This window comes from Pistacia vera, unplaced genomic scaffold (genome assembly GCF_008641045.1).
Source record: "Pistacia vera cultivar Batoury unplaced genomic scaffold, PisVer_v2 Contig559, whole genome shotgun sequence".
NCBI classification, from domain to species: domain Eukaryota; kingdom Viridiplantae; phylum Streptophyta; class Magnoliopsida; order Sapindales; family Anacardiaceae; genus Pistacia; species Pistacia vera.
Genome location: NW_022196400.1, coordinates 154,808 through 226,896, shown reverse-complemented (window position 1 = coordinate 226,896; position 72,089 = coordinate 154,808).

Sequence of the window (72,089 nt, the reverse complement as noted above, 5' to 3'; positions counted from 1 at the left end):
GCTTCTCAGGTCAGGAGCCTTCCCAGGCATCTTGCACTCAGCCATCCCAGAAGGCCCGGTCGATCGACGCATGAGCTTGGGGTAGCCCGGGTTAAACTCTTCAGGAAGCCATCAAGCCTCGTCCATTCGTCCGTCCGAGGCGAACGAGTGGTCAACATGTTCGGTCACCCCACCTACCTGTTCGTCCCAACAGCCCGACCGAATGGAGCTCTTCGGTGAACTTCCTGAACTTCGCCCGATCCGGCAGGACGAATAATTGCCCCTTGCGCGGTTTCCTTGATAATCGCGCTGACGTACCGAGTGACCTTACCTAGCTTTCTGCTCTTCGGCTCGTCGAACCGATCAGGCACACCGCGTGGTGGCGTGCTCTTGTTCAAGAATGGATACCGACCAAGATCCAATCAAATCACTTGCGGCGATCAACTCTCTCCAATGATCACTCGTCCATGAGGAAAGAACGAGCTCGCCTTGAGTGCAACCTACTCTCTGACTTGAGATACTCTCAACTCAGAGAGTGGGGGACAAACTGTTAGGGCCAAAAATCGTCCTTGGCCCAAATAGGGAAATAAGACAATTAGCGAAGACGGACCAGGCCCAGTCCTGCAAAGGCCCAAGCCAGGTTAGTTCTATTTTGACATGAGGTATAAACCGGCCCAAATCACGCGGGCACGAGCCTCTCAAACCTAGTCCATTTCCTAGGTCCACGGACGAATCCAGAGCCCACAGCCCTTTCATAGTACTTTCCTACTCCTAATCAACCTCCTATTCAAGGACGCCTTCCTATTCCTGATCACTTTCCCACTTAGCGAATTCTCCTAAACAGGGTTACCTTCCTATTTGGACACTGGTAAGACAACTCACCACGACCCTAATTCTTCTAGGGTTTACATCGGAGTCACATTAGGACTCCTGCTCCCACCAGGATTGGGAGACCAGACGACCACTATATAAGCAGAGGCCAGCCCTCTCACAAAGGACATCGACATTACACCTTCACACCCAAGGCTCTTTACTTGAGAGTCTCGTTTATTCACCGTAGTCACAGTCCCCGACTAGACTTCCGGTAATCTCTCATTCCCTAGCCCTCACTATATTAGCCTCTAGGCCTTGCTGACTTGAGCGTCGGAGTGCCTACGGCAAACACCACCCTGGTGTTTCCCGTTCGCTTCACGCGTGTGTTTCTCTACGTGTGCAGGTGCAGCAGATCGCTAGTGGCCTCAACCTCGCGGGATCAGACCCCCCTTTCCGTACAGGTAGATTTTTACGTCTACAGAAATTTACTTTGAATTATGAACCGAATGCTTCAACTCGTCTTGTAATTAAAGTTCGCAAAAATTTCCAGTCACCTTATAAAAGGCACAGTCCCAATACCATTGTGTCGAGAGCAAAATTAACAACCATGAATTAATTTGTATTCTCAGCATGGAAAAGACTCATAATACTAATTAAGTTAGATAGAACTACCCAAAAGTCCAGTAAAGAAGTGGGCAATGCACCTCTGGCCAGCCACTTCTGCCACGTCGTCCACCTCCTTCACACCTCCAAAACTTGCACAACTTTTGATGATGGGTTTACGTCTTTAACATGTTTTTGTAATGTTTGATTATGAGTATGATTACATGTATCTGATTAATTTAGGTATTTTGATTAATAAATTGTGTAATTAACTAGTATTTTAATAAATTATTATAAGTAACTTGAAGAGAACGGTAGTAATGATACATTAGATAAAAATCTTAGCATAAAAATCTAGCGGTCGGTAAAATGAAAGCATCAAATTAAGCAGATAAAAAGAATAAATTAGATTTTCATAATAAATATTTTATACTCTTATTTAATTACGATTTCAGTTGGAGTTCTTAAAATGTAGAAGAGATAAAACTTAAAAGGGAAAAATAGAATATTAACAATGAATTGGAGATAAAATGTTAATTAAGCAGATAAAAAAATACATTAGTATTACTCTTTAAAAAAATGTTAAGTAAATTTTTCATTATTCTATGTTTTTTTTTTTTTTTTTTTTCCCCTTCTACTGATGGATGTTAAATAGTATTGTATAAAGCTAAAACTTTTGAAGTTATATTAAGACGTTAATTATTTCCCCTTTTCTATCTATGCATGTGTGCCTTTTAGATTTCGAGATTTTCTGTCGGTATATAGACAATGATGAAAAGACTTATTTTTATTTGCATAATAATAGCAGGGCGGCTGAATCCACAGAGGGATTAACATACATAAACGAACCAGCCTACATGGATATACTAATATATATATGTACATGCATGATACGTCAAATATAAATTTTATGTGCCAACTTAACTCCCGCAATCAAAGACCTACATGAATAGTACATGCATGACCTTATTGCACATGTTTATGCTTTTGTTTATGGGATGTGTCCCGGTGCTGGTGGTGGTCGGACATCATTCTTAAATCCAGACTTAAGGCTATGATTAACTACGACCTTGGATTCAACATCTTCTTCCTCTTTTGCATGTTTATGGCCAACCCCAGGACTGTTACCTGGTGTTGTTGGTCGAAAATCATGTTTGTCTGATGCTGCTGATTCACCGAAACCAATGGGTGGAAATATTTCCTTTTTCCGTGTCACATGCAAAGTGTTTTCAGCACTACGAATGTCAACACTCGGTTTTGTTGACTGTAAATCTACTTTGAGCTCTGCATAATCCTGGTGCAAATTGATGTTGTTGCTGTCATGCTTTGCTGTTTCTTCTTTCTCCTTGTACTTTAACTGTCTTCCTTCAAACCAAAGAATTGCATGGCTGCAGGCAATTAAAGCTAGAAGAATAACACATTTGTCCATCTTTGGAGAAGGGACGAATTACTTAAGTGATAGAATTATGAGAGCTCGCTGAAGAAAGGAAGAACTATAAGGAGGTATGATGACAAGCTCTCGTCTCTTAAGGTATTTATAGGCGTAAAATGCATGCACTGTGAAGATCCTAAACGCAATTGGTCATCATTTCATTAATTAAAAAAATAAATTAAATAATTAAGTGGACCCGCCGCGTCAATATCAATTTCGACGGTTTATATGTAACTAACGTATAAAAGACCTTTCTGTATCTTTGCATATAATTAATTGGATGTTTTGAAGATCTACCATAATTTGCAATGTCCATTCGTCTTATACTTTACCTTCTATTTTAGCTGTATCATTCCTTAACAATCATTAATTATATACAGTAAAACCTTTTTATAGTAATACTCTATATAAGAATAAACTTTACATAATCATAAAAAATTATATTCTCAATTTGAGATAGTTATAAATAAGAATAAACTCTATATTGTAATAAGTTATAATTTTTTTAATTCATGTATTAAGGAAAGTTGCCTCCACATAGTAATAATTACTTGGATATTGCAAAAAAAAAAAAAAAAAAAATGCTATGTTACATTAAAGGTTTATGATGAAATAAAATATTTATCTAAAGTTGTTTGGGACAATGATTTATGCTTTAGAGTTGTTACCAAATCTTCTAACTTGCGGGTATGTAATAACTCGCTAGGATGGACACCTTCTTGTTAAAGCCAAAATATTTCTAACTTCTTAAGTATGTTTAGAGCTTCATGACATGAAACTTTTTGCATTTCCATATTATCATCCTCAGGATTATTTCCTTTCTCTTCTTGTCTAATTGCAGCAATGATTTCTTCTTTAGTTAAAGCATATACGACTTGTTACTTATTTGGATGATCGAGGAAGACATTAATATCCATTCGATTAGTGTAGTAAAGTTGTCAAATCCAATCACTCAATTCTACAATAACTTTTCTATTCTCCCCATTCACTTCATTTGTAACTTGCAATTCATTGATATCGGGGGCCCTAATTTTGCAGTGCTACAAACAATTGATAATTATTTGTAGCTTCACATCAATTGACCATGTAGCAACTACATTTATAATTCTATCAAGGATACTTATCTTTTTTGGTTCCAATACATGATCTTCTATCTGTTTCAAAAGTAAGCGATTAAAGCGCTGCCGATAATAACCTTTGAAATTTCTAATAATGCCTACATCACATGGCTGGATTTTGGAAGTGCTAGCTAGTGGTAGGAACAGAACAGTTGTGTGATGAAGTGGGGGGAGATTCTCCTTTTTACCATGCGCGGTACAGTTATCCAATATAAGCAAGACATTTCTATCCAAACAGCTATCAAACCCCTTAAGCCATTCCATAAAAAACAAAGATGTCATCCATGCATTTGAATTTGCTCGATACTTGCAATTGAGATTATCAAGGTTAACATTATTAAAGCATCTTGGATTAAGAAACTTACCGATGACCCAAAGCAGAAGTTTGTCAGAGCCATCGCCATCGCCATTGCAACAAATAGCAATTGTAATCCTCTCTTTGTTTTGCTTTCGACCCTCATACTACTTTGTTGCAAGAGAGTTATCGACTTGCATTTGATAAAATAAGCCAGTTTCATCCATATTATGAATGTCCTTCTAAGCCCATTTGTCTAATTCCTCTCTTATTGATGGCAAACTAGCTTCAATTTTCTCCATATTAACTGAACCACTTTCCCCAAAACGACGAAAGGAATGAATTGCATGTCGTTGCTTGAACTTTTCCAACCATCCATTTGAAAATTCAAACGAGGTAGCCTTGGGATAGAGTTCCTTAGAAAAATATTTTCCTTCTCTTTTAACAATTCACCATTCATATTGACATGCTCTTGATGGCATACAAACCATTCATAGAGGGTAGACTCCATTGTTGGATACTTTACCATCTTTGAACGTTTTGTGTTTGGGTTTAACAATCCTTCTTCTTGAAGGAGGTCAGCTGATTGTTTGAGTGTCTTAGATATTGCTGCTTGTGATACCTTAAGACCATGAGTATCTTCTAACCACTTCACAAGATCTTTCTGCTTCCAACTAGGGTTTGATTCTTTCATTTTGCACAACTCAATACAAATACTTTTGGTCAATTGAGTTCGTGTATTAACTTTGGGTGGCATGATTGATTTGCTAGAGAAAGAAGAAAGGTATCACTTGAATTGGTGTTAGATTTTATTGAAAACTTGATTGAATAAGTTGAAACATAACAACCCTATTTATAGCAGGCTAATCATAATTCTACTAGGATAAGTAAATAAGAAATCCTAATACTACTACTAAAATAATGAATTGAAATCCTACTAATACTAAAACATGAATAGAAATCCTAGTACTACCAAAACATGAATTTTAAAATAGGAAATCAAGTAATATTAAAAGTAAATAGGAAATCCTAATGCTACCAAAACAATGAATTGAAATCCTAATACTACCAAAATATGAATTGAAATCCTAATACTACCAAAACATAAATTATAAAATAAGAAACAAGTAATATTAAAATTAAATAAGAAATCCTAATACTACTAAAACAATTAATTAAAGTTCTAATACATACTACTAAAACATGAATTATAAAATAAGAAATCAAAATAGTTTTTTTGTAACTACACCTTTATTAAGTTATAACCTCCTTATAGTAATAAATTAGTTTGATCCCAACATTATGATTATAGAGAGGTTTTACTGTATATAGAATGTGATAATGAAACAGCAGTGACCAAATTAAATTTTTTCTTGAAGCTAAATGCTTGGCCTTTCAATGTACTGAACCTGAACTGTTGCTTTATGTTGTTTGAATGCTGTAAGGGTGGTATTCTATTTAATCAATTTCGTTGGATAGACGGTTGATAAGCTAAGAGAAGGATAGAAGGTAGCTATTCCTGCCTAGAAAAATGAAAATTAGTAAAGTTGGGAGGCTCCGCCACCACCAAAATGTACAAAAAAGTCAGGAATTCTCTTGTACTATCTGATGAGTGATGAAATGATATATATATTCCATAATTTTATGAGTAGATTGTAGGGAACTTGTGACTTTCATGGATTATTTTTATGTAAGTTTATTTGTATATTTCTATTTTCCAGAATCATGGGTATGTGTATGAATTTCAAGTTTTTAGGCGGAAAAAGTGATGAATTCATGCTCACACGGTGGTTGGAGGCTTTGTACATGTTAAAGAGAGAAGTCAGATTATCAAGCAAAAGAAAGAAAGTGAAATTGCTAGATGGTGCCGTGACATGCTTTTTCTGTGTCATGCATGGTTTTTTTGCATCACGGCGCGAGAAGCTGAATTTGGACAGAAAGTTCATGTCGTGGCATGAAGAAGTTGGCACTACGGCGCCAGAAAATCATGTCACGGCGTGGATCACGAGAAAAATAAAAATATTACCTTTTTCAACTCCAACTTGAACTTGGACTCTCCAAAAAACAGCCCTAGCAAAGGAAAAGTATAAATAGGACTTTATAATTTATTTTAGGGATTCCTTTTTTACCAAAATTAAGAGTTACTTTTTATCAAGAGAGAGAAGTTTTTTTGGAAAGGGTTTGGATTATTCATGCTTTTGGGGGAGTTTCAAGTTTGTTCTCTTTAATGTCAATGTGTAAATAAACTCTTATTTAGGGATCCAATGCAGCCTAATTGGAGACTCTATGTTTAAATAAATATTTATTGTTATCAATTCAATGGAAATTTGGATTCATTCATGTATTCATTCAGCCTTTAATTTTCATTATTGTGTGACGACACTTAGTGTGAATTAGTAGATTGTTTGTGTTGAGATTATTGAATGAATGATTAGTATTTTGTGCATACGCCCTGACAGAATATTAGTTGGTTAATGATTTCTTGAATAATTAGTGTATGTCCATACGCCCTGATAGATGTGTCTTTGTTCTTGATTTCAAGTATTCCTGTGTTTAATGGGTTTTTAATTCATAGGCTTGACTATAAGCCATAACTAGTCTTGTGTTAAAAATACTAGGTTAGTCATGAACGTCTTACGGTAATATCTTGATTTAGTGAATGTGAACCCTAGAGACTGAATTGATAAACAATAGAGGGATGTTTGACATAGAGCTGGATAATTATAGTGAAATTGGAGTCCTAGGTTTTGGTCAATTGGGTTTTAGATAATTTTAATAGTTGTTTAATTTTAGTTTTATTCAATTTTTGCTTTTAAAGTGATCTTCCTTAATTGTTCATTATTAAGTCTTGTTTTTAGTTTTAATTGAAACATGGTTATTATGATTACTAAATTGCTTACAAATCGATGTGCGATTGACCCTTGCTTTTGCACACTAGGCTATGACAACCATTCGTGCACTTGCAAGGTTATAAAATTGTTCATCACTGTCCACTTTCAAATGTATATTTTTTTATGTTGATGGCTTGTGTGCAAGTTAATCAATTCTTTTGGTCGACAAATTCAAGTGAAACACATCTGTCTTCAGTCTGTCCTTCAGAATTTTATTGTTTATGGCCTGTTGCACTTGCATACTATCATATAGAGATTTGAAAACAGAGATGTATTTTTACTCTGTTAAAATCTACTGGTTGCGATGTAGCTTCTTTTTTGAATATTCTTTTGAGCTATTCTTCATTCTTTCCCTGTTGCTGCTTCTAGTAACTGGGTTTTGTAAATCTAAACAATATTTTACGTAACAGTAAAAGCACTATGGACTTAGTGCAAAATACACTTCAAAGAAAAGAATTTGATTTTTAATTCGCCGCGCTATTGGATGCAGTTTTTGACAGTAATGTATGGTTTGTACAACAGCCGTAATTTGACCGAGTATCAATTGTCATGAGTCGTGACTCAAAGTAATGATATATATTATGAATCATGCATTTTTTAAGTTTGTGAATATGAAACGTTTTGACTCCTATATATATAATTTTTCTAAACTTAAAATCTTTATATTATTATATGGGTTTGACTTTTCAGATTCTCCCAAATCATAGAGATCCTTCCTCTATAATTTATATAAAAGCTATATCTTGTTATTCTTTAAATATCACCAAAGACTGAGCAACTCAAATATTTCTACGCGTGCATGACTTCAAATCATTACTAATAGTTGGTGTTCGAGACAGACTTTCTAGAAGCTAATTTTGTAACGTACATATAGAATATTTTTATTTTTATTTTATTATTAAGTTGACTGCATATGTATGGTAGAATTTATTAGTGATAGACATTTGATGACTGAATTCCTCTTTGAAAGATCCTTATTTGGTGAACAATATATAACAAACTATACTTCTGCATGAAAATGTACCATATTGAGATATAAATATATCTGCCTTCATCAGAAAATTCAGTTAGCGTGCATTGTAGTTTTTTTCTCGTAAACCCAGTAATTGTTTCTCCCGCGATTCGAATACAAGATCTTGGATATTGCTAACTCTAGTAAATAAAGAGCTTACCCTCTAGCCATAAGGGGAGAGATGCATTGTAGTTTATATAAGACTAAATATTAATATTCAACCTCTAAATTTATTAGCTTAAACTTTACAACTCAAAAGTAAAGTAAAACACATTCTCAATTACAAATTTCTAAAATAGAAATTTGCCTAAAACTTAAATTTATTTTTCTTCTTGCTTGCATTTTTTTCTTCAGTTACCAAAAAGTGTTCACGTTTCAACAAAACTTTTAGATCAAATGGTAACTTAATATATTATCAAAGTCAAAAGTATGATATAATTTAACACTTTAGAGAGGTCATTACATTAAATGTAGTTGTATTTAGAAGAAAACATAACTGGCCAAGTGGTAACTTAACAGGTTAGAGAGCTATGCATCAAATGCAGTTGGATATGAAAGGAAATTTAATAAACAATTTAGACTTTAGACTTTTAAGACAAGTAGTAATTTAAAATTTTAGATAGCTATACATAAAATGCACTTGTGTATTTAGAAGGATTGGGGATATTTCAAGGTTGGATCACCATCCTTCTCCTAATAACTTAAATCATTGATTATTTGTGAATTTTTTTGTTCTCTTCATTTAAGGATAACAACCCATTAATTTATTTATACAGGTAAGATTCTCACTATTGGTATTTATCAAATTAATAAAAAGAACTTTAGAGTTTTATACTAGATATGCCACACTTTTATTTAATTGTGATTTAATTTAGAGTTCTGAAAATATAGTAGGGATTATGAGATAAATTGAATAAAATCAATTAACCAAAATGGTCTTTATATGAAACAGCTAGTTTCAGTTTATTATTATTATCATCGTTTTCAATACATAATGCTCATGCTGACATTACACTAGTTCTACTAATTAATTCGTTGTGTTTCTTCGTATAATAAAAGTAATGCTAGGTCTATAACTCAATCTCACAATCTTCTCTCACATCCTTTAATGTAGCAGCTCATCATTGATTAATTGTAAATGGTTGGGCGGAACCCATACAGCTGACAAGACCCATTTTACAAGCTAACTAATGACAACCTGTCACATTAAGATTTGTGAGGGAAGTTGTGAGATTGGGTTATGAACCTAATATTACTCATAATAAATGTGTTTTAGTGAAGTCAAAAGAGTAGTCAAGTCAAAAGAACCACAACCACCAACTCCCTATGGGGTCGACTATACCACTCACATCACAAGCTATATGTTTTACTTATTTGTTTGTCGAACAAGTCAAACCAATATGAGCTAAATATTAAGTTCCTTGCTTCAACCATTGTTGGGAGTTTGTTAACTCACTTTGGTGAATGGTTACCTATTTTAAGTGTAGCGAGTATTTACCAAGTTGATTAATGAGTTTTCAAATTTAAACATTTCATCCACAAGTGCATAAAGTAAAGAACACATCCATATACATGGTTCGGCTAAAATCCACTTTTAACCTACATCCATGGGACCTTGTCTATTGAAGCAATCCACTAGTTAAAAAACACATTACAAGATATAATTCAAGCTGATCTAAGATACAGTAAAAAGAACTCCTGTTCAACTTTACCTTGGCACCACACTCTGAATCCTTAACGTTTAAAACTCTTGGACCTTTTTCACATCGGAAACACCCGAGACAAACTTGTGAACCACCAAGCCTAGAGTATCGAAACCAAGCACCAACATTGACAAAGGAACCATGTTCAAGAGCCATCAAATAATGAATGAAATTGTGAGGTTTTGGCACAAAATGAAATGAACCTAGAAACCTTTGAAGAGAAAGAATACACTAAGAAATTTCAGAGTAAAAAGAAATAAAAGATCTAAAGGTTAGATTCAAATACGCAAGAAGGATGATATATAGTGTAGGTTTATTGCTCAACACATTATGCATGTTAGCCAACAAAGGGCTGACCCATGTTTGTCCAAATAGAAAAGTATTTCTTCTTTTGGTTTGGACTGCAAACAATTTGGGAAAAGCAACTTTTCCTAGGACCACTTAATGATAATATGAACATGTAAAAGTTCCTAAAAAGGTAGAGACAGATAGACAAATATCTTTGCTACTTTATCAGATAGCAACTCATACTGGGTTCAAATATCTGAAGCGAGTGTGTAAGCACAATGTTGTGACACACATTCGATGAAATAGGCCAGAGACACAGTCTAGCAACTGTTATCACACAAAACTGTTGCACACAGAAGACATAAGAAACAAGCCAAGTCATAAGAAGGGCAGTAAATGTGCACGCAAAGTTGTGCACACACAATCATAAGTTTGACAAACATGAATATTCCACCCTCATCATCTCTCCCTCCAATCACAATGGAATTGAAAATGAATTAAGAATCTTGCAAAAGGTACTTGTGTGTGCATAGTTGGCTCCTTAAGGTTTGGAACCCTAGCGCCTCCCTCCACTAATCTAAACATTAAACTAATTAGTAATTTAATTAATTAGATATAAGTACAAAGAACATTTGATCCTCATTGTTGTGTGCTAGCTGTAGTGTATGAGGTTTATTTAGTTTTAATGGCTATAAACTACGGTAATGTGCTTATGTTGTTGTTTGATAGTGACTTTTGTTGGTCAACAAAAACTGCTTCATCTTTCCATCCCAACTATATGAAATATTAAAATTTTCTATTGTATTTCGTCTAGCTTTTGTTTCATCGTATGTAGTTCGAAAGGGCAGACTACACTCCTTTACTGCGAAATGCATTCTTGTAGGTCTTTTTTTTAGGGCTTAGGGTTATGTAGTTCGAAAGGGCACACATCCATCCTCATCTTAGAGCCATCTAAGCCAACTGACTAATTGCTTGTTTGTTTTGAGCCTGTGCCCCTGGTTGAGCGCTGTGCCTGTTTCTCTTTTCTATTTGGTTTGAGCCTATGAGCTTCGCTAAAGCACCTAAGCCCATCTCCCTCCTTTGTTTGGAGCCAGTGCTCCCTTTGAGAGTTGTTCCCATTCTTTTGTCCAAAAAGAGAGACACTCTATTTGTCTCTCTAGACCTCTTCTGGGGTATTGTGTATAAAAGAGCGGATCAGAGTGTTATTTTGTAAAAAGTGTAATGGCTTAGTTTAAGTTGTACAGTACGAGTGTTTCATTGAGTCAACATCTACAGTATATAACCTTTCTCTTGTGTATTTTTCAGTTAATGAAATCAATTGATTTTTCAGCTAAATTATGTTAACTCTAATCTTTCCTTTTTCTCTTGTTTTCTTGAATGTTCTTCGATGCTAACAAATCCTTCATGGTATCAAACCATAGACAAACATCTTTGGTGTGAAAACTCAAGTTTTGATTACAATAGTCTCTAGTTCTTCTCTCTAAAATTAGTAAACATGGTACTGGATCCAATAGCTCAACGACTTCAATAACTCCACCTACTCTGCCTTTGATTTCCGTCAAACTTCTTACATAAATTATCATTCTAGCGCTCACAGGTCTTCCCTCTAATTTCTCATGGTCTTATGTTTTTTTCACTAGTGAAAGAGAGTGTCCTTGAATGTTCATATTGGAGTCAGATGAAGAATCTAGAAAATTGACCAAGAAAAGAAACCCTATGACTACAATTGGAAAAAGATTGACCTTCTGGTAAGCTAGCTCTTATCTATTAGTGTATGCCCAGGAACCAATCGTGTCATCGATTCCAGGTATTATGTTTTGTGTATATATATATGTTATGTTATATTTTGCATATACGTTTGCATCTTATTAAAAAGAAAGTGTTCTTATTTCACATGGCTTATCGCTTATTTATATATATGTATGACATGTGAAATGTCCAGATGATACAACTCTTTAGAAGATCAAATCATCAAAGTATTCCTTACATAGGTAATATTAATTGGGCAATAATATTACATAGTAGGCATGCTAAATGCCTTCATTGAATATCATGTGATGATATAGTATGGGTGATTATAAAATTATATCACTAGGGCATTAGCATGGATAAGCAGTTAGTGAACTTTTTTATTGAATATAGCCATTTATGATGAATCACAAGGACATTTAAAATGTAGTCAATGATGCATCATAAAATCATACTAGTGTACTATTAATCCTTAGACCTGAGATATCACGATTGGATTCTGCACAGACGCTTGTGGTTCATATGGTGTATAAACTCAAGGCTAATCATGTCAAGTGTTAATAAGCCGATTTGGCCATGTGTTGTTTATGAGTCAAGACAAGTGATAGTCAAGATGGGATCCGCTGACTTGGTATAGATTGATATCAAGTATTCCTAGACAAATGTCAAGATACATTGGAGAGTGAAATCTCTGGCCGAGGTATATAAAATGTTACCTGAAAGGTTGTTTCATGATGACATGTTTTGTATGTATTGATTGCCAATTTGATATAAAATTAAGATAAGGATTTTGACATACCATGAATCTATTCTTAATTGGGAATAGACAACGGAAGGATTTGATTACACAGTGCGTATAATTATAAAAGGGTTCATTGGAGTATATCTTCATTGTGACTTAGGGGTTATGTAGCATTGCTAGATGCCTACCATAATCGGTGGGAGTTTCGCTCATAAAGAGTTATGACGAAACACATCGGAATAGACTATGACATTGAGCCCACGGTTAGGCCATAGTGAACCTAAGAGGTCACACATAAAAACTAAGGAGAATGGAGAAATAGCCAAAGAGAGTTGATTATCCAAAGTTGGCTAGTACCTACCAAGGGTAATGAAGTTATTTATATTATTATCATTGAATTAGATTCAATGGAGGGTTATATTAGTTATTACAAATAATTTAAGAGTTGAATTGCTAATTGGAATTAGATGGAATTCCAATTCATAATTAATCATTTTCTTTAATTATGGAATTGTTTAAGGACCTAATTCTTCTTTTACCTTAGTGTGGATACTCTTTTGTTTAATTTCTCTTGAAATTAAAAGTCTCCAAGGTTGCTAAGGACTTAAGGTAACAAGCCATACCTAACTTGTTTTCAATTTGATTGAAAATTTTTGTTAAAGACTAATATACATGCATCATTCTCCATGCATTCCACCTTTCATTATCTACACTCTCGGAGTCAATTTTCTGGCATTTAGCTAAATGTAGTAGTTCATATGAAATTTGGAGGACATTAGAGCTACATTTTCAATCAATTTCCAAAGCTCGAACCTTACATTTACGGAATTTATTACAAACTACCAAGAAAAATGCTTTTAGTGTTAGTGAATATGTTTTGACAATGAAGGAATTAGGTGATGAATTGATTGCTAATGGAGTCTTAATTAGTGATGAAGAAATACTGTTATACATTTTAGATGGACTAGGTCCAGAATATGATGTTATGGTAGCATCATTAACCACCAATAGTAGTAGCATGACCTTACAAGAGGCACAATTTTTCTTGCATAAACATGAAATGAGACTTGATAGGTAGCATAATTCTTTGAACATTTTTCCCGATCAACTAGCCTCTACTTTGGTAGCCTCTAAACAAAATTCTGAAGATGTGTTTGGCCATGATTCTAGAGCTAGTTTTGAAAATCTCAATTTTTTGAGATCATCTCAACAATAGAATTTGTCACAATCAAGTCTACTTCTTGTATGGTCTCAAGTCTCTAGATATTCTCAATATCAGTCTCCAAATACTATTCATGGTCAACCTAATTTTGTCTCTCAAAGAGTCTCCTAACCTGCTCAATTTTTGCCTCAGTATCCTCCCACACTTGATGTGCAAAATCAGTTTCTTCCATCTGGAATGATGATATTTAATCCTCACATGAGACCTAGAGGCAAAGGACGAGTATCTTTAAGACCAAGATTGATTTGCCAAGTTTGCGTGTAAAACCCCTCCCTAGCCGAGTATTTCCTAAGTATCCCTTGGCTATTGAGAACCTAGAAAACGCATGCCTAGGAAAGAAGTTTATTTTAAAATCCCATTTAAAGAATAAACTTGTAGTTTAAAAATATATATATTTTAATTTTAATTTAATTTCTAAACTATAATAAGTTCATTGTACAAGTCAAAAATATAGTTTCCTTTCTTGGAGTACATTATGAAATCCATAGTAGTACTTACGAGAACATACACACTTTTACAAAATTTACTAGCAATTTGATTTCCTCTATTAACACAAAAATATATAATCCATAATAACATGGACATATTTACTACATTATGAGATATAAACATAATTACTACACTAAATACTAACAAAACAATTCAATAGTCATAATTAAAACATCCCTTCATGCTCATAGCGTCCCTCGGAATCCTCTCCCAGCTTCATGCCTTAATCCTTACCTGCAAAACATTTTAAAATATTTCGTGGGGTGAGCGCTAATTGCTCAGTAAGGAATATGGCCATTTAAAAACTATTAAGGTTCGTTATACAAGTATATTACTTAGGACCTTACCTACCTACAAAACATAACCTTCATTCTTTGACATAACAAGTTCATAAAACATATCATACACTTTGGACTTTTCTCATAAACATAAGTCATAACATAACCATACATAATATAACATAGAACATATATGACTTATGAAATATTCATGTACATGGAATGCTTATTTCTTTTGTCTTTATACTTGATGGTTTCATTAATCTTTGTTATCCGATCGGATTCATTTGAACCATTACCTTGTTATTGGTCGTCACCTCAAAGGACTCATGGTTTCCATAAGAATTACATTCCTCTGATCTTGGTTTATACCTCAAGAGACTCATGGAATTCATTCTTTAACATTTCATAAATTTTTCATAAGACAACTAAATAAGCTATATGCATTACCATTATGAATGCAAACATATGGACTAACATCTCCCATGCTCAATCATACTATATTCTCCTACTAAACTTCTTAACTTAATTCATTCAATTTCTCATACAATACAAGGAATTTCAGTAGTAAGATTATTCAGGGGTTTATTAGAATTAGAAACAATTGGGAAATTCCATGAAGAAGGTGGATGCCATATAGTTTGTCACTTTTCAAGCAATTTTTCCCTTATCTTCCAATTCAAATTGATTTTTGGCTAAAACATAAAAGTTTTAGGTATATTTCTCCGATTTTGAAAAATTTAAGAATCAACTCAATCGAACTTCTATAACTTCAGTTATGACGGATTCAGTGAAGCATGTACAATATAAGTCCTAAAAAGCCAAATCCGAATTCTATTCATTTTAACCATGTCACCTTCATTTGCACATTCACATCATTTGCCATGTCATTCTAAGTATAAAAGGCCATAAAAACCTCCCTTTTTACAGAACCAAAAAGTGTCAAAACATCGTCCAACTACAAATCTCTTAATTGGCATAATCATCCTCCATATGCACACATACACCAATCAACACACCCATTTAAACAATCCATAACCAAAACATAGCATCACACTCATATTGATATAAATAAATGTATGTTCCATAAACCCTAGGTGTTATCAATTGTAGTCATAAGGGAGATTTTTTTCCTTACCTTAGTATTCAAAGCACAAAGACACTCCTCCTTAGCTCCAAAGGTTCACCCTTTCTACCTTATACACATAACGACTTATGAATTTCTCTTTTAGCTAAAAGATCAGAACAACTAGGGTTTTGAAACTCACCTTAAACTCTGAAATTGAAGTTCTTTAAGTGTGGATGGTGATCTCCTTTGAAAATCAACTTGAAATCCTATGAAAATTTGAGAATAAAATGCTTGGATTAGTGGCTTTTATGGTGGATTTGAGAGATGAAGAAGAAAATGATATATTTGGGGTGTACAAGGCCGACTACTCTCTCTCAAAACCTTGTAAAATTTATTCCATTGTTACTCTAATGTGATTGGTCAATAAAAGTTAGATATAAGGGTCATTTGGCATAATTTTTTCATATAAGGGCGTTTTGGTCATTTCCACCACAACATAGTAATTAGCACTCATTTAATGCCATTTAACTTCTTTAAAACACTTAACAATTAAGCAATCCCATTAGGTAAATGACTAATTTACCCTTGGTGCATTTTTATGGATGCTTAAATCATATGGATTTGTATGAAAAGACCATTATACCCTTGGTTACCATTTACGCCATTTAACCATATCAATCAACTTTATGACCATTCTACCCTCATTTCTCTTCAATGACATCACCCCTTACACTTTATTATGGCTACATCTCGAAATACATGTAAATTGACCATTTTACCCTTCCATTAAAAAAAAAGAAAATTACTTGAAAAGGTAAATGTCATACCTTAGGGCATCGGAATAATAATGCGAGGTTTACATTATGGTAAAGGTGGTCACTCAACATTGCAGTGTTACCATAGGTTTGACCACTCCTATTTGGGCTTTACTAATAATGGGTCTTCTAATGCGGTACGCTTACAAGCTCAATTCACAAACCAAACCATCTGGCAGCAAAAATGATGCAAGGGCAAATACTAAACAATGTGGTACATCAACCTGTTAATAATACTCACATTGGCAACTCATAACAATTTCTAATCTATCCTTAGCAATTCCACATTGGAGGTCCTCAACAGTTTCAAACTTATCCTTAGCAATTTCAACTTGGAGGCTCTCACAATTTTGGAACTTATCCTTCACAATTGAATTTTTCACAACAATCTACATTCAGAGGACAAACACACTCAAATAATGGAAATGTGACCTTACCTATGTCTACTCAGACTTTACATGTTGCCTCTCCTCAAACTATGACAGATCAGACTTGGTATGTTGATTTTGGGGCTACTAATCATATGATTATTGACACTAGTAATTTGATGCTCAAGAGTGACTACCAAGGTGATTCTCAAGAACAAGTTGGAAATGGGCAAGCTGTTCCCATCACTCATGTAGGTATGTCTCTTGTTTCCTCTCATTTCACTAAGAGAATATTACAATTGAAAAATATGCTTTGTGTTCCTCATATTGCTAAAGACTTGTTTAGTATCTCTCAAATAACTAAGGACAATGATGTTATTGTGGAAATCCACTCTAGTTGCTACTTAATGAAGGATAAGACTACCAAGGAGGTTTTACTTTAAGGAGGTTTGAAAGATGGACTTTATCAGCTCCAAATCTCCTCTGGTCTTCACCAATCTCTTGTCCTTGACAATAAAGTAGATTATGTTATCCGAAATGATATTGTGTCCAATATTAATCTTGTAGGTCCAGTAAAATCAGTTGATGTTGATTTAACTTCTAAAATTTGGTCATGTAATAAAGACAAATATGTCACTAGTGATGTTGATACTACTATGTTGTGGCATGCTAGGCTAGGTCACCCTAATGTGAGAACTTTACAAAGCATATTGAATAAACTTCATGTAAGAAGTGTTTCTAGGAATACTATGAGATTTTGTGAAGCATGTCAGTTTTGTCAAATGCAACAAGGTTCTTTTCCTAATTCTAATACATCTTCAACTGCTCCTCTTGAATTAATTCATGCTAACTTATAAGGGCCTACTCCTGTAGCATCCCTTGAAGGATATAAATACTTTATTGTTTTTGTAGATGATTATAGTCGGTATATATGGGTTTATCCCTTAAAGTTGAAGTCTGATTCATATGGAGTGTAGAGAGAACACAAGGCTATTATTGAATTTGGGATGGTAAATTTAGATCATTCTCTCAATATCTTCGAAAACATGGAATAAATTTTTGACATCCTTGTCCTTATCTACACCAACAGAATGGGAAAGTAGAGAGAACACAAGGCTATTACTAAGTTTGGTTTAACCATGGTAGCTCATGTTAGTATGCCATTATGTTTCTGGTGGCAAGCATTTTCTACAGCTACATTTTGCTAAACAGATTGCCCTCTACTACTATAAAGTTCACCTCACCTTTTTATAAATTGTTTAACAAAGAACCAAATTATACAGAGTTTAGAGTGTTTGGCTATAACTATTTTCCTTATATTAGACCTTTTCAAAAACATAAATTCTCTTATCACAAAGAGAAATGGTTTTTCTAGGGTATAGTCCAATTCATAAAGGTTAAAAATGCTTGCCCTCCTTTGGAAAGATTTATGTGGCCAAGCAAGTTAAGTTTAATGAGACTGAGATGGCTTTCAAATCTGGTTTCAAATGCTCTTTAGTCTCTAGTGTTGAGACTGTAGTTCTAAAGTCAACCAATAACAATACTACATCTTGGTAGCTTCCCAATACTGACATAGCTGTTAGACCAAGGTCTTCTAGAGTAACACAATTTTCAGGAAAGGTTTCCTTTTCTTCTGATGTCAATCTCTCCACACCAAACTCCCTAAATTCAAAAGAAGGATATTCTTGTTTTGGCTATCAAAATTCAGCAGTCTCTCCACCATCACTACCTGCCAAGGTACCTCAATTTGGTTCATCATTACCACTATTGAGCAAAACAAGGTTGCTGGAAGTTCTTTACAATGAGTTTATTATTATACACTGTGTCTGTTTTGTAAAATGAAAAGTCAAAGACAATAGGGGTGTGCTTGTAAAGTTTGAAATGTTCTTTAGTTTGTTTTGAAACGCTGCGTTTTGGTTATTATTATAAATGTTGCGTTTCAACTTTCATTCTTGTAATGGTTGGGTATATATCAGCCTGAATTCTGTTACACATCAGTCAACAAGATTCTAGTTTCTTCTTCCAAGAGTTGTATTCAATTTTTCTTTCTTGAGTCTGAAAACTTTCATGGTATCAGAGCCTTAGACCAATGTCTATGGTGATTCTTGATAGTAGTTCTACTAAATCAGCTTCCAAATCAGAGAGTATGGATACTGGTTTCATGAATTACATGTACTCAAACATTTCACCTACTCTACCATCAATTTTTGTCAAGCTACTAGAGAAGAATTATACATTTTGGTGATCACAAATTTTTTTGCTGTAACTTCACATGCACTGGAAGGTTTCATTACAAGAGAAAAAGTTTGTCCTCCAATGTTTTTGATTGAAAAGGATGAGAATACATAAATGTCAGTCAAAAAGGCGAACCCTAGCTACTTCAACTTGAAGAAAATTGATCAATTCTGGTTAGCTATCTTCTATCTACTATTTCACAATCCATGTTTCGACATGTTGCTAAATGTAATAATTCCTATTAAATTTGGAACTTGCTAGAATTGCATTTTCAATCTATGTCTAAAGCTAGTACTCTTCATCTAAGGAATATGTTATAGAGTACTAAGAAAGATGCATTAAGTATTAATGAGTATGTTTTAAAGATGAAGGAGTTAGGAGATGAACTGACATCGAGTGTGTGAACTTGAGTGATGAAGAATTGTTACTTTACATATTGGATGGGTTGGGAGGTGAGTATGATGTTATGGTTGCCAATCTTATTTCTAACAATAGTCAGGCGACACTACAAGAAGCTCAATTTCTACTTCATAAGCATGAGATTAGGTTAGAAAGACAATTCCCTTTACTAATTTTCATGACCAGCTAGCTTTAGCACTAATAGCAACTAAACAATGGTCAAACGAGTCATCTTCTTCCTCTCAAATAATGTCTTAACTTCATTTGATTCAAGTTTTGCTACTGATCACTTTAAAAACTTCAGTGGTCAACACTTTTCTAGCTCACAATACCAATCTACAAGGCCTCAACCAAGTCTTGGTATCCCTTAATTCAGTAGTAACAATATTAATCAAGGGAACTTCAAGTTTGTCTTTAATCCTTAGCTACAGACTCAGTTCTTACCAAGTGGTGAATCTTTTAATCATTTGTTAGAGTTGGTGCCTTAGAGCCAATCAATTATTGTAAAATTGATTCTAAAATAAATGTGTATTCATCAATAAAAGGCAATTTTCTTCTATATCATGTAAATCATAATTGTGTGTATTGATATATGTCCTTAGGATGGTAGAACCGTGACAATGGTATCAAGTGTTTCAAATCTTGATAGTGAGAACCATATGATCACATATGGTGGCCATTCTAGAAATGTTTGTAGCCCTAGTATTACTTTGACCAAGGACACAAATAATAGGTAAGGCTATCATAGTGTTGAACGACCCTGTCAAAAGACAATGATTGATCTCACTTATCAAGGTTGTTTGCCAAAAACCTAAGGTCAACACATGGGTGCTTGCTGTAGGCAAGTTCATTGGACAGACCCGCTAGAGGATTCCATATAGATGGTAACCCTAGTGTTTATGGAATGAATCCTCTAACGAATGGTGGTGCATGTGATCCTTGGACTTGAGATCACCGGAGCGCCATGTGCACCGATTGGTGTAGTTTGACACTAGCTTAACGTAGTTCTATTCAGAGCTATTAATACGATAGTGATTGGCTGCATTGAAGAGTGTATCAAGACTATGGTGAATCGACAAAGGATTCATCACTCTTGGGTACGGGAGAAGTTATCTCACAGCGCAATTTAGTGAATGGCAATGACACTAAAGTTGTGGCCAAAGTGGGATTGAGTTGTTGCTCAATCAAATTTATTATTCTGGTCATTGGTCTAGTAACTGAATACAAAAATATCGAGGATAATTGAGGTTGACACTATTTATGTACCTTAGTCTTGATGAGATAACAGATGATGAAATGATTTAATTTCACGGCAACCATATCATTGATAGGTAGCTATTTCGCTGAATCTAAATCTATCGGGTGGCCATGATGCCTTGCTAGGGGCCAATTTTGATCTGTGTTTAGTGAGACATTTGATTGGTGTCAATCGCGAGACTACTCACTGCCAATATGATGAGGAGCCTACGGATCATACACATAAAGAGAACAGTTTAAGGATTAATGTGTAAAAGGGGTATTGTTGTCCTATGGTTTGAACGGAATAATCGCGTGTTTCGTCAGCATTGTAGCTTCCGCAAAGATATTGTCTTAGCTATTTGTGATCTAGTTCGGGCCAAGATTTTGGGTCTAGCACCTAAGTACGAGATCTCGCCTCAGCTCCGTGTGATATGGCATCTTCCTGACTAGCTTTGTAAGGAACCTACATGCTCTTTTATGTCGGTTGTGGCTTTGTGTTTGTGGTGAGCCTGTGTGCTCTTTATGCCGGTTTGTGGCTTTATTATTTTTGGCACTTTCTTGCTTTGTGGGGAGCCTGCGTGCTCTCTTGCTGTTCATGACTTTGTGGGTTTTCCCACGGGTTCTTGACTAACAGTTATCAGTCATCCTCTTGGGGTATGCCCCTCGTATTTGTATATTTTTTGTCTTTTATACATACTTACCTTATCCAAAAAAAAAGGGGTATTTTTGTCTTTTCAGACGAAAGAGTAATTTGATAATCTCACATTGCAATTAAATTTGCTAAGGTTGTTGCCTCTATTTAATTTTAATATTAAAATTAAAATTAGTGAGATTATATTTAAATATATGTGTGCATATATTTAAATGGATTATTATTATTAATTAAATGTTAATATATTATTATATATATTAGTTGATTTTAATTATCATAATAATTAATTAAAATTTAAAATACCAATTAAAGGGTGGTTGGTTGCAAGGGTGAATTAGGGTTGGAGCACATGGCTATTCCTTATTGGAATTGGGTTTTAATTGTTATAAGTGCAACTTAAAAATTAAAATTGTGAGAGATAATTTTTTTTTTTTTTTTTACTCAACCAAAACCCTAGCCTCCCTCACATTTTCTCTAAGAGAAAAGAGAGAATTTTTCTTGAAAAATTTTGCACATCATTATACTTAGAGCATTGATTTAATCTGGCAAATTAAATCATTGTGAGTAGTCCTGTTTTCGTGTGGACCAATGTTCGTGCGATTCCGTTCTTGAATCGATAAGCGAAATCAAAACCTTGAAGGAGCCTCCAAATGTGTGTAAGTTATTATGAATCTTTGTATGTATTTATTATATTGTTTTAATGCAGAATTTATAAACATGTAAACGTTATAATCTATACCTAGATTTTGGATTATGCATTTGATCGGGTCCTTTTTGCTTTTGAATCTGTGTTTTTTCCGCTGCGTATACCAGATCACTTGCTTACATCATTTTCCTCCTATTGGAAATTTCATGTATAATCCTTCTATGATGAGAAATAGAGGCAGAGGAAGAGGTTATTTTCGACCTCGACTTATATGTCAAGTTTGTGGAAAAAGAGGACATTTTGCCCTTCAGTGTTATCACAAGTTTGATAAGGATTTTCAAGGTTTCATGAATCACAATCAAGGCTTTGCAGGTTTTGGTTCACCATAGAATCAAGTTCAAAGTCAATGAAATGAATTAGCTCAAGCTTTGTTGGCAACCAAAATGTTGCCAAGACAATCAATGCAGGACTATGGTTCCTATGGTTTTTAATCAAGGCTATTCTGGTCATATGAGAGCTAGTTTACCTCAGCAACCTATGATATATCAACAACCTGTGCCATCAGCAACCTATGAATTACCAGTCTGGAGCTCCTACATGCAGTACATTCAAATCTGCCTCTCTAGTTCAAGGCAGTGGTCACTCAGACTTTCCTTCTAATATACCAATTGCTACACCACAAGTCCTTACTAACCAAACTTGGTGTGTGGATTCAGGAGCAACTAACCATATGACAGCTGAACCAAGCAACTTAGTGATGAAAGACAATTATCATGGATATAACGCCCACATGGAGGTACGTAATTTAATTGATGCTCTTATACCTTTAGTTGATTTTTGCTAAAGTTGTTTTGAGAAAATGTGAAGAAAATGCCTTAAACTTGCATTAAGGGTAAAATGGTCTTTTCACTCAAAATTAGTTGAAACTGTGGGGAGTGAAAAGAGATAGAATTTCATGGAGAATGCAATAAAAATGAGGGCATTATGGTAATTGAATAAGGGACATAGATGAAATTTTAAAGAAAGTGCAAGGGCAAAATGGGAAATTGTATATAATTTTATGTTATATCAAGGATTGAAAAGTGAAACCCTAGCCACTCTTCAACCCATTTTCACGCCACCTTCTCCTCCAAATCCTCTCAATTTCTTCACTTCTTTTTCAAAAGAAATTCATAGATTTTTGGTATTTTTGAGTGGACTTTCAATCCCAAGCATCTTTAGGTAAAATCCTTGCACTAAGAAGTGATTTTTCATTTTTAAAGTGTTGAATTTTGATGGTTTGTGCTCATAGTTTAAGAGGAAGAGAGTTTGATCAAGGAAGATTTTGAAAGGGTTAGATTGTTCATATCAAAGGTAAGTAAATCCTACCCTAAGTATGATTTAATTTATGTTCTGTAGAGAATTCTCTTTATGTATATATATGTGTTATGTGTAGAATTGTTGATGGATTTGGTGCTGAATGATGATTAGAACTTATCCATGAGAAGTTGGGTTGGTATATTTGATACTTGATGAATGTTTGGATGAAATTTGGAAGAATTGAAGTGGAAATTTTGAAGTGTGTATTTTGGGTAGATTTGGTGTTAATTATGGAGGATGTTATTCCAAATTTTCAGTGGCCTAGAATAGAGATAGAAGTGTAGCCAAATTAATGTTGATTTGTGCACATGAATTGTTTGATAAAATGTCAAAGAGAAGTGAATGTATGAGTATGATTATATGTTACTTTGGGATGAGTTTGTAGATGGTAGAGAATGACATGTTTGCATTCCATAATGCATAATTGCATTTAAACATGTGAATTTAGAAAGAATTAGAAGCATGAAACCATCTACATGCATAAATATTCATAAGAGCGTGAAAAAGCACTAAGACATATTAAAGAGAAAACAGAAAGAAAAGAGAATATTAAAGATATTCAAATCTGAATTTTAGTTAAAGAAGTGTAAAAAGATAAAAAGAAAAGAAGGTTGTTGCGATGGGGAGCTCGTGAGTGACATAGCCCCACAGGCACGCCGCCTTTAGTGAGCGGCCTCATAATTCAGAAAGAAGAATTGTACAGTCCGTTAGAAGTGCGTGTGGATGAGGACTATACCCAGAATTAGAGAATTCACTCACACGGCCAAGGCTCCAAATCCATGCCTCAACCGAGTCTGATCGGCAAGAAAAGAAAGAATAGAAAGAAAGAAAACAAAGAATAGAAAGAAAGAAAACAAAGAATAGAAAGAAAACAAATAAGAGAAAGAAAGAAAAAATAGAATAGAAAAGAAAAATAGAAAAAGAAAGAAAGAATAGAAAGAAAGAAAGACTAGAAAAGAAAGAACGAAATAAAGAAAAAGGAACAGAAAACAGAATAAGAAAAATAAAAAAGAAAATGCACAATCTATAAATTTGTGCATTTGCATCATGAATATGCATAATACCATGCTCATTATCATGAGTAGTGAAAAATTAGAAAATTGAGAGAAAAACAGAGAGCAAAATAGAGAAAGAATGAGAAAGAACAGAGAAAAAACAGAAAGAATAATAGAGAATAATTGGGAAATGAGATGTAAGGAAAGAAAATTCAAGACTTAAGCAACGGAGAGAGAAGGGTAGCATAGCGGGTTTCCCCTATGATTAAACCTGCCACAATTAGAGTTATGCTTTCTCTAGTTGTACATCATAAGTGGGACATCCAACAAATAGACATAAATAATGCCTTCCTAAATGGTGACCTGACAAAAACAGTATTCATGGTACAACTTGAGGGGTTTACTATTCTTCATATCTGAAACATGTATGCAAAATTCACAAAGCTCTATAGTGCTGGAAACAAGCTTCCAGAGCTTGGTTTGACAAATTGAAAAATGCTCTAGTCTCATGGGGTTTTACCAATTTAGCTTTTGACACAAGTCTTTTCTTCATGAAAAAGGTACAAAAGTGATATATCTCCTGGTATATGTTGATGAAATATTCATCACAACTTTTGATTCTTTCTTAATTACTCAAATTATTGAAGATCTTAACAAGCAATTTGCTTTGAAGCATTTAGGAGCTTTACACTATTTTCTTGGTTTTGAGGTCTAAATGACTCTGCATTACATTTTACTCCATCTAAATATGCTCAAGAGCTGCTTGTCGAAGCTAGAATGGCTGAGTACAAACCTTGCACTACACCAATGGCATTAGAGGTAAAGCTAAGGAAAAAAGATAGTGAATTATTTGATCAATCATCTTTGTACAGAAGTATTGTAGGAGGATTACAATACCTCACTCACTCCAAACCTGATCTAGCTTACTATGTAAATCGATTGAGTCAATTTCTTCAATCCCCAATTGTTGCTCACTGGAGTACCTATAAAGGGTTCCTTCAATACATTAAAGGAAGCATTCAACATGGTTTGATTGGACTGGTGATGTGAATGATAGAAGGTTTACCACTGGTTATAACACCTTTCTTGGAGGTAATTTGGTGTAGTGGAGTTCTAGAAAGCAAAAAGTTATGTCTCTATCCTCCACAGAAGTTGAGTACAGATCACTTAGTGAGGCAGCAACTGAATTGGTCTGGATTCAACACCTTTTTAAAGGACTTGACATTACCATAAATAACACTCATGTTTTGTGGTGTGATAACATGAGTGCAAGAGCTTTATCTACTAATCCTATTTTCCATGCTAGGACAAAGCACATTGAGATAGATGTGCACTATGTGAGAGAGTTAACCACTACAAAGAAGTTGTCTATGCAGTATATTTCTACTGATTATCAATTGCTAACATTTTTTAAAAAAAAAAAAAAAAAAAGCTCTTTCTAGTAGCAAGTTTCAATTTCTTCGAGCTAAGGTGAAGGTAGTTCTTGAACTTGAGCAAACAGAACAAGTGGCAAATGGTGAAACAGTCTCAAGTGAACCTACAAATTGGTGATACAATCTCAAATGAGCCTGAATATTTGGATATGGATTGAGTTACTACCTAGTGCTTTGTGAGCTGTTGTGTGTTGGAATATGAGGTTAATTGAGGTTGAGTTACTACTTAGTGCTTTGTGAGCCGTTGTGCCTTGGAATATGAGGTTAATTGAGGTTGACAAAGTTGGCAATTGTATACTGTAGAAGGAGTGGTTGGAAACTTATGATATGTGTTCTGAAATATGCTGATGGATTGATGAATGTTAAGTAGCTAATTGAGTATGAGTAAGTTTAGTTTAAAGGGAGATATTGAGAAAGGATGAGAAGGATGAGAGAACATGCTAGGAGCTGCTCTATAAGGGATGATATTGAGCAGAGATGAAGCATGCCAGGTAGTCTCGTTTAAGGGAAGATATTGAGCAGAACAAGGTTGCTGGAAGTTCTTTACACTGGGTTTATTGTTTAAGGGAAGATATTGAGCAAAACAAGGTTACTGCAAGTTCTTTACACTAAGTTTATTTTTGTACATTGAGTCTGGTTTGTAAAATAAAAAGTCAAAGTCAAAGTCAATAGGGGTGTGTTTGTAAAGTTTGAAATGTTCTTTAATTTGTATTGAAACATTGCGTTTTGGTTATTATTATAAATGTAGTGTTTCATATCTCATACTTGTATTGGCTGGGTATATATCAGCTAGAATTCCGTTAGACATCAGTCAACAAGATTCTAGTTTTTTCTTCCAAGAGTCGTATTACATTTTTCTTTTTTGAGTCTAAAAACTTTCAACCATAGACAGCCATACCTTCATCTACTACTCTTGTCCAAAGAGAAATTCATCTTGAGGTGGTATTACCCATGGCTTCTTCTAATTCAAATGCTTCTATATCTAGTGGTACAAATGTACACCCAATGATCACAAGGTCCAAAAGCTTAGTACAACCTTGTGCTCTAGTTACTACACAAACCATTCTCTTTGAACCAAAGTCTATGATAGAAGGTCTTCACTCTCTAGAATGGAAATCTACAATGGAAACAGAATACTGAGCTCTTCTTAGAAATAATACTTGGGAATTCATTCCGTATACACAAGACATGCATCTTCTTGGAAGCAAGTGGGTGTTTAAGGCCAAATTGAACTCTAATGTGTCCCTAAAAAATAGAAAGCTAGAATAGTAGCTAAAAGGTTTCAACAAACACTTGGATTAGACTACTTTGATACTTTTGCGCCTGTTATAAAAGCTACCACCATTAGATTTATTATCTCTCTAGTTGTTCATCATGATTGGCCTATTCAACAGTTGGATATTAATAATGCTCTTTGAATGGAGACCTCACTAAACATGTGTTTATGACTCAACCTAAAGGTTTTTCAGTTGAATCTAGCTTCAGACTTGTTTGCAAATTGAAGAAGGCCTTATATGGACTAAAACAGGCTCCTAGAGCCTAGTTTGACAAATTAAGGAAGGCATTACTGACTTGGGGTTTTGTGAACTCTTCCTTAGATATCAATTTGTTTTTTACCAAAAAAAGGTAGCCAGGTGGTGTACTTATTGGTCTATGTTGATGATATTCTCTTGATTGGGAATGATACTGATTTAATCTCTCAAATTGTTACTGATCTGAATCAACACTTTGCCTTAAAAGATTTGGGAAGTGTTAACTAGTTCCTTGGATTTAAAGTTTATAGAAATAGTTTAGGTTTGTTTCTAACACAATCCAAATATGCTCAAGAACTTTTACACAAGGTTGGGATGTCTGATTCAAAACCTCATATTACTCCTATGTCTACTGGAGTTAACTCAACAAAGAAGATAGTGCAACCTTTGATCAGCCATCCTTATACCGAAGCATTATTGGAGGTTTACAATACCTCACCTTGTCTAGCCCTGACTTAGCTTTTGCTGTCAATAAACAAAGTCAGATTCTTCAACTTCAAACAATCTCTCACTCGACTGCTTGCAAAAGAATGCTTCGATACATCAAGGGCACACTTCAACGTGGCCTATACTTCAAGAAAAATGAGCATTTTGTTCTTGAGGGGTATACTGATGCTAATTGGGCCAGTGATGCCAGTGATCGAAAGTCCACTTCAGGTATTGTATTTATCTTGGTTGGAACTTGGTATAATGGTGTTCTAGTAAACAGAAGGATATTGCCCTGTTTTCTACAGAAGCAGAATATAGGATACTCAACTAATCAGCAACTAAGCTAGTATGGGTTTATAACTTGTTTCAAGAGCTTGGGATTCGAGTTAACAATACCCCTGTACTCTAGTGTGACAATATGAGTGTAGGGGCTTTATCATCCAACCCTATTTTTCATGCAAGGACTAAGCACGCTGCATTATGTAAGGGAGTTAGCTGCCGAGAAGAGGTTTTATGTTAAATACGGTGCATCAGAATATCAAATTGCTGATATTCTAACAAAAGTTCTCACTGGTCACATACATCAGCTTCTCCAAGATAAACTAAATGTGTACTTATCTTCCTTTAGTTTGAAGAGTATTTCAGAAATGCATGACAATAAGAATGGTGTTCAGATTGAGGAAAATGAGGAGTGATGCTCAAAAGTGTATATGTGTAGATTGATGAGTAGATTCAAGTGTTTTGAAGTGGTGATGGATGAGTTGGTTGTTGAATTAGTTGTTTTGTAGTAATGATGATAGTTTCCCCTTTTTTTTTTTTTTTTTTTTTTTNAAGAGAATAGAGTAGGTTGTGCGATGGGGAACCCGTGAGTAATGGGTAGAGTATTCCCGCATGTACGCCGCATTGAGAGAGCGGCATGAGTATGAGAGAGAGAAGTGGTGTAGCCCGTGAGAGTGCATGCGGATGAGGGCTATACCCGAGTACCCGAGAGAGAGATTATTCACTCACATGGCCAAGGGTTCCGAATCCATGCATAACCGAGTCCGATCGGCTAGAATGAGTAGAAGTCACGTAGAGTGGGAGCGAGTCCCGACCGTGCCTCCGGTAAGATGAGGCCGTGACTACTAGAGAGAGTTAGTAAAAAGAGTTACGAGAAAGAGAAAGTAGTGGGAAGTATAAAGAGAGAGTAAATGAGAATTATAAGGAAAGAATTAGAGAGTAAGAGTTACGGGGATAGATGAGTAGAGGATTTACTTACTGAGCATTAGTTGTGCTCACCCCGTTGTTTTTCATATTTTGCAGGATCTAGGTGAGGACACGGTCGGATGGGCGTCGGCAAGCGAAGGGAAATGGCTACACTGTCCACCTTGTTTTGTACATGATACAACTTTTTGTATAAAGATTGTATATATTTAATGAAAGAAAAATTTGGGCCCAACCTTTTTATACTACTTTATATGTGTTTTCATTATGTGCATATTTTATGAGTATTTGAATAGAATGGAGTTATTACACTAACAACCTCCCTCAAGCTAAACTACCTAACAGTTTGGGCTTGAAAAAGAAAAACATAAGCTGACAAGGATCAACTAAAATAACTTTCCAGAACAAGCTCTAACACAAATTGAAAGTTTTAATACTTTACCAAGTGTATTAAACCTAAGCGGAATGGGTTGCTAAGTTGATTTTAGTGTTCATTCATCACCATTATAAAACAATCAAACATGAATCAAAATAAAGAACGCCAGGGGTTTTTACATGGTTTAGCAAAATGCATACATCCATGGGACAAAGTCCAGAATGAAGCCAATCCACTATGGTAAACTTTTTAGTTCAATTACAAAGCCAAAGATTAAGCCTCAATTACAAGAACACTCCCTGTTTTGCAACGCTTCAAGCTCCGCCCTTTGGTTGAACTATGAACTACCACAACAAGCTCCACGTTCACGAAACCACCTGGTCAGCCTTGAACTCTTCTCAAGGTATAGCACCGAAGATAAAGGTGGAAAAGTAACCCGCCCGGCCCGACCCAACCCGGCCCGCGATGGGTTACACAATTTGGTGGGTCAGTCCTAGCCCACCTGCCAACAAAGGCAAGCCGGGTTAGGCTCGCCATTTTGGAGAAAATGGCTGGCCCAGCCTGGCCCACCAACCCCCGCCGGGTTAGGAGACGGGCCGGGCCGGGTTAGCCCTATTTTTTTTATTTTTTTTTTTTGTTTTATTTATTTAACTTTTCAAATTAATAATTAACAATTATAAATGAATAAATTATAAATGTAATTGTTTTTAGTTAACTTTTCAAATATCAATAATTCAATTAAATTAATTTTTTTTTTATTAACATTTCAAATATTAATTCAATTTTAATACAATAAAATTGTAATATAAGAAAAATTAGACTTATTCATTTATCAAAAAATAAAATAAGAAATTACAACAATTATTGCCTTGTTAAAAACCTCACCAAGAAAAACCCAATGGGAGAAAAACTTGGTAAAGAAAAAAGAGTGCAATAATTGACAATTAATTTACAAATTACATTTTACAAAACAACTAATTTGGGGGTGGTTCACTAGGACCTCCCTCATCCGTATCATCTATATTACAAAATTAAAATGATTCTACTAAAGTATTGTCGATAACCTCGTATTGATCTTGATGGCGCGATCGTTCCCAATCTCGAAGACATGTGAGGACTTCAATCATTTTTGGAGCAAGTTTAGTCCTCCTTTCATTTAAAATCCTTCCACTTGCACTAAATGTTTGTTCGGATGAGACGGTTGAGACAGGAACAGCGAAAACATCCAAGGCAAGTCTTGATAATACCGGAAAAATACATTTTCTGGCTCTCCAATACTCTAAGAGATCAAAGTGACCTGTTGAAAACATTTCGGGGGTTGCCAAATATTGTTGAAGTTCATTACTCTGCGACTCCATGGAGGACAGCATATTAGTTGTTGTTGTTGTTGGTGGTGGTGCGTCTGAAGAGGAGGCTGTGCTTCGGACTCGGGTCCTCTTCGGCCTATTCAGTGCATTCCAAGAGAATAAGTCTTCATTTGTTTCTTCTGCTACAGCTTCTCTGGATATTTCGCCTCTTTGCGACTGCGGGTTCCCATACCTGTTTTCATATTGGAAATATACTTCGAAAAGACTATTTTTTACCTCTCCTATTTGATTGATATATGATTCGTTTTGTAAATTTTCACTTAAATTGTCAAGACCATTTTCTAAACGTGCTAATTTAATTCTAGGATCAAATATAGCACCTAAACAATAAAGAAAAGGAACGGGTCTCCAATATTTCAAAAAAAAATTTTCCATTGCCTTTATTGGTGCATGTAAAATTTCATCATCTTTGTTTTTTGTAAATAACTCGGAAATTTTTATAATTGCATGTATTACCAATGGACTAGTAGGGTAATACACACCAGAAAGTTGTAAAGTGGCTTGGTAAAAACATTTGAGAAAAGAATGAAATACTTTAGCTATCTTCCAATCATTTTCTACCAAATGATGAGGACCTCTATTATTTGCTACAAAATAACTAATTATATTAGCATAAGGTAAACATGAATCAAGCATTAAATAAGTACTATTCCATCTAACAGGCATATCTAATGCAAAAGTTCTAGGAGACATATTTGATTTTATACAAGCTTCTTGAAATTCAGCATTTCTTTTATTACTACTAGTAATCCAAGCTAAAGATTCCCTAATTCTATCAATATTTTGTTTAATTGTTTTCATACCACTTTTCACAATTAAATTAATAACATGACATGCACAACGTTGGTGAAAAAACTTCAAATTATTATATAAAAGATAATTATTTTGAAAAAATTCTATAGCTTTACTATTAGAACTTGCATTATCTAAAGTTAAACTTATCACTTTATCAATAATATCATAATCTTCTAAAACTTCAATAATTTTATTATAGATTTCTAAACCACTATGATCCACATCCATTAATCTAAATCCTAATAAAGATTTATTTAATTTAAATTCATTATCAAAATAATGACTAGTCACACAAATATAATCTTGTTTAGCTCTACCACTCCAAATATCAGCAGTTAAAGCCACACTAATATGACAAGTATGAAATTTATTTTTTAATTCTAATTTCATTTTTTTAAACAATTTTATTAAATCATTTCTAGTTGCAGTTTTAGAATAACTTTTAAATCCTGGAAAAAATGAATTTTGAACAAATCTTTCAAAATATTTATCTTCTGCCATATTAATAGGTTGATCAGATGCAGCAATATATAAAGCTAACTGTTCCCTATATACATCAGAATTATAACGCCAAGTAGTACCCATATTAGTTATTTGAGTTTGATTGCTTTCTCTATTTCCATGTTGATTAATATGTTTATTAGCATGCCTTTTTAAAGTACTAGTACCATTACCTGAATCAGCTTTATAAACATTTGCACAATATTTGCATCTTGCTTTCTTGACTTGAACGCCATTTTCTGTCTCGTAAAACTTGTCGAAATGCGCCCAAACGTCTGATGTGTGTCTGTCTTCAGTTTCGACGGCAGTTGATGAACCCGCCTCAGCTTGAGATGAAGTTGGACGAGGACGACGATTACGAGGATAACTTCTAGAACCATCGGGAGCTGTTGGAATCGGGGGCATATTTTGAGGTGTATCGGATTCTGAGAATGGGAAAGCGGGACTATTTGAATCTCCTCCTGCATTTATGTTAGTAAAATCAACAGGACTAGGACTAGGATAGTAGTTTTCTTCATCATTGTAATTGATGGGAGAGAAATATCTATCCATTGTATTTGAAAAAAAAAAATGATGTAGAAGAAATAAAAATTAAAGAAAGAGAATTGGAATTTGGAAATTGGAATTTGGAAAATTGGAAATATGAATTAAAAATTGCAAAAACTAATAAAAATTAAAATACGAGCAAATTGATAAATGATAACAAAGAGATTAAGAGAATAAATGAATAATTGAGAGATTAGAGATTAGAGAATATGAGAGAATGAGAGAATTTGAGTTGTGAGAAAAATGTGAGAGTTTACGACTAATTTATAGAAAAAAATAGAAAAAGAAAAGGACGAAAAAGACCCCTCCAACGGCTATATTTCAAGGGTAAATGGGTAATTTGAAAAAACAAATAAAATTTTCAATTTTTTTTAATTTTTTTTCAGCCAACCCGCGAGTCAACCTGGCGGGTTGGCCGTTGGTGTGTAACAGCCAACCCGTCGGGTTGACAACAGCCAACCCGCGGGTTGGCGGTCCTTTCTTTAGAAAGGACAAAATAGCAACTCGCCAGTTGGCGAGTTGCCATTTTGCAACCCGGCCCGCCCAGGGGTTGCTGCCGGGTTTAACCCTCTTCATTGCGGGCCGGGTTAGGGTTGACCCACCTGACCTGACCCATTTGTTCCACCTCTAACCGAAGATCCACTTCATTTGAATCACCTCAGTAAGCTTCAAGCACCAAATACGTAACCAACATAGGAAGGAAGGACAAAATCAAAGTATTTTGATGAAGGTATTTGTAAGCCTACCTAAGAATAGAAACCTGATATAAAAAAACAAAAGATACCTTTATGAATATTCAGAGTACTTTTAAGGAAATAATCATGCTTAAATGAAATTGCCTTGAAGAAGAAATTATATAGAAAATATCCGGCCAATGCAAGGGGACAAATGGCCAACAAGAAAACTTTATGGTTTCACCTTTTTGAAAAGTTTATTCCAATTCTCTTGGGACGACGGACCATTGTAAACAAACTTTCCATCTCATTGCATAAATAATTGACAAGTGTCATGGACCACAAACAATATCTCATAAAGAGAATAAAAACAGTTCACGGGAATATTGAAATACAATACGTGTTTAAACAAAATATTTGCTAGATACGGGAGACCACTCAAACCTTAAGGTGCTCACACGATAAAATAGAAAAAAAAAAAAAAAAAAAGACTTAATTGAAAGTGATCACTTTGACAAAGGGTCATCACATTGGAAATTTAAATAAGAATGATTGTACTATAATCAAAGTGAAGTATTTATACCATAACTAATGTTACCACACTTGAATCATAAGTTGACAAATAACTTACAATATTTATGTCTTATTAATACATGTTAGATAAAAACAATTTTTTTTTTTTTTTTTTTTTTTTGCGTTTTATATACAAATGTACAAATGAACTACACTTTAATACATCAAAAAACTAAAATTTTTATTTTTTTTATATTTAATGTGCGTTGTCTGTCGTGTATTAAAATATTTGTTAATGCGATAAAAAAAAAAATAGATAGACTCATAGACAGTTGACACATTTTACTTTAGTAAACCATGAAAATTCTTTCAAATTCGATGGCCCGCGTTGTTGTGAGTTATGCAAGCTGCACTCAAACTCTTAAAGTCAATCCCAGGAGAAAAAAGTCAAGTTGTAGAACGACTTGAAATCTGAAGAAGAAAGCAGAAGATTTAGCAAAAGTCTTAAAGTATTCAAATTCTGCGGTTAGTAAAAGAAACTGGTGTTAATTGTTTAAAGCTGCAGTTCTGGTTTCATTTTCTCAAGTCTATTACTGAAACGTTAGTTTGAAAAGTTCCTGCTCACAGTCAAATCTGCTGCAAGTTCTGGAAAAACAGAAAAGATCCTACGATCAGCAGCTCCTCTTGGTGTGTTTGTTCTTGTAACAAATAAACGACTGAGATAAGCAATCTCATGGATTGCCGATTTTAATTATAAAAGAAGTTTGACTGATGAATGAAAAATAAGAAAACATTTCCTCAAAAACTTCAGGCTGCGTTCTTGCTTTTTCTCTGTTCTTGGAAATTAACCCTTCTCTATTTGTCATTATAAATAAGACCTTTGATACAATATTTGGATAGTTTTACCCTTCTTCAATTCTCTTCTTTTCTCTTCTTTCTTCTCCTCATGTTTTTAAATTTATGTTTTTTGTATTGTTTTTATATGTTTAATATAAATGAAATAATACATACTTAAGACCAAAAAAAAAAAAAAAACCAATTCTAAAGAAATTTCCAGAAAAATTACAGATTCTCAAGTCACATGAGTCTAGTCTTGCAAGCGTCCTCTCTCACACAAGTCCCATCTTGCACGAGTGGGATATAATGATGTTAACCTTGCTCAAGTGACATCTTTTTAATATATTATAGGGGCTATAATGATATTTTGTATAACAAATTACATGTAAAATATCACTTTGGCCCATATAAAATATATTAAAAAAAAAAAAATTCCACTCGAACAAGACTAAAAGTCTAAAACCATTATACCCTATTTGTGCATTGGAAGAGTCAGGTCGCTCCAATTTATTCATCACTTTTTCTAAAAAGTCATTCTTTAACCAAATTTACTATATATATTTGACATTTCATATATTTTTTAACACTATATTCTTCCAAAAAAACGTAATATCCTACATTTCAATCTTAAATTAAAATTTTTTTTAATCATTTTCTCAAAAGCAATAGTATTAATGTGATTAAGTGTAGAAGACAAGGGTAGAAACATCCAAAATCTTATGAGAGGCCTTTCTTACAAAATCATTTAAAAGTTCGTTATTTTTTAATCTAACTTTTAAAAATAATAATATTAGAGTACAAATAAATCTTACAAATATTTCTATATAAAATGATATGTTAATAAATTAATAAAAAAATTAATATAAAAAGTTAATTTTCTGTCATTACTTTATAAGATTTGTTTATATGTATAGTATTACTCTTTAAAAAAAAAAATTATTAAGTAAAATTTTTATTATTTTATATTTTTTTTCTTCTACCGATGGATGTTGAATATTATTATATAAAGCTACAACTTTTGAAGTTATATTAAGACGTTAATTATTTCCCGTTTTCCATCTACGCATGTGTGGCTTTTAGATTTCGAGATTTTCTGTCGGTATACAGATACTGATAAAAGTATTTATTTTTATTTCCATAATAACAGCAGGGCGGCTGAATCCACAGAGAGATTAACATACATAAACGAGCCAGCCTGTACATGGTCATGCTAATATATACGTACATGCATGCATGATGCATCAAATATAAATTCTACGTGCCAACCTAACTCCCGGAATCAATGACCTACATGACTAGTACATGCATGACCTTATTGCACATGTTTATGCTTTTGTTTTTGGGGTGTGTCCCGGTGCTGGTGTGGGTCGGACACCATTCTTAAATCCAGAATTAAGGCTATGATTAACTACGACCTTGGATTCAACATCTTCTTCGTCTTTTGCATGTTTATGGCCAACCCCAGGACTGTTACCTGGTGTTGTTGGTCGAAAATCTTCTTTGTCTGATGCTGCTGATTCACCAAAACCAACGGGTAGAAATATTTCCTTTTCATCTTTCTCGTGTTTTGCATGTTTATGGCCAGCCCCAGGACTGTTACCCGGTGTTGTTGGTCGAAAATCAATTTTGTCTGATGCTGCTGATTCACCAAAACTCGTGGGTGGAAATATTTCTTGTTCATCTTCCTCGTCTTTTGCATGTTTATGGCCAACCCCAGGACTGTTTCCTGGTGTTGTTGGTCGAAAATCATTTTTGTCTGATGCTGCTGATTCACCAAAACCAATGGGTGGAAATATTTCCCTTTTCCCTGTCACATGCAAGGTGTTTTCAGCACTAGGAATGTCAACACTTGGTTTTGTTGACTGTAAATCTACTTTGAGCTCTGCAGCATTCTGGTGCAAATTGTTGTTGCTCTCATGCCTTGCTGTTTCTTCTTTCTCCTTGTACTTTAACTGTCTTCCTTCAGCCCAGAGAATTGCATGGCTGCAGGCAATTAAAGCTAGAAGAATAACACATCTGTCCATCTTTGGAGAAGGGACGAATTACTTAAGTGATAGAATTATGAGAGCTCGCTGAAGAAAGGAAGAGCTATAAGGAGGTATGATGACAAGCTCTCGTCTCTTAAGGTATTTATAGGCGTAAAATGCATGCGCTGTGAAGATCCTAAACGCTATTAGTCATCTTTTCATAAATTTAAAAAAAAAATTAAGTGGACCCGCCGCGTCAATATCAATTTGGACGGTTTATATGTAACTAACATCATTCCTTAACAATCAGTAACTATGTACATAGAATGTGAGAATGAAACAGCAGTGACCAACTTAAAATTTTTCTGGAAGCTAAATCCTTGGCCTTTCAATGTGCTGAACTGTTGCTTTATGTTGTTTGAATGTTGTAAGGACGGTAATCAATTTAATCAATTTCGTTAGATAGACGGTTGATAAGCTAAGAAAAGGTAGATACCCCTGCCTAGAATAATGAAAATTAGCAAAGTTGGGAGGCTCCTCCACCACCGAAACGCACCAAAAGTCAGGGATTCTCCTGTACTATCCACTTTCAAATGTATAGTTTTTTATGTTGATAGCTCGTGTGCAAGTTAATCAATTTTTTTGGTCGACAAATTCAAGTGAAACACATCTGTCTTCAGTCTGTCCTTCAAAATTTTATTGTTTATGGCCTGTTGCACTTGCATACTATCATATAGAGATTTGAAAACAGAGATGTATATTACTCTTTTAAAATCTACTGGTTGCAAAATAGCTTCTTGTTTTAATATTCTATTGAGCTATTCTTCATTCTTTCCCTCTTGCTGTTTCTAGTAATTGGGTTTTGTAAATCCAAACAATATTTTGTGTAACACTAAAAGCACTACCGTAATGCTAGGTTCACAACCTAGTTTCACAACCCTCGATGTAACAGCTCATAATTAGTCAAATAGTTAAGACCCACAGCAAGTAGACGAGACTCATTTGTAAGCTGATCAATTACAAACTGTCAAGTCAGAAGTTGTGAGATTAGGTTGTAAACCTAACATTTTGCAAAGCACTATAGACTTAGTGCAAAAATACACTTCAAAGAAAAGAATTTGATTTTTAATTCGCCACCCTAATGGATACACTTTTTGACAGTAATGTATGGTTGGTATAACACCCGTATCAACTGTCATGAGTATGAGTCAAAGTAATGATATATATTATGAATGATGCATTTTTAAAGTTTTGAATATGAAACATTTTGACTTTATATATATATTATTTTTCTAAACTTAAAACCTTTATATAATTATATGGGTTTGACTTTTCAGATTCTCCCAAATCATAGAGATCCTTCCTCTATAATTTATATATAAGCTATATCTTCTTATTAATTCTTTAAATATCATCAAAGACTCAGTAACTTGAGTGGAGCAAGTTAAATATTTCTACAGCGTGCATGACTTCAAACCATTACTAAAAGTTGGAGTTCCACACAGAGTTTCTAGAAGTTAATTTGTATTGTACAAATAGAATATTTTTATTTTTTATTTTATTTTATTATTGAAGTTTACTGCATATATATTGTAGAAATTATAAGTGATAGGCATTTGATGACTGAATTCCCTTTGAAAGATCATATTTGGTGAACATCTATAACAAACTATATTCTGCATACATCTGCTTTCATCATAAAATTCAATTAGCGGTGCATTGTAGTCTTTTTTTTTTTTTTTTTTTTTTTTTTTTTTTTTTTTTTTTGGGATAAATCCCATAATTGTCTCTCTTGCAACTCAAACACAATACCTTTAGGTATAACTAATCCCAATGATTAAAGGACCTGTCATCAAGCCACAAGAGAATAAATGTATTGTAGTTTATATAAGAATAAATATTATTATTATTATTTGAAACAGCTGAGTCATCAATTTATTATTATCATTATTATTATTATTATTAATATTGTTATGCCTAAAAAGTTAGGGCTGGCGTGGACTCTCGCCAGTAAGAGTCAATCAGGATTCGGGAAGGTTTTGTGCCGTCCAGGCTCTGCCACGTCGCGCAGTGACAGGAGAGGTATGGTCTTGTCAGCGCAGCAGATGAATGTCAAGCTTGCAAGTGGCCAAAGGTTATTCACTTGCCTAAGCCCTACGCAATTTGAGGATATTTCTTATGTAGATAACTAATGGGATGCAAGGAAAGACTTGCATGACACCTACCCACTTGCAAGCTTGTAATCATTACCTTGAACTCTCCCACTATAAATAAAGGACACCCCTCTCATTTACGGGATTGGTTGATCTTAGTTTAAATTAGTTTACACACATTCTCTCTATATTGTAACTCAGCTCGCAACACACGACCTGACTGTACCCATCTATTAATACAATAGCAGTGGACATAGGATTCGCTTTTGAGCATCCAAACCACTTTAAAAATCGCTTCCCATTTATTCTCTCGTTTCATATTTTCCTATCACGTGTAATTTCTAAGTCTGCTTAACACTTTGCACGTGCCACTCCTTTGTGTCAAAATCAAGCATCAACCGTTTGGCGCTAAAAGGAGGGCCTAATTCAGTATCTGCTCTTCATCAGAAACCTCTGACTAATCGGTCCTACCAATTAGGAAATGGCTCGCGGTTTCAAACCTAAGTAAATCGACCTTGACAATGAGGAAATCCCCTAGGTACAGGATGTCACTTCTCCCGAAGTGCCGTTAGTCCAATATAGTATCATGTCGGATATTCCTTCAAGCTCACGGCTCAACCCAGCCATAATGAGTTACTTGGAGAGGTTCAATAATACTCTCCAAATGGTTAGCCAAAGGTTGGATCGTTTGAATCGAGTCGTGCCACCAAAATCCAATGAAGCGGTGCCACCGCCAAAAAAGGTCTACAGGTCACGCAAAAGCAAGGAAAAGGGTGAAAGCCCGTACCGCACGCACTACAATGTGCCAAAGAAGGGGAAAGCAAGTGGTGAACAGCGGACCAGAGGTCTCCGAGGGACCAGCGAACAACAGTCGCACAACAGGTAGAATACCTGTGACACTGCGACTCGACGACATGTCACAGCATGAGCTGTCCCATGCCACGTCGCATGGGCACTCCCACAAAAGTGCAAGGCGGGGAGATTCCCAATATCGCCAAAATGATGACCTCGACTGTCATCATGCGGGAAATCCTTATCGTCTGCAGGTCAGTTCGGACCACCGCAGAGATCGGGAAAATTCCCCGAATCACTCAATGCCTTCACACGGCTTCAACCAGCGTGTGTCAAGGTTTGTCGGAGCTTCCGACCGAGTTCAGGAAAAGCTTGATTTGCAGTCTTTCCTTAACTGCAATGGTAAGGGTCGAACCCACGTTGCGAAAAGTGATCCCCAGGCAGCTCCGCTGCCTCAGATTGAGGAACTACAACAAGCGTTGGATCAGCTTAAGGCTCAATAGGATGAGCGTGGGAAGGTTGCAGAGGCATCTCCCTTTTCTCCAACAGTTTTAGCTGCTCCTCTCCCATCGAGATTCAGAATGCCCGACATGCAAGCATTCGATGGGAATTCAAACCTGCACGATCACCTATACAAGTTCAACGACCTTGTGGAACTCCACCAAGTCTCCGACTTTGGCAAATGTCGTTGCTTAGCAGTAACCCTGACTGCCCATGCCAAGCGCTGGTTCAGGTCTTTTCCTGTGGGATCAGTCAGCTCATGGCCTCAAATGAGCTCATCCTTCCTGAGACATTTCCAGGCAAACAGGAAGTTCTCAATGTCGTTGAGCTACCTGAGCAACATACGGTAGAAGAGAGATGAATCTCTCCAATCTTACATAGACAGATTCCACAAAAAACTCCACAAAGTGGCTCATACTCCCAAAGAGTCTATTCAGACTCTCATCATCGTGGGAGTTCACCTACAGACAGATTTATGGAAGGAACTGCAATCCAAGGACGATGTTTCCCTCACTCGTTTCTACAACCTCATCGAGAAATACCTCCGAATTGAAAATTTTGTGGCTGCTCTCAATTGCAATGACCCCGGTCCCTCAAGTAGTGTTCCCAACTGGGGGGAGAATAGTAGGAGGATTGATCACAGATGGGCAAATGACGATCAGCAGAAAGGGAAGAAGCAGCGATTTGAGCCTAAGAAATCTTATGCCCCAGTTCCTCATCGCGATCGTGACAAGAATCCATACACTCCTCTGAATGCCTCAGTATCTGCCAACCTTGATAAGTCAGAGAAGGTCAGCCTGCTCGGAGAGCCAAAGCCCATAAAGCATCCCCCCTCAATCAGAAACAATAAAAAGTATTGTCGCTATCATAGGGATAATGGGCATCACACCGATGAGTGTAGGGCTCTCAAACAGGCAATCGAAGACCTCATCAAGCAGGGGCACTTCAAAGAATATGTTAATGGCTCAACTCCCATTTGAGAGAATGATCAAGAGGAACCAGGGAAAAAGCGTCGTGGTCTCAAAGGACTCTATTGTGTAAGGATCATCTTCGGAGGACCACACCTCACGGGGAATTCATAAGGTGCTCAGGAAAGGTATGCTCAAGAAGCTCGTCATGACCCCGTGAGTGTAATGAGTACGACGTCGTGACCCACTAAGGTTTACAAGGAGGAGGAGATCACCTTCTCTAAGAAAAACGCGATGCGATTGCATCATCCTCATGAGGATGCCCTCGTCATCGCGCTTGAAATAGGCCAGTGCGAAGTCCACAAGATGTTGTGGACAATAGAAGCACAGTGAATATCCTGTTTCAGCAAGCTTTTGAGAAAATGCAACTGGACGAGGCAGACTTGAAGCCTGCCTCCTTTATGGTTTTATTGGGGATCATCTAATTCCTAGGAGAACGATCTAACTCCTGGTCATATTGGGAGAAACCAACAAAGTGACCAAAATAACGAAATTTCTGGTGGTAGACTGTTTGTCTGCCTTCAATGGTATTTTGGGACAACCTCTAGTGAGAAATTTCAAGGTAGTCACCTTCATTTACCATCTGAAAATAAAATTCCCCACCTTGACTGGGATAGGGAAAGTGAACAGATCTCAACGCGAATCTCGCGATTGCTACGCAAGAGCAGTGCATATGGCATGCAAGGGAAAAGGAAGGCCAGTTGGCGTCCCCGAATAGGCAATGGCGATCAGCAGGATCGAGCCACAGCCCAGCCTGACAGAGGATAACATGGATCCTCGCATCCAAGAGTACCCTCACAGTGAGTAAGTCGAGGACTTATCTGAGGCATTAGTCTATCAAAATGAGCTGACCTAAGTATTGAGAATCAGGAGTAATCTCAACCCTAAGCTCGCCAAAGAGTTGACAAGCTTCCTCAAAAAGATTTTTGACGTCTTCGCATGGACTTATGCTGACATGATCAGGATCAGCCCGAATGTCATATGTTATGCACTAAATATTGATAGTGCGATCAAGCCGGTTCACTAGAAGAGAAGAGCAATAGACCTTGAGCGCTATACTACCTTGAAAATCGAGGTAGATAATCTCCTTTTTAATAGGTCCATTTGAGAAGCGCTTTAACCGAGCTGGGTTACAAATTCAGTCTTGGTAAAGAAGCCTAATGGCAAATGGCGAACTTGTGTTGACTTCACCGACCTCAACAAAGCTTATCCAAAAGACAGTTTTCCCTTGCCAACAATCGACCAACTCGTCGATGCCACCTCCGGGCACGAGCTGCTAAGTTTTATGGATGTCTACTCAAGATATAATCAGATTTCGATGTATGCATCAAACGAAGAGCATACTTCATTCATTACAGATCGAGGGCTCTATTGTTACAAGATCATGCCCTTCGACTTAAAAAAAGTTGGAGCAACTTACCAGTGGCTGGCTAACTGTATGTTTTCCGAGCAGATAAGAAAATTGATGGAAGTCTATGTTGATGACATGCTGGTCAAGTCGCATGTCGCTTTAGATCACATAGTACATCTCGCTGAGATGTTCAACGTACTTTGAAGGTACAGTATAAAGCACAATCCTCTCAAATGTTCATTCGGAGTATCCTCGGGAAAGTTTCTAGGGTATATGGTTAACCAAAGGGGAATAGAGATCAACCCCGAGAAGATCCAAGCTCTCTTTGATATGAAAAGCCTAACCAACCGAAAATAGGTTCCGAGTCTAAATAGGAGAATAGTGGCTCTTAGTCGCTTCATATCAAAGGCAACAGATCAATGCTTGGCATTTTTTAATATACTCGGGGCCAACAAAAGGTTCGAATAGACTGCAAAGTGCGAGCAAGCTTTTTAGAACATAAAAGAGCACCTCGAAAAGCCACATTTCCTGTCCAAGCCTCTCCTCGAGGAAATTCTACTCCTGTACCTATCCGTCCTCAGCATGCGGTCCACGTAGCTCTCATTCAAGAGGAAAGCAGAGTTCAATAGCCAATATATTACGCGAGCAAGCAGCTACTGGAGACGAGATGCAGTATCCAGAAATGGAGCAATTAGCTTATGCCCTACTGATCGCCTCCAGAAAGCTGCGACCCTACTTCCATGCCCACACAATCCATGTTTTGACCAACTACCCATTAGGCAAGTCTTTCAAAAACTAGAGGCATCGAGTAAGTTACTCAAATGGGTAATGTAACTTAGTCAGTTCAACCTGCATTACAAACCGAAAGCAACCATCAAAGGGCAGGCTGTTGTCGATTTCATTTTGGAATTCTTGTACCAACTGAATGAGGAATCTAAGCAGCAAGCCAGCGAAGTCACCTAGGAAACCATTCGAAACTAATCGACCTGGAGCCTCTATGTCGATAGTTCTTCAAACAGAAAAAGAGTCGGGGCAGGTCTTCTCCTTCTAAGTTTTGAAGGGACTTGCATCCATGGAATTCTTCAATTTGGGTTCCAAGCTATGAACAACGAGATCGAATATGAAGCGTTGCTCTCTGGCCTATAATTGTTAAGAGAAATGGGATCAAGCACGATCAGTATTCACAGCAATTCCCAACTGGTTGTCAATCAGATCTTGGGAGAATATCAAACCAAGGAAGAGAACACGATTAGCTATCTGAAGAAAGCTAAGGCCACACTCGAGTCTTTCAAGCACTTCACGATCAAGCAGATTCTGAGAGACAGTAACTCTATTGCGGACTCCTTGGCAAGAATGAAAGAACAACATGCATAAAGAGTGGTGGAAACGAAGATTGAAAAGCATGAAAGATTGGATTAAAAGGATTCAAAATTTTCAAACAAAGTTTAAGAAACCTTATACCTTCTCCTTTGCTTAAGGTTGATGAAGCCAAGACTCAAAGAGATGAGACCTCCACACTTTAACACCACCTTGAGAGAGTAAGAGAGTGGTCGTACCCTAGAGAGAGATATTGTGTTTCTTTTGAGTGAACAAAGTGAGTGAATGACCTAAAATGCAACCATTTGCATTTATATATAAATGGGCAATTTTGCAATTAGTTGTTTTTCATTTCTATGCCCCAATAAAATTTTATTTCAAAAGGAGCCCCCGAATTTATTATTTTACCCCTTGAATAATCAATATTATTCAAGGGCCCATGTAAACTAAACTAGTTTACATTAACAACTCATAAATTTACCATTTTACCCTTTAACTATTAAAAGGTTATTTTCGTTCATCTCATTAATCTTAACGCTTTAAGATATAATAATTAAATATAATTAATTATTGCTTGACCATTTTAACCCTTAAAATGTCACAAACAATTTTCTATGTAACTATTACCATAGAAATCACGTCATTACACTAAGAAGGTGCTAACCCTCTTCAAATAATCATTTCTCTCTCTTATCCTTCTCTAACTTCTCAAGGCTATTAGTGTGACCATGTAGGTCCACCGTGGATTAGCCGTAAGCCAATTCTGGATGAATCCGAAAACCTATCCGGAGGCCAAACGACTATGATAAACATCTAGCAATGTGCCATAGTCCCTAAGCCACGATGAAGCAATACTTCATCGAACCCATTTCAGATCATATGTACCATGCAAGTAAAGTCCCTCCATTGATATATCCTGATCGAGCATGGATTCATGGAACGTCAAAATCCTAAACTCGATCTTTTACTGAATCGTCGATCAATATGTCTGGAACTCTTTATCACAAACTTGCTTTTGTATGACTAATAATAGACTCTGGCCAGAGATTCTGATTTTTGACATTTATCGATGTTCGACCAGGAACTCGAATCCGGATGGAGTCAACGGTACTCCTAATCCTATATTTCTGAGTCAAGGATCCCTTCTTGACCATCATTCGTTTCCGCATATGAACAACGCATGACCAAATAGGCTTTATCATACGAAACATGACTAGTCTCGTACTTATACACTGTATGAACCATACGCATCTGTATTGAATCCGACCACAATGTCTCAGGTCAAAGAACTACATCGTGCACTGATATATATAACCAAACGATAAATCATTGACTACATGCTTTTCCAAGTGATTTGTCATTATTCGGTCACGTTCGAAAAAACAGTTCACCAACTGCTAATCTATACCAATGCCCCAGTGACATGACTATCATCGTCATCCGTACTTATATCAACTCATGATATCTTTCGGAAGCATCCAATACGCCTACTATGCAATATATATGAATTGAAGAACTCTTTCTTCTATTATTTATAATATATAGATACAAGGCAAAATGCTCTAAAACCGACAACACGAATGGTTTCTAGGGCATACACTAATATACACTAACAAAGAATAGCCTCGTCGCTAGACTCAGATGCGTCGAAAAGTATTCTCGTTCGGTACATAGAGATTCCTAGTACCAGCTCGCTCGAGCAGGTCGTGGCTACAATAGAGTCATTTTTCTGGATGACTCTAATTATTCAGTATCTCCGAGATGGGACTCTGCCCAATGACAAGACTGAGACAAAAATCTACGCACTAGAGCTGCTCATTACACACTCATAGGAGATCAGTTGTACAAACGAGGGTTTAGCACCTCTCTCCTCCGATGTGTAACCGACGAAGAAGCAGACTATGTCATGAGGGAGATACATGAAGGGATCTACGGTAATCACATTGTCGCGCAATCCCTCGCCAACAAAATTGCCTGCCAAGGGTACTATTGGCCCCTACTTTAGGAAGACACTTTTAACTTTGTAAAAAAGTGTGACAAGTGTCAACGGTTCGTGAACATACCACGAGCTCCTTCCTACCAGTTGACGACAATGACCAGCCCTTGGCCATTCTCCATGTGGGGAATCGATCTTATTGGGCCTATGCCAACCGAAAATGGGGGGGTCAAGTATGTTGTGGTCGCAATAGATTACTTCACCAAATGGGTCGAGGCTGAACCATTGACCGTGATCACTACCAAGAAACTCAAAGGCTTCATCTTCAAAAATATAGTGTGCCGCTATGGAATTTCTCATACACTTATCTCTGATAATGGGAAGCAGTTTGACAATAAGGAATTCAAGCCGTTTTGCGATGAGCTGGGGATCCATAAAAAATCCGCCTCAGTCGCCAAACTGCAAGTCAATGGTCAGGCTGAAGCTGTCAACAAGATCATTAAGCACACTCTGAAGGCTAAGCTTGGCATTGCCAAAGGTAATTTGATCGACGACCTCCTAGAAGTTCTATGGGCATATAGAACAACTCCGAGAACCTCTACTTTAGAAATGCCCTTCTCGTTAGCGTATGGCTGCGAGGCTATGGTCACGGTGGAAGTAGGGACTGGTTTACTCCGGAGGGACCTATTCAATAAAACGGACAATGAGGCACTTCTGCGTGCTAATCTAGACTTAGTTGAAGAACATCGCGACAAGACTCAGTTAAGGATACCATCATACTAGCAGCATGCAAAAAGGTTCTTCGACTCTAAGGTCAGGAGAAGAAACTTTCAGGTCGATGACCTAGTTCTAAAAGAAGTCCTTCTCGGTACAAGGGAACCAAGTGCAGGGTACTAGGACCTAACTGAGAAGGCCCATACCGCATCACCAAGGTAATACGACCAAGAACGTATCACCTCAAAAGGCTTAACGATTCTGAAGTACCGTGAGCCTGGAATGTTGAACATCTTCGCCCCCATTATCAGTAATTCCGAGCTCGCCCTTAGTTTTTCATTTCCTTTAATTTGTATAAATTTTCCGTGTAAACTTTGTAAATAAGATCGCTCTTAAACAAATTTGTCTTGTATGATCTTGTTCATTGTAATGTTTTTACAAGTTTCCTAGTTCACATACGTAACATTAGTCTTGTGAAGTACCTAAAATTATAAGTGCTATCACAAATAGCTAAAAATATTTCTTTTATATGTATGTAATAGGAATAAGTACAGTGGGCAGCCAAAAGAAGAAAGAGTTAAGAAATACAAAAATGGAGTCAAAAGCAAAAGCTATGCAGAAGCAACAAAAGCGATCGTTGGTTTCCACCTCCAAGCCCTACGGGTGCGACCTCAGTATCCCCCAATTGGTCGTCGACCATTTGATCAGCTGTTGGGTCTTTTGGGACGTATTCCTCCTGCTGGTCATCTTCTGAAGGAGGCTCTTGTCCCTCTTCCTCCTCGGCATCATCATTAGCTTTCGCCATGGAAGTAAGGATGTTCTGATATTCGATCGGGAGGTCGGAAAGGTCCATCCCCAGGTTCCTTGGTCGCAAACTATAGATGGCCTGAATCACCTAGTTAGCGGCCTTTCTCTCGATTTCAAGGTTTTTCCACTTCATTTGATCAGTTAATGAAGCGACCCGCCTTTGGGAAAACTCGAGGTCCTTCTCTAGTGCTCTCTTTTTCTTCTCAGTATTTTCCCATAGTCGAGCTTTCTCTTCCTCTACCTTTATGGCCCATTCAGAGTTTACTTTCAGCTCTTGCTCTTTCTCGCCACACTCTTTGGTGAGACCGGCCATTGTCCTCTAGAGCTCCACAATCTCTTCGCCTCTTTTCTAGAACTCTACTGTGTGAAGGGCAGAGTTTCTCTCTACAAGGTATTGATTCGCTTGGATTTGGTACATATTTTGCCTCTGTGTCCAGAGATGCGAAGTCCTGTTTTAGCTTCGCATTCTCTTCCTTCGGCTTGTGGAGCCCCCCAGCAGAGTCCAGATTGGTCTTCTGTTGGGCCATGTGTAGGGCGAGCAAAGACTGCATAAGAGAGGAAACAAAGATTAAACTTCATCTTCCTGAAAATCATAAAGAGAATGAAAACCAACCAATATTAGGAAGTCCTCAACAAGAATAAGCTGTCTTACATGGCTTTGTAGCTAGAGCGCTGTAGCCATCAAGTCTGCAAGTCGGGAGGCCACGAACTCCTCAAAAGCTGTAGCAAGTTAACACTCCAATAGGGTACACACCACCGGCTGCAGGTGTTCTAGGAGTTGTCACATGGAGTCCAACATAGGTGTGTCTGCCCCTGAAAGAACTGGCATCTCGCCGATCGGTTGTTTGCCTGCACTCCTTAAGGCAACCACGGCCTCCCCTTGTCCTCTGAGCAAGCACTCTGGGATCATCAAAATGCCAGGTGTAGGTCTCGAGTTCGCCCTCAAGTGGAAAGCCTGGTAAGGCTGTGACCTCCTGGGCTTCACCCCTAAGCCCTCTAGCTCAGACTCTGATTCTTCAACTTGCAGCTGCTTTCTTTTCTTAGTTTTTTGGCCCATGATTTTCTTCTTAGGGGCACGAGTAGTAGCGGGCCGAGAAGTTTCCCCTTATCATTCTGAGAGTGTTCGTGCACCTATCTTTATCCCTCATGTAGGGGTATCGCCAAGGATCGCCTTGGCTGGCTTAGTCGAGGCGACCTGGGGAAAAATGAACCCCCTAGTCCTCGTTGTCGGTCTCGAAACTCTGGGTGGCATGGTCGCTACATGAAAGCATGATTAGCGAAAAAGTCCACTACAGGTAAAAGAAGAAATTCTAAAATGCAAAGACACTTACAGACTAAGGGTTCTAAAGACGCTTCGAGATTGAAGAAAGCGTATTTCCTCAGGTTGGCGGTAGTCACGAGCAATCTCGCATCGTGACTTTGCTCGGACAAATTACTGAATGCTACAATCCGGTTGAAATCAATCAGAGTCGTCAACCTAGTCATCTTATTTCCTGCAAAGAGACGAAAAAGTTCATTAGAAAGCAAAGACTGAAGGAAAGGGAAAAATTCGCAAAGTAAAGGAAGGGAAAACCTACTCGGTTCCCTAAACTCCTACTCGATTCCCTAAATTGGCAGACGCCATCATATTGAAAAAAGAAAAATTTGGTTTCATAAGGCCTAACGTTACTAGGACAACCAAATATTCCTCCCTCAATCGTAGATCACTTTGAGAGGTAAAAAGAGTATTTATCCTTGCTCTCCTTCAGGTAATAAGGGCATGCGAGCTCCAACGCTATCAGCTGGCCGAGGCCATTCTCACCACATGCGATATACATAGTAACAGCTATCATATACGCATTGGGTGTCAGTTGCAGTAGCACAACCTCGAAGTGATCGAGGATCAATCTAATGAAGGGGTGAAAAGGTATCAACACCTCGCATTTGAAGATTGCCTCCAAGATCGCGGCCATTCCCTCTGGGGGATTCCGAGCTATATATGTTCTATGCTAGTAGACGTCCACGCTAAGTGTGTATTGGTCAACTACCTTCTGTATCTCATCTCGGGTGGCCACTAAAAAAATCTCATGCACGGGACCTGTTGGGGCGTCCGACGCCTGCAAGCTCGTCCACTTAGTTGTTTTGATCGCTAAGGCATCCCTTGCTCCTAAGGTCTGAAAAAGGGGCGACACATAGAGATAACTCAGTCTTCATGCAGTATTTTGTATGATGACATGGAAGAACAAAAGAAACCCTAATGTACGTTCCTTGAACCCTAGGAAAACCCTAAAAGCCCTTTGGAATCAACCCCCAAGGATTCATGCCTTAAACTTTTACTTTTCATGAAAGAAAAAGCCTTCTTCTCACAACTGCCTGCAAATACGCACCACGAAAGTTTACCAAACAATTCATACCCACCATTATCGTCAAGTCAAGCTATTAGCAAAATAGTAAAAGAAAAGCAAAGGAGAAATCCTTCTTACCTCTTGGTTGCGGAGAACGGACTTTTTGTCATAACAAAAGGTGCGCATTAACTGGAAAAATGGGAGACTGATTTTGTGAGAGCTTTGTTCTTTCTCTAAAAGTATGAGCTTTGTGACAAAGCTTGAGGCTGGGTTTTCTAGAGGGAGGAAACGACAATTGATTTCCCTAGGCAAGCGATGCTTGGGCAGTGTAACGCCCCACTTGAGGTACGTAGCTAATGTTTCTTCTTTTGCTCTTATTTGAGTCAGTTTATTAGTATTATTGTTTGGTCAGTTTATTAGTATTATTGTTTGGGTGGCCTTTGATTGAGTGGTATGTTGAATACTTGCCTTGAATTGGTTGAAAATAGAAGAAGTTTTGTGTTCCAGGCTTCGCCGGGGCGAAGAAGAATCTTCACCGCGGCGAAGAGGTGTTGAAGCCCACGGGGAAGCTGCTAGACAGTTTCGCCACGGCGACAGAAGCTTCTTCGCCGAGGCGACGTGCCGACCAAAATGTTTGTTAAGTTTTAGATATTTTCTTCCCTAGGGGCTATTTGACCATCCTACCCCTAATTAGCAGGAAAAGTGGGGAGTAAATTGTAAGAAAATTTCATGGAGAATATGTTAGTATGGGGGTGTGATTGTAAGGAATCAAAGGATATTGATGGAATTTTCAAGAAAGAGTAAGGGCACTATGGGAATCCTTGTGTATAAGTTGAGCTAAAAAGGGGTTAAGTGTAGAGAACCTTTCATTTCATCTATTTCCACCACCTCTTCCATTCTCTATTTTCTCTCAAATTTCTTTCAATCTTCCAAGGATTTCAAAGGACTTTTTTGGGTAGTTTTTAGTACAGTTTTAATCTAAAGCATCCTACGGTAAGGATTCGTGCTTTAGATGAGAGTTTTATTATGTTTTGGTTAAAGTCTTATGTTGTGGTTGTTATTTGAAGTTGTAGAGAGAAATCAAGCTCCCAAAGGAAATGAGAAGTGTTAAAGAAGCTATTTTCCCACAAGGTAAGTAAATTCAACCAAGTTGAGATTTGAATAAGTTTTTGAGTAGAAATTGAGTAGAGATATATGCATGTATGAGTATGTATTATGCTTGTTGAAAAAATTGAGTTGAGATGAGATTCTATTTTGTGGTGGTTGGATATACTTCATGTATGAGGAGTGTTTGAATGTGTATTGAGAAGTGGAAATTGAGTTGAAGTTTGGGAGATGTTGTGTAAACCTATTTGGAAGTGTTTTCCTTGACAGGGTTTATGGTTGTTTGAGAGAGTTTTCTCCCAATTTGGATGGCTAGAGAATGTAGTAAAGTAGTAATTATAGTAGAGATTTTGTATGCACATGAATTGTTTGATGAAATGCCTAAGAGAAATGTGAGCATGAATTGTGAACCTTAATTCTTGTAACATTGCATATTGGCATTTCCTAAGTGCATCAATGAGCATAGACCACCCATGTGCCTTAGTTGTGCATTGAGTAATAGCTTGAGAGAGAGTAGAGATTTTTTAGTATAAATTACACTATGAGTGTTAGTTTGAGAAAGAGTAGAGAATGTTGAGAATAAGCTTCTCTATTAGTAAAGAGAAAGAGAAATTGAGCACTAGAGAACAAAGAGAAAGTAGTGCTAATCAAGAGAATAGAGTAGGTTGTGCGATGGGGAACCTATGAGTAAGGGTAGAGTATTCCCGCATGTACGCCGCATTGAGAGAGCGGCATGAGTATAAGAGAGAGAAGTGGTGTAGCCCGTGAGAGTGCCTGAGGATGAGGGCTATACCCGAGAGTACCCGAGAGAGAGTTTATACACTCACATGGCCAAAGGTTTCAAATTCATGCATAACCGAGTCCGATCGGCTAGAATGAGTACAAGTCACGTAGAGTGGGAGTGAGTCCCAGCCGTGCCTCCGGTCAGATGGGGTCGTGACTTAATAAAGAGAGTTAGTAGAAAAGAGTTACGAGAAATAGAAAACAGAGAGAGTAAATGAGATTTGTAGGGAAAGAATTAGAAAGAGTTACGGGGATTTATGAGTAGAGGATTTACTTACTGAGCATTGTTTTATGCTCACCCCGTTGTTCCCTATGTTTTTGCAGGATCTAGGTGAGGACACAGTCGGATGGACGTCATCAAGCAAAGAGAACTGGCTACACTATCCACCCTGTTTGATGTTTTTGTACATGATACTACTTTTTGTACAAAGAGTATATATGTTTAATAAAAGAAAATTTTGGGCCTAACTTTTATGCTATTTTACATGTATTTTTACTATGCATTTTGTTAAAAGAATATGAGTAGAATGGAGTCATTACAGGCGGGATACGTTTCTTGCCATTGATTGCAACCACGTGTCATCAATCCACAAGAAGAAGTAACCGCCATCCTTCAAGTATGCAATCAACGCTTCCCTCCATTGGAGCAACCAAGCGATGGCTTGACTATCTCCTCCACATTAAATACACCCTCATCCGCATTTAATACCCTGAAAAAGAATGTTGTTTCAGCATGGCTTGCATTTAATGCGCATCGCTGGCACTTATTGCGCACTAGACACGTCTGTCAGAATAAAGATTATTTTATTAAATAGATTAGTTGTCAAGCGCAACGAATAACATCTGAAGAGGTCGTTTGGGCAGAACACTCTTCGCTGTGTATAGGTTTCGAGACGGTGTGATTCCTTATTCTCGGTAAAAAAAGTGTCAAGTATTCTCAGGTCATGAACCGCAGATGAGATTCGAAACATATCGGTACGGAAATAAGTGGGGCCTGATCTAGGTCATTGAACTTGTGGGAAGAGGCCACCTCAGATCGCTTGTACTACCCTTAGAGACATATGTTGTGACCTCCTTGCAGCTCAATCAACTCGACCAAACGTCATTCAGGACAGCTCAAGTCGCGGCATAATCATGAAGTTTTCAAGGTTCAATCCTTAAACCTTAAAAACCGGGGGACTTCTGTTATGCCAAAAAAGTTAGGGTTGATGTGGACTCTCGTCAGCAAGAGCCAATCAGGATTCAAGAAGGTTTTGTGTCGTCCAGGCACTGCTGGTTCCTGTCAGTGCAGCAGATGAATGCCAGGCTTGCAAGTGGCCAGGAGTTATTCACCTACCCAAGCCCTATACAATTTGAGAATATTTCTCGTGCAGATAACCAATGGGATGCAAGGAAAGACTTGCACGACACCTACCCACTTGCAGACTCATAATCATTACCTTGAACTCTCCCACTATAAATAAAGGACACCCCTCTCATTTACGAGATTGGTTGATCTTAGTTTAAAACAGCTTACACACATTCTCTCTAGATTGTAACTCAGCTCGCAACACGCGACCTGATTGTATCCATCTATTAATACAATAGCAGTGCATGTAAGATTCACTTTTGAGCATCCGAACCACTTTAAAAATCGCTTCTCATTTATTCTCTCATTTAATATTTTCCTATCATGTGTAATTTCTAAGTCTGCTTAGCACTTTGCACATGTAAGTCGTTGGTATCAAAATCAAACATCAACAATTATTATTATATGACATTGAGAAATATAAGATATTTTAATATGTTGTTAGCTTGTGTTTTACTAATCTTCGTATTCAATAACATAATGATCATAATTAATGATGATCTCGATTGGGACAAAATGGAGTATTAATGCGCTGATATTAACACTATTTATACTAATTAAATTCGCCGTGATTCTTCGTATAATAAAATGTGTGTTCTAGTCGAGTCAAAAGAGTGGTCAAGTCAAAAGAACCACAGCCACCAACTCCTATGGGGTCGACTGTGCCACTCACATTCACAAGCTATATGTTTTACTTATTTGTTATGGAACAAATCAGACCAATGATGAGCTAAATATTAAGTGCCTTGCCTCAACCGTCATTCATCTTCTCCCTTCAATTACAATGGAATTGAAAATGAACTAAGAATCTTGCAAAAAGGTACTTGTGCGTGCATGGTTGGCTCCTCGAGGTTTGGAACCCCAGCGCCTCCCTCCCACTAGTCTTATAAACATTAAACTAATTACAAAATTAATTAATTAGATATAGAGTACAAAGCAATTTGATTCTCATTGTTGGTGTGCTAGGCTGTAGTGCACGAGGTTGGTTTGGTTTTAATGGCTATAAACTAAAGTAAACGTGCTTATGCTATTTGTTTGATGGTGACTTTTGTTGGTCGACAAAGATCTGCTAGCTGCTATCATGCTTTAGTTTCGTCGTATGTAGCTCGAAAGGGCACACATACACTTCTTTAATGCGGAATTGGTTTGTGTTGATGTTTAATTTTGATACCAACAACTTCGCACATATAAAGTGCTGAGAAGTCACACGTAACCTAACTATAGTGAGTGGGTAAGGTACTATGAGTATAGTAACACGCAAATGCGTAAATGTAAAGTTGACAAGATAATTTTTATGGTGGTTCAAATGCTTAAAGCGAATCCTAAATTCATTGTATCCATTTATATTAATTACTTTCTGATCGCTAGACAAGCTTACAAGAGGTCGCGAGCTGCGTTCTACGATTATAATTGTTTGGTGTTCTAAGTGTTCTTAAAGAATGTCAAGCCAATCTCTTTCTAGTAATGTGTCTTTGCTATTTTCTTTGTTGAATGCGTAAATGTCTCATCTGAATTTATGAGGAGGAGCTGCCTAATTATACCCGTTTAGCTCAAGGTGATTATTACACTTTTGCAAGTGGCCTGATGCTGTAAAGATCCCTCTTGCCTTCCCATTTGTTGAGAACTCAATGAATATTCTTAAATTAAATGGGGCTTAGACTAGTATGCGAACCAAATTCTTGAGTCGGTTTGGGTCTGTGACAGTTATATGTCTTTTGCCTATGGAGATGTGTCATATTCTAGACGGTGGAATACTTTTTTGGATTCTAATTAGTGTTCGATGATGTCAGCATAGGTCAACCCTTATTTTAGGTATAACAATTTGGAATATAGCATAGATTGGCAAAATATAAAGTGTTATTGGAAGATTGTTATGAAAATAATCAAGATGAAAAAGAAAAGAAAAAATGCCAAGACTCATGAATTACAAAAAATTAATTAATGATTAGCCTAATTGTGTTATATCTGTTTATAATTAAGGTTGGTGATAGAGTTATTATAGTAAGATCAATCGAGTATAAGGATGTGCATAATCATTTTTAGTCCGCACCATAAAACTTTCTAGATAAATGACAATAACTAGCGACTAGTAAATATTAAATATAGTTTCGTTTTCGGCTAATTATTAACGTTAGCCATACTCCACATTTCAGGTCTAAATCAATTTGAGATATAAACTAAACCAAATTTACAAGGTGGAAATTTTGTGATGATATTGAATAATAGCTCTTTTGGCTGCGCTATGAAATGAAATGAAATGGCTAATGGTTAATGGTATCCATCATATTGAAATATTTACAATGTTCTTCCAGGAGCATTATTAATTGTAGTATAAATCTTGAAGGCGTGACCCTATATATTTCTTCAAATGTGAGTATACACAAAATTTCAAAGGAAGGGACTGGTGTCAAGAACTTGCAAAATGTTACTGTGGACCAACGAATACAATCCATCCTTTGGATGTTCTTTTTCTTGATTGGCCATCATGCATGGTCTACAGACGACATTAAAGTACATCGATCAGCCCAAAGATTACGATGCAGAAGAATCGATTTATTGTATGTTTTAAACCGGTTGTGTATACAATTGACAAGAAATTAGACAGTTGAAGAAGTGTGCAACTATGATTACCGGGTAATTAGTAGAAAAATGTTACTAACAAGTACTAGAACTCGTATATGAAAAATCCTATGTTTCCCACGGTGAAAAAAGTACATTGGTATATCAGAGAAGTCTCCATCAATGTTACGCACTTAAGGAGCTGACTATAGATCACGTGTAGTCAAGGTTTGGCGATGTGTAGCTTGTCTTTATGTAAACAAGAGTGAATTGGTTTCATTATAGAGTTTAAAGTTATTAGTGGAAAGCGAGGATCCGCTGGAAACTGTTTGTGCAAGTATCAATTAATATCGTGTATTGTTAGAAGTTTTTGTCCAGAGCCGGAAATCAACTGGGTGGAGAAACAAGATGCCGATAGTTTGGAAGATAAAGAAGTAATAAGAAACCCCCAATCGCAGTGTCTTACTGCGCACCAGTACGCCTTTGTACAAACAAACATCTTACAAAATAGCAATTAAGTTACATGAAATGTACTTGAAATCTCAGTTCGGACAACAGATAAGGTTTTTAGTTTCCTATAAGAGAAAACGGGGACCTAAACAATTGAACACCCTAGTACAGCATGCAGGATACTTAAGAAATGAAAAGAAGCGAAGCCCTAGTTTTGAATGGCATGCCCAACACCGGGGCTGTGACCTGGAGCTGTCGGCCTGAAGTCATTTGCATGTTTTGGGGGTGGAGGTGCGAGTTCCCCAACCGGCGCAGTTGGAGCTGTCGGTGGAGACACATTAGCATTTGCAGCTCTAACGGTGGTGTTCTCGTCACCATGCAAGATACTTTTTTGCCCAGCAAGCTTCCTTGTTTCTTTTTTAAGGATTTTGCTGTAAATTTGAAGCTTTGGGGATTCATTTTGTCTCTCCAACTTTAAATGCCTTCCCTCGATGCATTGAATTTCTTGGCAGAAAATCAAAACGAGGACAAGACAAGCAAAGGTTAGCTTAATTTGAGCCATAGAGAGAAGCGCAGCCTTAGAAATAAGCTTTACAACTGAGCAAAGTAACTTGCTAGAGACAGAGAAACAGAAAACTTGAAGCAACTTGCTTATTTTAGAACTATTCAAACAAATAGACTACACTCAGCAAATTGCATGCCTAAACCCTTTCATCTCCTTGGTTTATATAGAGATAAAAGAACCCACACATGAGTATCACAATTCACAAGTCCTAACAAGTGGGAATTACTTTTTGTTTTAAAAAATTAATCAAGATACATGACTTTGATGTCATGCATGCAATGCCTAGATTGCTTACATCTATCATGCACGAGCATCTTATGGGTTCATTGACATGCACTCAATGCACTATGTATTTGAATTTACAAGATCATATATCCTGCTGTTTTTATTAACATTTCCAAATTCATGATATAGTTAATAAATTACATGTTTTGAGTGCTAAATACACAGTCAAGGAGTAGAGAGGACTTCGATTTATGGGGACAAATGCATACAATAATACAATTTATTTTGAACAACATAACTAATAAAAATCAAGATGTTTATACTCATGATTTTATATATATTTTTTTGATATTTTTTGAAGTACTTAACACGAAAAAGGTTCTGAATTCCACTATCTGCCGATCAATTCTGTTCAAGTGTTGGTTGACATATAGAAAGTAATTTTTGAAAAGCAACGTCCTTGTGCTTTAATAAAATTTGGAGACAAACGGAGTATTGACTATTGATTAAACTGCTTTGGTAGTTACAAGAAATACCATTTTAGACACTTATCTCTGAAATTAATTCCGACACACCGCTTAGAAATATAAACATAGTTTCTGGGATAATCTGTCAGTATTTCATCCGATCCAAGTAACAAATTGAGGTAAAAGGTCTATTACTATGAAAGATATGAGTTAGAGAGAGGTCACGGGCAATGATGTAAATATTTTTGTACATGGATACCTGTGCATAGCTCTACCAAATATTGATAGCATCATCAGAAAAAAAAAAAAAAAAAAAAAAAAAAAAAAAAAAAAGGTTTGCATGCACATGTCATTTTGTCGCAGAAGTGTATCTAACTTTGGCTTCTAAAACGGTTAGGTAAAAAGTTTGCATGCACATGCTGCCGCCACTTGTAGTGGTGACTTGCCGTTTAATTTTCTCAATTAAAATTAAACCGAGAGTGAAGTAGTACAAAGCATTTATAATTTGAGGTGTAGACGAATTTTTATACCCATATTATATTAAAAGTTAAGATTTTAAGGCAACAGCTGGTGAATACATATATTTGTTATGCATATAATTTGAATATGGTGCGCATTCTAAGAGTGTATATATAATAACATGTTGGAACTTGAAGTGCTTACTAATTATATTACGCAAAGAGAGGTGTTTATAGACAATCGGTAAATTTAGTCCCCACCATGCTGTTTTTAAAGGATTTTTCTTGAATATTCCGTTGCTCTTCTCTACTTTTCTTTACTAAATGTTAAATGTGTTTTTCTGTCAGTGCTCAGCTTTCCAACCATAACACTAGTTATGTGATAAATCAATTATCATTTTGTATGGATGTCTGATTTGCAGCTTTACGAAAGTGAACTTCCTATTTGATCTCCAGCAGCCAAAAGTAACTCTAGCCCTCTTGAAAAGTTATTTTGGCTGTGATTACATTGTTATGCGTGACAATATTAATGTTTGCGTTTGTTTTACTATTTCTTTCTATCGATTCCTATCATATCTAAAATACATATTTATTTTATTATTCTCAAAATTCAATTACATTCTATTCAATTTCTTTAAATCCCCTAGGTTTGTTAATTTAACTAAACACTCCCTATAATAAAACATTAAAAATTAACAAAAACACCCTCACCTACCCATTAAATGCCGACAATTAGTTACCATCGTCGGAGGATGGCCGAAAGTCGCCATAATGGCATAAGACCAACTAGATTTGGCCAGTTATATGCCGATTTAGCCTTTTTCGATCAGATCCACGACCCAACTACCGACATTTAATGAGTGGATGCTACCTATAGTTGACTATTTTTTTCTCTAAACCATGTCTTTAAAACTTAACCTTCGTTCTCTATTATAACTTTTTTTAATTTGGTAATCCAATAAAAAGAAAATTAGATTGTCTTCGAATATTGTAAAATAAAATTGAATTTCCTCAAATCATGCTCATTTTATATGAATTCTCACTCAACGGTGACAAGAGATTGTGCTAAATTTTTGGAAATCATAAGATGTATGTAGGTATTGCAACGAGCTTTGTGCAATTGATTGGGGCTTCTCCTTAGTAGATTTAGTTGGCTTTTTGGCAAGGAGTCTAGCTGGATCCATTAGTCTTGACTCTATATATTCTTTGCTCATTAAGGAAGAACTAAACGCTAGAGGCAGAGATTAGGCTAGTGATTAGTGAAAATGCTCTAGTGAAGGCCTTAGCTTTTATGATTGCCAGTCAGTAGTGTTCCAATGAAAGAAACAAGCATGGTAGAAGTGAGCAATATCAGTAAAAAGGAATTTGAGAGAGCAAAAGGAGAGCTTTTTGGAATAAGATAATTAAGACATATAAGAAATTGGTTATATTTAATAAAAAAAATTTCAAAAGAGGCTTAAAAAAAGATTTTATGTGTCCAAATAAAACTACTTCATTTCCAAAAGTCGTTAGGCTCTCTATTATAAATATCTTGAGGCTGTGAGGGATTGCCCATTTGGACCTAACTCAGGTATCGTAATGCTTCTGAGTTTTGTCTACCCACGGGGGCTTCTATATAAGGCTTCTGTTCTAGGCTCGCAACTAAGACCAAAAAATTCATAGAGCTTGCCGACAGAGCCTCCTTGACCATTTAAAACAAATTAAGAACCTCCGAAGTATGGGGAAAGTAGTATTATCATTCATCAAACCAAAAAAAATATTTGTTATGCATGAAAAAGTAGGGCTGACGCAAGACCCAGTTAGCATACAAAGTCAGAGCTTAGGTAGGTCCGTAGCCAATCAGAGGCAGACACGTCACACAATGGCATGGATGGCACGCTCCTGTCAAGGCAGTGGGTGTGTGTCAGACCATCCAGGAGTTAGAGTGATTCCACGTGTCTAATCCCTACACCAAATCGCGTAAATCGCTCTAGAATGTGGGCAATGAGACATAAAGAAGGATTTGCACGAATAATCCCAACAACTCACAGATTTAGTAATCATAACCTTAATCCATCCCGCTGTAAATTGAGAGCTCCTCTCTCATTTGGGGGATTAGCTAATCTCTCTAGAGAAAAATAGCATTCTCTCTCTCGTGTAATCATTTGTAAGTCAGTACGCTGAACGCGACCTGACCACTATTATTAATACAAAATCAGTGGACGTAGGATTTGCTCCCTTGAGCATCCGAACCACTTTAAACGTTGTTCTCCATTGCTTTTACTTTCACTCTCTCATCCACGTGTGTCTTCTGGGCCAGCTCAACATTTCACACGTGCGTTTGGTTGGTGTCAAAATCACGCATCAACAGTTTGGCGCTAAAAGGAAGGCCTGATTTAGTATTCGTCCTTCATCAGGAGAATCTCTGACTAACTGGTCCTACAATAGCAAATGGTTCGCCGACTTGAACCTGAGCGAACCAATCAGGGTGCTAAGGAGATCCCCTAAGTACAGGACACCTCTCTTGAGGTACCTTCGGTTCAGCAAAATGTCGGAGGAGATAGTCCTTCAAGTTCACAACTTGACCCCGCCATCAGAAGCTACCTAGAGAGGTTCGACAATGCTCTCCAGACGGTCAACCAAAGGTTGGACCGTTTGGACCGAGCATGCCACCCGAATCAAATGAGGCGGTGCAACCGCCAAAAACGCCTGCAAGTCGCGCAAAAGCGCGGCAAAGGGCGATAGGCCATGCCACGAGCACTGTAGTACGCCGAAGGAAGGGTAAGCAAGTGGTGAAAAACGGGCCTAAGGGCTCCAAAGGGCCGACAAACACAGACCACGTCCCGAGTAGAATACCCGTGGCGTTAAGACTCTGTGAAAGGTCACAGCCCGAGCCATCCCATGCCACGTCGCATGCGCACCCCCATAAAAGTGCTGGGTGAGGCGATTCTTATCACCGCCAAAAAAATGATCCTAATCGCCATTGTGCGGGAGGTTCCCACACTTCGCAGAGCAGTTCGTAACACCGCGGAGGTCGTGAAAATTCCCCACACCATTCATCACCATCACACTACTATAGCCAGCGTGTGTCGAGAGCGACCGGAACTGTCGGCCGAGGCAAAGAGGAATCCGACCTCTGGACTTTCCTCAATCGCAATCGCGAGGGTCGAACTCGCATGGGCAAAAGCAATCCCCAAATAGCTCCGTTGCCTTAGATCGAGGAACTACAGTGCACTCTATATCAGCCGAAAGCTCAGCAAAACGAGCAAAGGCAGGTCGCAGCAGCGTCTCCCTTCTCTCCGGCAGTATTAGTCGCCCCTTTCCCATCAAGATTTAGAATGCCCGACATGTGGGCATTCGATGGAAACTTTGATCCACATGATCACTTGTATGAAGTCAACGACCTGGTGGAGCTTCACTAGGTTTCAGATTTGGCAAAATGCTGTTGTTTGGCAGTAACCCTAACCTCTCATGCCAAACGATGGTTCAGGTCGCTCCCAGCAAGATCGATCAGCTCATGGCCTCAGATGAGCGTGATGTTCCTGGGGCATTTCCAAGCAAACCGAAAGTTTTCAATGCCTTTGAGCTACCTCAGCAATATAAGGCAAGAGAGGGATGAATCCCTCCAATCGTACATCGATTGATTCCACAGAGAACTTAATAAAGTAGCTCACACTCCCGAAGAGTCTGTTCAGACTCTCATCATAGCGGGAGTTCATCCACAGACCGACCTGTGGAAAGAGTTACAGGCTGAGGATGATGTTTCCCTCACCTGCTTTTATAACCTTGCGGAGAAATACCTCCGTATTGAAAATTACATGGCAGCGCTGTACCGCCGCGACCCCGGCACTTCAGGTAGTGCGCCTGGTCGAGGGGAACGTAGGAGGGTTGATCGCAGATGGGCTACTGACGATCAACGAAAAGGAAAGAAACCGCGCTATGAGCCCAAAAAGTCTTATGCTCTAGTTCCTCGTCATGATCGCTACAGAAATCAGTATACGCCTTTGAATACATCTGTATCGACTATTCTTGACAAGTCGAAAGAAGCCAACCTGCTCGAAGAGCCTGAGTCCATGAAAAATCCCCCATCAGTCAGAAATAGTAAAAAATATTGTCGCTTTCATCGAGATAATGGGCATAACATTGATGAGTGCCGAGCTCTCAAACAGGCAATCGAAGACCTCATCAAGCAGGGGCATTTCATGGAATATATTGATGACTCCACTCCCGCACAAGAGAAAAATCAAGGGGAACCAGGAAAGAAGCATCGTGATCACAAAGGTATATGCAGCGTCAATTTGATCTTTGGGGGACCACACCTTGTAGGGAACTCGCGAGGTGCCCAGGAAAGATATGCTCACGCAGCCCATCACGATCCCATCGGTGTGATAAGCACAACGCGGTGACCACAAAAGGTTCACATGGAGAAGGAAATTACCTTCTTCGAAAAGGATGCAATTCGATTGCATCATCCCCATGATGACGCTCTTGTGATCACGCCCCTAATAGGGCGTCATAACGTCCACAGAATGTTGGTGGACAACGGAAGTGTTGTGAACATCCTGTTCCAGACAGCTTTCGAAAGAATGAACTTGGACGAGGTCGACCTGAAGCCCGCCTCGATCCCCCTATATGGTTTTACAAGGGACCACCTGATCCCCAAAGGAACGATCTTGCTTCCAGTCACGCTGGGTGACTTTGACAAAGTGACCAAGATAACTGAGTTTTTGGTAGTAGATTGCCCATCCGTTTTTAATGGTATCCTAGGGCGACCTCCGCTGAGAAACTTCAAGGCAGTCACTTCGATATACCATCTGAAGATGAAGTTCCCCACCCCGACAGGGATAGGGGAAGTTAGCAGATCTTAGCACGCATCTGGCGACTGTTATGTGAAAGCAGTGTAGATGGCGTGCAAAGGGAAAGGCATCTCACGTGGCATTCCCCAATAGGTAATGGCGATCAGCCGGATCGAGCCACAGCCTGGCCCAGCCGAGGATAATATGGATCCTCGTATTCAGGAATGCCCTTCCAGTGGGCCAGTTGAGGATCTGTCTGAAGTATCGATCGAGCAGAGCGAGCCGAGTAGAGTGTTAAGGATTGGGAGCAATCTCAACCCCAGCTTGCCACTGAACTGACCAGCTTCCTCAGAGAGAATATTGATGTGTTCGCATGGTTGCATACAGATATGGTCGGGATTAGTCTGGATATTATTTGCCACGCATTGAATATCGACAGTGAAGCCAAGCCGGTTCGCCAAAAGAGAAGAGCGATAGATCCAGAACGATACGCCACCTTAAAACTTGAGGTAGATAATCTTCTTCGAAATGGATCCATCCGAGAAACGCTCTATCTGACCTGGGTTGCCAATCCAGTTCTAGTAAAGAACCCCAACGACAAATGGCAGACCTGCGTCAACTTCACCGACCTCAATAAGGCATGCCCAAAAGATAGCTTTCCCCTGCCCCGAATTGACCAACTCGTGGATGCCACCTCCGGGCACGAGCTGCTGAGTTTTATGGATGCATACTCAGGATACAATCAAATTCTGATGTACGCATCGGACGAAGAGCATACGTCCTTTGTTACAGATCGGGGGTTGTACTGCTACAAAGTCATGCCCTTCGACCTCAAGAACGCTGGCGCAACTTACCAGCGACTGGTTAACCAAATGTTCTCTGAATAGATCAGAATATCAATGGAGGTCTATGTAGATGACATGCTAGTCAAGTCGCATGTCGCTTCAAATCATATAGAGCATCTTGCTGAGATGTTCGACATCCTCCGACAATACAGAATGAAGTTAAACCCCCTCAAGTGCTCATTCGGAGTATCCTCGGGAAAATTCCTAGGATATATGGTTAACCAACGGAGAATAGAGATTAATCCCGAGAAAATCCAAGCTTTCCTCGATATGAAGAGTCCGGCCAACAAAAAACAGGTCATGAGCCTCAATGGGCGAATAGCGGTACTAAGTCACTTCATATCGAGGGCAACAGATCGATGCTTGCCATTCTTCAATGTTCTAAGGGCTAATAAAAAGTTTGAGTAGACTCCCGAGTGTGAACAGGCATTCCAGAGTATTAAAGAGCACCTCGGGAAGCCACCTCTTCTATCCAAGTCTCTCCCACAAGAGATCCTCCTCATGTACCTGTCCGTCTCTCAGTTCGCGGTCAGTGCAGCCTTAGTTTGGGAAGAGGACAGGGTCCAATGACTAGTGTATTACGTGAGCAAGTGTCTGTTGGATGACGAGATGCGGTATCCAAAAATGAAACGGTTAGCCTATGCCCTGCTGGTCGTTTCCAAAAAGTTATGACCTTACTTCCACGCCCATACGATCCATGTAATGATTAATTACCCGCTCAGGCAGGTCCTCCAGAAGCCGAAAGCATCGGGTAAACTGCTTAAATAGGCCATGGAATTAAGTCAGTTTGATCTGAAGTACAAACCAAAATCAACTATTAAAGGGCAGGCTATTGCCGACTTCATATCAGAATTCTCACATCATCCGACGAATGAGTCGGAGTGATAGCCCAGCGAAGTTATTCAGGAAACTATTCAAAATCTATCGACATGGAGCTTCTACATTGATAGGTCATCGAACAAAAAGAAGGTCGGGGAAGGTCTTCTCCTTTTGAGTCTTGAAGGGGCTCGCATTCACGGCATTCTCCGATTCGATTTTAGCGCCCCTCTCCTCCGATATGTAACCTACGAAGAAGCAGATTACATCATGAGGGAGATACATGAAAGGATATGCGGTAATCACATCGCTGCACGATCTCTCACCAACAGAGTTGTTCGTCAAGGGTACTATTGGCCCCTAATCCAAAAAGACACCTACAACTTCGTCAAAAGGTGTGACAAGTGCCAGCGGTTTGCAAACATACTGCGAGCTCCCTCCCACCAGCTGATAACTATGACCAGCCCCTAGCCGTTCTCCATGTGGGGGATCAATCTCATCGGTCCCATGCCAGTTGGTAAAAGGGGAGTAAAGTATTTCATGGTCGTGGTCGCGGTCGCGGTCGCGGTGGATTACTTCACCCAAGCAGAACCGTTAGCCGTGATCATGACCAGAAAGCTCAAGGACTTCGTCTTCAAGAACATTGTGTGCCACTATGGGATTCCCCATACTGTTATCTCGGATAATGGTAAACAATTCCACAACGAGAAGTTCAAATACTTTTGCGATGAGCTGGATATTCATAAAAAATTTGCCTCAATCTCAAGGCCGCAAACAAATGGTCAAGTTGAAACTGTCAACAAAACCATCTAGCACACTCTGAAGGCAAAGCTTGGCACAACCAAGGGGAATTGGGCCGACGACCTCCCTGAAGTCCTATGGGCATACAGAACAACTCCAAGAACCTCTACCTCAGAAACCTTTTTTTTCTGCGAAATGATGATCCCTGTGGAGGTAGGAACCAGTTTACTTCGAAGGGACCTGTACAACGAAGCCGACAATGAAGCGCTTATGTGCGCAAGTCTGGACCTAGTTGAAGAACATCGCAGCAAGGCTCAGCTAAGAATAGCAGCCTATCAGTAGCGCGCGAAGAGGTTCTTTGACTCTAAGGTCAGGAGAAGAGACTTCCAAGTCGGCGACCTTGTTTTGAAGGAAGTTCTCCTCGGTACTAGAGAACCAAGTGCGGGAGTTCTAGAACCGAACTGGGAAGGTCCATACCGCATCGCCAAAGTGATAAGACCGGGGACTTATCATCTCAAAAGGCTGAATGGTTTCGAAGTACCCCGAGCTTGGAATGTTGCGCACCTCTGACCATATTATCAGTAATTCCGAACTCAGTCTTTCCTTGTAAAGATTTTATTTCTCGCAATCTTTTGTAAATAACAAGTGTATTATCATGTTGTAATATCTTTCCACATGTAATTTTGCTCGTATAGACGTGTTGTAATCATGTTCGCATAGACTTATTCTAATGTTATAAACGGTTAGAATGCGATCTCATATATAACATGGGGTACAGAAATGGTAAGTGCTTGAGAAATTAAGAAAGATGCATTTCATTAATAAGTACAGCGAACAAGATCCCAAAAATAAATTACAATTATCGGCCCTAATCCCCAACTCCTGGAGGCCCGACCTCGCATCTCAGGGCTGGTCGCCATCTTCCTGGTCGTCTGTGGGAATCTCCGAGGCATATCCCGAAGCATCTCCCTGATCAAATCCTTGGGCGGCATCCGCTGCTTCCTCATCGTTGAGCTGTGCCATGGATATGAGAGTTTCCCGCCAATCCTCCGGGAGGTCGAACATGTCAATCTCTGGATTCTTCGGCCGTAAGGCGTAGATGGACTCAATCGCCTATTTAGTAGCCTTTGCCTCGATCTCCACTGTTTGGCTCTGCATCTCTTTGGTCAGTGAAGTAACTCTTCCCTGACTTGCTTGGAGTTCGGCCTCGAGAGCTTGCCTTTGCCTCTCTGAGGCCTCCTTCTCCTGCTCTACTCGTAAGGCCCGCTGAGAGGTCGTTTTGAGCTCCTAGTCTTTCTCGCCGATCTCCTTGGAGAGCCTGGCTATAGTCCTCTAAAGCTCCTTTATCTCCTCCCCGTGCTTCTCGAGCTCAATCTTTTGAAAATCCACTGTGCGAAGAGCCGCATCCCTTTCGTTCAGGTACTGGTTCGCCAATTCAGTGGATAGCTCCTTTTCTGCTTAGGCGGCTTCCAGGTCCCACTTGAGCCTCGCATTCTCTTCCTTCAGCGCGACCTCTCCCGCAGTAGCTCCCAGCCAAACCTTTTGCAAGGATAGTTGCATGGAGAGCAGAGCCTACGAACAAGAAGAATAATGTCAGTTTCCTACCAAGAACGAAAAGGCAAAGTCCTCGCTGAGGACAGTTTGTTTTACCTTGCTTATGTACTGGATTGATGTGGACATCAGGTCCACATGGTTGGACCACTGGTAAAGGAAAAGTCTTCAAATACTTCTGCGAGTCCGCACTCCAACAGGGTGAAGACCACCGGTTGTAAATGATCCAGCAGTTGTCCCATCGAGTCCAACATTAGAGTGTCCTTGCCAGTGCCCCTAGCAGGGGTGTCGCCCATCAGTTCCTTACCCGACCTCTTTCCAGTACCTACGACCTCTCTTTACCCTGCTCAAGATGCTTCCAAAGCAGTGGGATTGCCTGGCTGCGACCTCCTGGGCTGAACACCCAAATCCTCTGGTTTGGACTCTGACTCTTCGACCCGAATTTGTTACCTTTTCCTGGGTCGCTGGGCTGTTATCTTTTGCTTCAGGCGAGCAGCCAAAGGCTGGGAAGCGCCCGTAAGTTGGACCGGGGTGCCCGCCGAAGGTTGAAAGTCTCAACAAGACGTACCGAAGCCCCCGATGTTGTCCCTTTGGCCTGGGGACCACGGGGAGCAACTTCGGTCGTCCTAGCGGTCCTCGCTCGAGGGAAAGTAAATTGCCTTCGTCGTGGCGACCTTGGCACCTTCAGAGGCATGGTTGCTGCATGTGAACGTCGTTAGTAAAAATAGTTCATTGCGCAATCGAAAAGGACCCAGTTAACGCAACTTACTCGATGGGGGCTCTAAGGTCACATCTACGTTGAAGAAACTATATCTCCGCAGATTCGCGATTGTCACAAGAAGCTTTGCTTCACGACTCGCTTCGAGCAGGAAACCAAAAGCTGTGATTCTGTCCAGGTCCACGAGCAGATCTAAATTGGTTATTTTGTTAACTGCTAGAAAAATAAATAGTTCGTTAGCAAAAGAAACTGTCAATAAATTCATTAAGGGAAAAGAACCTACTCGGGTCCTGGAAGAGGCAAAGGTCATCGTAACGAAAGAAGAAAAACTTCGTCTCATAGGCCCCTGCATTGCTAGGGTAACTGTGTATCCCCGCTGCTATAGTAGGTCACATGGACAAGTAGTAGGAATCATTGTCCTTGCTTTTCTTTAGGATATATGAGCAACCTAGCTCTACCGCAGTTAGCTCGCCCAACCCGTTCTCACGACACACGATGTACATAGCAACTATAATCATGTACGCGTTCGGCGTGAGTTGAATCGGCGCAATCCCGAAATGATCCAGGACTGACCTGACAAAAGGGTGGAAAGGGATCAACCCCCCACCCTTGAAGATTTCCTTAGAGATCGTGGCCAATCCACGTGGCAGATACCGAGCTACGTGCGTCCTATTGCGGAAGACATCCACGCGGATAGCGTACTGGTCTATCACCCTTTCGAGCTCATCCTTAGTAAGTACCTAGAAGATCTCCCAAATAGGGCTCGCAGGAGCATCCTGCATAGACGAACTAGTCCCTTCCTCGGATCTGGTCATTGAGGGGTCCATTCTATTACAGTCTGCAAAAGCGACAAGCAGGGAATCTTTTAGCTCTCGTACACTATTTCGTACGATGACGTGGAGGAAAGAAAACACTTCCCTTCCTAAACCCCAGAAAAACCCTAACAGAATGTTTCGAGCCGCCATTCATGGCTCGAACCCAACAAGAACATTTCATCTCCGATCAACTACCGGAAGACTGATATCATTTATCAACTACTGGGAGTAAGAAATAAAAACAGAAAGCGATTCTTACCTCTCGAAATATGAAGATGAATCCTTCTGCTTTGAATATCAGGTACGCGCTGGTTTTGAAGGCAAAGAATCCAAGTTTTCAAAAGTCTATTGCTCTCTCAGAAAAGATGAGTATGGTGACATTGCCTGAAATGAACCTGGATTTTATAGCAAAAAGAACTAGCGCTTGGTTTTCCTGAAATCAAACGACGTTTGGGCCAAAAAATGTACCTCACCGTTGATCACAACCATGTGTCGCAAATCCGCAGGGATGGGTGACTGTCACGCTCCAAGAAAACCAAATCGTCGTCCTTCTCCGTTGAAAAACTCAAGCGATGGCACGTTCTCCTTCCGCATTAAATGTGCCCCAATCTGCATTTAATGCTCTAATAGGGAATATCGTTTCAGCATATCACGCATTTAATGCGCATGGCTGGCATTTATTGCTCACAGGACACATTTATCAGAGTGGAAGGCATTTCATTAAATGTATCCATTACAAAAATGCAACAGGTGACGTCTGAAGAGATCGTTACGTAGAACACTCTTCATTTGGCCAGTCACGAAGTGACGTGACTCCTCGGATCTACCCCATTGGTCGCGAAGTGACGTGACTCTCGACAAGTATTCAGTTCTAAAACAACCCAATCCCTTGTCCAGAGGAGAATTCCAAGTATAATTAGGTCGTGAACCTCGAAAAATCAAAATCGAAGCACTAGTATGGTCTAAAATCCCGTCATTCATCCTTAAGCGAAGACTGTATCAGGTCACGCGTACAAAAGCGCAGTCTCGACCTCTTTTCAAATAGGTCAGAATCACAAGAATTTCCTCGAAGGCTTCTTGTCACGGCATCAATTATAGTTTCCAAGGTTCGATCCTCAAACCTTAAAAACTAGGGGACTTCTGTTATGCTTGAAAAAGTAAGGCTGACGCAAGACCCAGTCAGCATAAAAAGTCAGAGCTTAGGTAGGTCCGTAGCCAGTCAGAGGTAGCCACTTCACACAATGGCATGGACGGCACGCTCCTGTCAGGGCAGTGGGTGCGCGTCAAACCAGCCAGGAGCTAGAGTTATTCCACATGTCTAATCCCTGTACCAAATTGCGTAAATCGCTCTAAAAGGTGGGCAATGGGACATAAAGAAGGATTTGCACGGATAATCCCACCAACTCACAGATTTAGTAATCATAACCTTAATCCATCCCGCTATAAATTGAGAGCTCCTCTCTCATTTGGGGAATTAGCTAATCTCTCTCAAGAAAAATAGCATTCTCTCTCTTGTGTAATCATTTGTAAGTCAGTCCACTGAACACGACCTGACCACTATTATTAATACAAAATCAGTAGACGTAGGATTTGCTCCCTTGAGCATTCGAACCACTTTAAATGTTGTTCTCCATTGCTTTTACTTTCACTCTCTCATCCACATGTGTCTTCTGGGCTAGCTCAGCATTTTACACGTGCGTTTGGTTGGTGTCAAAATCACACATCAACAATATTAAATAAAGAAAAACAAAATTTGTTAATCATAGTGATGGAATCTGAGCTTTGAAATCATTTAAACGATTAAACCATTATAAGCTTATAAATAGTAGACAAAACATCTGTGTAGTTGACTAATATTGGAAGACCTAATGATAAGCCCACCTGATCAGAAAAAAATCAGATGAAGAAATATACTTTGAATTATGAACCGAATGGTTCAACTCTTCTTGTAATTAACGTTCGCAAAAATTTCTGGTCCCCTTATAAAGGGCACACTCCCAATACCATTGTGTCAAGAGCAAAATTAACAACCATGAGTTAATTTCTATTCTCAGTACGGAAAAGACTCATAATACTGAAGTTAGATAGATAGAAGTTAGAACTACTGAAAAGTCCAGTAAAGAAGTGGGCAATGCACCTCCGGCCAGCCACTTCCGCCACTTCGTCCACCTCCTTCACACCTCCAAAACTTGCACAACTTTTGATGATGGGTTTACGTCTTTAACATGTTTTTGTAATGTTTGATTATGAGTATGATTATATGTATTCGATTAATTTAGGTATTTTGATTAATAAATTGTGTAATTAATTGGTATTTTAACAAATTATTATAACTAGCTTGAAAAGAACAGTAGTAATGATACATTAGATAAAAATCTAGCGGTTGGTAAAATCAAAGCATCAAATTAAGCAGATAAAAAGAATATGTTAGATTTTTCTTAATAAATATGTTATACTATTATTTAATTACCATTTCAGTTGGAGTTCTTAAAACGTAGAAGATATAAAACTTGTTAGTGATAAAATGAACAATAGAGGACCTTCTTGTAATTTGTGTTTTTACTAATCTTGTACGGTGTCGTTTTGCTCTTGGTGCTTTACATTGGTTGTAACGACAGCTAAGTCAGATTTGAATCTTCTTCTTCAGCTTGTTTGTATCTTCTTCTTCAACTCGTCTCTGCTTAAGCTCAGCCTTGAGTATAAAAGCATAAGCTGATTGTAACTGTTTTAGTTAATGAAAAATCAATAGCTCTTCTTCTCTCTTTCATTGTATATTCTTCTTTGAGATTAATATGGTATCAGAGCCACACGACTAACGTCAATGGCTAGAGTTCCTGGCAACGATCTGTCAAACAAGAATACAGAGAAGATGCTTAACAGCTCAATCAGTGCTTACGCTTCGATCTTTAGTTCCAATCTTAAGGCATCACTCCAAAATTGACTAGAGATAACTACCGAGACAATTATCCTTTTTGGAGGTCTCAAGTTCTCTCTACAGTAGGAGCTCACGATCTTGAAGAACACCTAACAGGTTTGATTCCATGTCCAAAACCTCTTATTGCTTGTGATGATGATTTGAAAGAGCTAAGCTCAATTGAAATTAAAGAAACCTTAGGAAAAGAAAAGATTAATCCAGAGTACATAGTCTGGAAAAAGACTGATAAGTTTCTTGTAACCTGGCTCCTTGCGTCAATTAGTGAATGCATGTTTAGTCAAGTGTCGAAATGCAAGTTGTCTACTGATATCTGGTTCACTCTTGAAAATGAGTTCTTGGCTGATTCTAAAGCTATAGCTCTGAATTTGAAAAACCTGCTTCAAACCACACAAAAAGGCAATCTGAGCGTGAGTGAGTATGTGAAGAAAATGAAAAGGATTGCTGAGAGTTTATCTTCTAGTGGTCAGATTGTTTCAGATGAGGAAGTGTTACAATATGTCTTAGATGGATTAGGTCTAGAGTTCAATGCAGTTGTCATCAATCTGACCTCTAGGATTGAATCCAAGTTTGATTCAATTACTTTACAAGAGGCTCAATTCCTGCTGCAGAAATATGAACCGAGACTTGAGAAATTTAATTCTCCTGATTTTTCAAATTGTTTAATGAATATGGCCTCACTCAGTCCCAATTTAACTAAGTCTCACAACTCAGCATCAGGACATTTAAACTCTGTTGAAAGTCCTTCTAGAAGTACTGGATCTGGACATTTTGGATCAGTCAACCATATGGTTCCACTGCAGAATGTTGCATCTGTACCTTCACAGAGTTATCCGTTGACTGTTGGCGGTCTGCCAATAAGTCAAAATGCTCATAATCTCTTATCTGAGGTTATAAATCAGCTTTCAAATTTACCTGCCTATCGACCTTTTGGATATGTTGGAAATGGCAAAGGTAGGGGCAGAAACAATGGGAGAGAAAACCGATTTGTCAAGTGTGTGGTAAAATGGGACACACAGCAATTCAGTGTTATCATCGTTACAACACAAGCTATAATGGCTCTTCGTTCAACTATAATGGTTCTTCTCCTCAATTTAATACCAGTTATAGTGGCACTGGTGGTACCTCGACTCACTTCAATTCACCACAGAGGTTTAGTGGTTTTTCTCAAGAACTTAGTGCTGGTCCTGGCAGTGTTAATACTAATTCATTTGGTCAGATGTTTGCTCATGGAAATAGTTCGTATGACCATCATTCACAACAGCATGGAAGCCACAATCACCAGTTTCAATAATATCAATCTGATCAACAAAAGCAGCCTTTTTACTCAACTCAATAGCCAGACTTCAAGGTTCTCAATCCACAAATGCAATCCTCACAAATGCAACCCCCAAACCAAGCCTTCTTTGCTGCCAACTCAGCTACATCCTTTCCAAACATGAACTCATTTCAGCCTACTACTATCACTTCCAACTCACCACCTAACCCAGCCTGGTATATGGACTCTGGT